The following is a 72,089-nucleotide window of genomic DNA, read 5'->3' on the forward strand; positions in this document are numbered from 1 at the left end:
ATTTAAGACAGAAGACATACAGCCTTTGTTATTCCTTTTTTATCATGCTTCTGTGAGTGTCTAGCCTTCTCTTGAATGAGTCAATTGGAGGTGCGGACAACACTGCTTCGAGTAACAGGTTCCAAGAATTGATGACTTGGTGTGAAAACCTGTATGCCATGGGTATTTCGTTTGTTCCTGGCTTTTCTAATCGCATGCTATGTCTTCTGAGTTGTCCCGATCTGGTAGGAAAAAAAAGAGGATATATTAGGTCCAAATTCATTTCTTAGTATTTTATACTTCAAAATCAGATCATCTCTTAATCTGCAGTAGGACCGAGTAGAGGTCTAGCTTTTCCTACCGCTTTTTATATGGTAAACCTCGGAGTTCTGGAATTGCACGGGTAGCTGCCCTCTGTACTTCTTTCGGGATATCCGAGTCACCTTTTAAGCAGTGGCTTCCAGTTTGAGCGCGCTTTTCAAGTTTAGTTCTCACCAAGATTGTGTGTACTGTAGTAAACGTAGCAGTACCTAACTTCATTAATGTCCGTCTTAAAGTCCACAGGGTTTTAAACCCCTTAGCTGAAACCTCGCGGCAGTATGGCGTTGTCTTAAAGTCGCGTTTCACTGTCACCCCAAGGTCCTTGTTAGACCGGGCCGTGGGTACAGGCACTTCCCCTACGCTGTACCTATTTACCTTTGTATCGTCAAAGTGCATGTAGACACAATTGTCCGCGTTGATAGGCATCAGCCTTTTTTCAGATCAGCTAATCGTTGTCTCTAAGTCTGCCTGGAGTGCTCATGTATGTGTCTCCTGTTATTTCTCTAGATTTTTACATCAGCATATAGTAGCATTATGAACTCAACTATACTTGAGAGTTCATTTACATTCATTATAAAAAGTAAAAGATCTAGGGCGGAACCTTGAGGTACTCCACTAAGTACTAGTTTCCAGGCGGAATACTTGGAATCTACTCTTACTTCCTTTCTACGACCTAACATTTATTTATTTATTTAAACACAAATATTGGTACAAAGGGGCACCAGATACATATGTGCCACACAAGTCATTTGATCTCCGTGTGGGCTGAGATACTGCCTGCGTGCCCAAACACAAACAGGTGGTTTTCCTAGGAAACACCCGGAGCCTTCTACCTACAGGTCTGATCCACAAGTCAGTGAAGCAACGTCAGGAGATGCAGTCCCATGGTAGCCTGTGATCAACAGTTTGTTCATACACCATTTGTTCCTTCGGGGTACTGGAGCCCATGTGCACTATTGATTGGGAATCAGGGTTTTCCAACTCCCCTGTGTAGAGTCTGCATGTCCACCATCCCTGTTGAAGCGCCGGACATTCACTTTTCATCCTTTCAAGTTTTTAGACAACACTGCTACCGCGAGAATGCAGTGAGTAGGACTTTCCTGGTAGTGGCTCTATGCACATGGTCATGTGAGTGCATTTTGAGCTGAAGATATGACTCTCTCTACTCTCGGATGTTCCAATGCATTTGAGGGCGCGACATACCAGGTAGTCCCTAAGCAATTTTAGGAGGGGTCATGTAGACCCTTAACTTTGAGATCAAGACGCCAGGTCTTTTTAGCGTCGATCATGTAGCAACCAAATAGCTACACTGAAAATTGTTGCACAGTTTAACAAAACTCCTCGGTATACACCAACTTCCTTGATTTTGAGGAGTCATTCGAAAGCATGTAGAGAATGACGTAGAATCTTCTTCGATACTAGTGTACCTAAAATGATTGTCATCATCATACGGAATTATAGCGACAAACTTAAGAGAAGACATAGTGTAGCGGTGGTTTCTGTAGAAATAGGTCTGATTCAGCTGGCCACTTAGTTCTTGTATAATTGTGGCTAATAAATCTCGTCATTTCGTCTTACCTTCCTCTTGATGTAAGATAATAGTTGTTTGGGACAGATGCAATTATCTGTTAACTGTCTTGTGTGAACCAGTGTTCAACCTGAAGATGTCCACTTTACATATGTTCTTGACCCTACTGCACTCAGACTTTTTTATGACCAGTTGCGAAGAACGAGTCTCGGGTTCTGTTAAAAAGGATATAAGATAGCTTATATGAAGTTGACTGTGGTATGACTTTTTTTCTGGTTAGCGTTTTTTTAGCGAGTTAGTCTTCTACGGGATGGGGACGCTAACCCCATGCCCAAATCTCCTCCTTTATCTGGGCTTGGGACCGGCAGTAGCCCCCGGAGGGACTCCAGGCGGAGTTGACTGTGGTATGAAGGGATGTATTATTTATCCGAATATGGCTTTTAACGTACTTCAATCGACTGACCTAAATTATATGTGTCGGTCCAAGTTGACACACCTCATTAGCACAAGATGAATACCATATTCACAGAAGTAGTTACTTCAGTGGTCGTAATATATAAAAGGATGATTTCATATAAAGATATGATACAGGGAGAAAGAATTATTTGTTGGAAAGAAAGATATAAAGCAATTTTAATCTTACCGTTTAAGGGCAGACAAAGAGTGTATACACCTACGTCATTGTTATCGATTTTGAGCCATGTCACCCTGAGTCTCCAAACATTGGCTATGATAGTCGCGCGGACCTCAACCAAGTAGTCTGTATCTACCAACATGGCTAATACCAGAGGTTATTAACTTCAATGACTAATGCCACGTTTTAGTTTGGCCGCCCCTAACTGTCTTCCAATCATCCCCAACACTAGTCCGCATTGTGCGTCGTGGTAATCGGTGTTCAGGCATACGTAACACGTTGCTCAACCATCTCAGTCGATGAAGATTCACAACCTCATCAACTGACTTACCATCATTCCCTAATACCATGCGTCGAATCTCACTATTACTTCCCCGGTGATCCCAACAGATGCAAGCAATATTTCTAAGACATCTGTGGTCAAATATTAGTAGCTTACGAGTATCTCCTACTCTTAATGGCCATGTTTCGCTGCTGTAAATTAAAATAGAACGAACTGCCACGCAGTATACTCGTCCTTTTATTGATAGACGGACATCTCGCCTTCGATATATGTGACCGTTGCTGCTACCTTGACGTGGTGGCTGGGCTTGTTTATCGTGCTGAACTAATCGGGCTATAATGTCTGGAACAATCGTTCTTCAAGGTCTCACCATGCCAGATAAGTAGGTCAAAGAGCGGTAAGACTAAAAGCAACAAACCCAAGGTCTGGAGGCGAAGTGGTACTGCTGACTGTACAGGGATGTAACGGCAGTAAGGTGTTTCCTTCAAACAACCAGCATAAAAGCGATGTTGCCTTTACACAAAGAAGATTGGGGTTAGAAAAGGTCGACCCCAAAAATGCACACCGCCTTATCCCACGGACTTTCGTCTCCAGCAGTAAGGTCCCAACAAGTATGGAGCTAACACGAGAAGTACTAAAAGGTCTTGTGTGACTGAGCTCAGGCAGTTGCCCCTTGTGCACTGCGGTCACTCACTCAGGTCACTAAGACCACCTCTAACCCAGTTTTCTTTTCAGGTACCTCTTGAAGAATCCTTCCACGGTGTGGGCAACCAGAAAGTAGTAACTGCCCTCATGCCTCTAACAGCACTCAAGATCATTGTATTCATATTTAATAATACCGCGTACTTACTAGTTATCCCTTTGAGAAAAGTTCGTGTAGAATCAAATATCAAGACCAATAAATATGTAGATTGGTAACTGAAATTATATACTTCAGTGCATAACACGGGATAGTCTTTTCAGTACGCTCAACAAGATGTAAAACCTGCCTAATTATTCAATGACATGGCTCATAATCGTTTGCAATAGTACAAGTGAATCTATTCTTTGTCTTTCCCCAGGTTTTAAGCTTCATAACTTCTCACGATGCTTTTATTTCATTAATTTATATCTTCTCAAGTCGTATCTTCGATGCCTAATCCTTTACAAACGAGACTACTGCTATCCTCTTCTTCCCTGCTTTTTTTAATCGAAGTAAGCAGTGTAGTTGTCGCGAGGAAGCTTTATTGATCAAAACCCAGAAGAACACAGAAGATATTCAACATAATCAGTTATATGTCAATTACAACGATTATAGTTTAGTAACTGAGTAGTTTTTAATTGAAACGAATCATAGTAAAAATGGATTAAAGGTCATGAATAATATTGGGACTGAATAAATTAATATAACAAAAAGCCATCTCCAATCGATATTGGTCTCCTTCCTCGTAAATTGTATTTATTGCGCAACCCTCTCTAGTTCACTTGAAACTGAATATTCCGCCGTCGACGTCGGTTCGGCCATCTTTTGGGATGTAGGTCTACTTGTTTTGGAGGTATCTCCTGTTTTTCTTCTAGTGTGTCGTTCAGGGGTTGTGGTACTCTGTAAATATATATTAATATTTACAACGGTGTTGTTTGTTGCTATCGTATGTCGGATGATATGCGTCTTCGTTACTGATTGCTATTTCGTTATGTTTTCCAACCACTGCGTCATACAATACCTGTCACAACCCTCGTTTCACACTCCTCTTTATCCATTTGTCTTTCATCGGTCTATGATCTCGGAAAAACACATGACTTCGAATGTTAAAGCTTTTAATGGGACCATTTTTCTACTAGTAATCATTCCCGGTAACATCAGGTGTTGAGTTGTTCTCAGTCTGCGACACACTAAGACTTCCGATAGCGATTTCTATTTTAGTAATTCATCACTTGATATAGTTTTGTACATTAAAAAAGATCGTGTAATTTATCAGTGGGCAATCAGTGGAGATCAATATGCATCCAATTGATCCAGTCCCGTACAAAAATTATGAAAACATTCTTTCATTGGTCATAATCTGAACACTACACAAAGTGAAACGAAGTATTTGATATTTTATATTAGTAAGCCAGTTTTACTCGGTTAAAAACCAAAATAAACATGATTTGCAATAAAATCTAAGATTATGTGAAACAAACTAAAACTACCACCTTCTCACGAGTGTTGCCGCAGAAGGATTCCGCATCATTTTGTGAGGGAGGTAATACGATGCCCAAAGATTAGGTCCAGCAGTTAAGTCCTAACTGATTGGATAATGAGTGACCCATAAACTAATTTCCTCTAATTCCCTATGACATTTTGTCATGCTTATTTTGTGTATAAGCATGTCATTTTATGATACAAAACCCATATCATCTAGCTTGTAGTCTTGTTTATGATTTCTAATCGTTCGAGGGCTTAGGTCAGTAGTACGGTTTTATGGTCAACCCTCACTCAGCTTCATCATATCATCGCGTTCATTTATTGATTGACATTCGATATGTCAATTTTAATAGACGGAAATTCCGTATTACCAGTTCATCAAAAACTTCCATAATAATAGCACAGGCTATTTCGGTAGGAAAATTGCCATTATAGTTTGTTTATCTTCCAACTTATCTCGGGGCTGCAATTGGTATGGCTTCTAAGTGTTTCATATACCGGAAAGGAACTAGTCAACTCAATTCCGTCCTACTTTATGGCAATGAAACATGGCCAGTAAGAGTAGAGGATATTCGTAGGTTATTAGTATTCGATCATAGGTGTCTTCGAAACATTGCTCGTATATCCTGGGACCATCGAGTAAATAACGCGGTTGTTAGGAAACGGGTACTAGGTAAGGATGGCAAATCAATTGATGACGTAGTGAAACTTCATCATTTGAGATGGCTGGGACACGTGTTATGTATGCCCAACCACCGACTGCATAGACGTGCGATGTTTTATGGTGTAGGAGTAGATTGGAAGAAAGCTAGGGGCGGCCAGATCAAAACATGGCACAAGTCCGTGAAGTCACTGACAAGTGGACTGAGTCATGTTGGTAGGTGTAGACTACCTGATTGGGGACCGCGAGATGATAGCAACCGATGGTTAGAGACCCTGAATGACATGGCTCAAAATCATTTGCAATGGCGCAGGTGCATACACTCTTTGTGTCCTCCCAAATTCTAATCTCCTGATTCTTCATTGCCTCTTCTTTTCTCTTCCCAAATTTGTTTCACTGTATTATACTCTTTAAATAACATCTCCAAACCCTAATCTTTCCGATTACTGCTTATACTCCTACTACCTCTATCACTACGGGATTTGAATCGACCACTGCATCTCTGTGCTAATGTGGTGTAGCAACTTGAACTGATGTACGTATGTACGAACTTCTACGTTGTTGCCGACTGACTGACTGATTTCGGACTTCGACTGTAAATTCGTGTTTATCTAGAAAATGTCAATCTTATGTCTTGTAAAACATATTTGTTCTCTTATAATAATAATCATAATGAACTAGATGGTTTATCTTCGATAAAATCAATGATAAATTTTAATCTTTTTCAAAATCATCATTCCAAAAAACAGCCAACTTGTTGAAAAATCTACCCGCAAGAATCATTTACGATGACTTCGAATTCCCTGATAGAAGCGGGCTCAATTGTTATGCTTCGAGCCATAGAACTTGAGAAACAATTAAAATTTACTGAAAGTTTGACATGCTATGAAGAAAGTATTGGTTTATTCATCAAAGCTCTGCGTTCTATTCCTGATAATACACGTAATATATACTTGTTTACACTACTAAATTCTTGTTTTTAGAACCAGAATTCAAAGACAGATTCAGACTGAAAGTTTCAGAGTATATAACCCATGCAGAAAAACTTAAGGAAAAACTTAAAAAGGAATCAGAAAGTCAGTTAAATTAAAAAAACTATCTCATCTTATTTTCATATTAGATGGAAATTATCACGAACAAATTGTTATAGAAGAAGGTGCTACTGGTTACAGTTACAAAAAGGTTTTTGGAAGATTTCTTGAAGATGGTACAGTAAGGAAAGTTTGGGTGGAAGATCCGTATATCAGAAATAGTTATCAAGTTAACCAAAATTTTTCATATATGCAAAACTGTCTTTATTTAGATTGAGAATTTTTCTCACTTTTGTGAAGTCATCGTTCAATCAGTGTCGAAGGTGAAAAATATTTATTTAACCACCGGAGAAGATGCCCAGGTTTGTTAATTTGTCCACCTTTAATCCATTTAATCCGAGTCAAAAATCAGTTTTCGTTATATATATATTTTCTACCACTATGGAGTATATCATTTCAAATTCTTATACATTGATTAGAAATAATTTTCAACTCAAAATATAATTGAAATTAATCGATGAAGGGTATGATGAGGCTTATATGGCTTCAGACGTCTCATCACCAAATTTGTGTTATTCTTCTTACACTTGTGATTTTTATGGCCTTGTAAAAATACGTGACTTATTTGGTTTATCATGTTATCAGGACTTGCCATAGTTTCGCACCGATCTACCTGTATCATAGTATAATAGACCCCTCATCGGTAATATCTTATTATTAATACTGATTACACTTCGCTTTGACAAGTTAGTGCAATGAAATGGCAAGTACTGATTGATTTAACAAGCATTGAATCTTACACATTTGTAAGAGTTAGGGACTGAAGTAGATAGAGCAGGAATCAAATATTCTACCTAGTAGTGGTTAAATCATTCAAATATATATACACACTCATCTGTTACTATTGAAAATCTGTAAACGTAACCAACTTGGGAAAAGTAATGTCGTCAATCAACGTCACTTCTCATCAGTACAGCAAAAGAAGATTAACACTATGAAATTACTACCAATGTCCTTCATAAATATTCAGTCAACTTAGTATTTCTCCATTTGCTGTCATTTTTTTGATCATATACGTATATTTGCTAAACATATCAGTTGATAGCTAGTTAACATTAGTTTTACTCGCATATTAATCGTTGATAAATAAATGGATAAGAAGTTAGCCTTTTATTTTGATTATTAAAATTACCGTTAACACTATAAGTTGGCATCTATTTGTAGTGTACATAACTTAGTCTGTTCGTTTTCGTATAATAGGCTGTTATAATTTTCTGAAGGATAGCTATACTGTCTGTTTACGTAAATCATGAGTGAAGTGGTTGTCAATCCAAGTGACCTGTTGACCGAAAATGACAATAACTTCACAACTTCATTTATTTAATTTCACAAATCGGGATACAACTTTTTAGTTAATATTAAATTGGTAATCTAGCCAATTAAATTGAAACAACTTTCCAATGCAAATTAGTTAGTGTATTGTAAGTATTTCAGTACCTCAAAAATAATTTATCCCACATTGCTTCTAAACCGTAGTATTTACCTTTGCTAAAGACTTCAAAATAATTTACGTTCACTGAGACTTTTTTGCCATGAAGTGTCTGTTAGCTATAATCAATCTAGAGCTTGACGCAGATGTACTCTGACTCCAGTTTCTATATGGAATCAATATGATGAAGTGAAATTAACGAGGTGCAGTAATGATAATGGGGAAGACTGAAAATGGATAATATAGTTTGAAATGGTATATATGAAGAAATATCGAAATTCATAATCTAAGAAAAGATAAACATTAAATGCAGATGTGCCACTGGAAACGATTCTTAATCATATCATTCAGCGTCTCCAACTACTTGTCGCTGTTATCATGCAAGTTTTAACCACATTGTCTCCACCTACCAATACGGTTCAGTTCAACATTTACCAAGTACATGGACTGTTGCTATATCGTCCACGGCTTTCTTTCAAGCTACTCCTGTTCCCACAACTAATGTCTGTGGTTGGAATAAACTAAGTATTTCCGTGTTATTTAGTGCGTTGATAATATTGCGGTTTACTCCTTGTATAGCGTCAAACTAGTTTTCAGAGAATAAAAGGTTTGGTGCTGTCATTCAGCGGTACTTTTAATAAGCTACTGATAACGACCAACCATGCAGTTTTCTATAAGAGTGTAATTTATCCCTTTTCTGTATAAGTGATTATTATTGGACAAATAAATCCTATTCTATTATTATCATTATTTATTTATTTCTTCATTTATTATTACTATTTTAGCATCCAGATGAACAAATAGAAAAGTTTAACATGTTAAAGGGTGATCTAGAAAAGCATTCAGTTACTTTTGAGTGGACGTTCTCGGATACCTTACATGATCGAGAGATACGGTTAGTTAATGATTAGTTAGATAAAAAGTTGATTGTTGTTTCGTTTTGATAGTCTCGGATTGTAATTGTTCGGCTTCATTTTAAACAGTCATCTCCCAACATTGTGGTCAATTCAAAAAGATTAGTGTATACATATGTCGTGAGGTTGAATATCCTTTTCCAATGTTCAATGTAAGTACGATATCTGGAATTTTTGAACATCTTTCTGTTCATTTAGTGGATTAGCGTTATATATGACAGCATGGTTTTCACTAAGGAATTCATTTTAATGATCTGAAACTATCTAGATGTCTTCTACGAATTCCTCACTGTAGCGCCTCCCAACTTGCCGGATGAATAAAACAAATAAAGTGAACATTGGAGCTTGAAATAAAATCCTCGGTTAAAATTATATCCTTATATGCAGCATTCACCTATTAAATGAACGGAAAAATACTCGGAAATACTTGATGACATACGCACATTAAATATTAAAAAGAGCTACAATCTCATGAGCAAATATCCTATTACTATGCATGTAATTTATTGGTTTATAGAAAATCAGGGTTCAGTGATATGTTTTGGTTTTTTGAGTATTTTCCTCTCTGTTGTGTTTTATAATTAGTGCTAATACGAGAAATTATTTAATTGGTGTTGATGTTTACACTGAAACTTGGACCAATTATTTATCTCTTGAAATATCAACATAATATCTATTTAACTATTGAGTCTAGGTAGTCATTAAATTGTTCAGCAAGTATAAAGGTTTTAAGTACGTTTGTAATTTCTTATTGTTGATATTCAAAATAGCAAGTGATCAGGTACTAGGTTCAAGTCTCAGTATAAATAACAACACGAAGTTGGAGATATATCCACCTGAAAAGTCCCAGATAAGACGATATGTGCGCATCTTAGGTTCCACTGCTGACCACATAAAGAAATATACCAACCTCAAGCTATATCTAATTAATCCAATCTAAATTCATCTTGTTAACCTTTTTCTCTAGATTTGATATAATTATTAAATGTGACAGTTTCAATCAATCCACATTCATGCTTATGTTGTCACTATAACTTAGTATTGAACAAAGTCCATAAAATTATTCACTTTATTCATGATCATCTATTTGTGTTTTGTTGAAAATATTTTCGTTTTATTTTTTTTGCTGTTTTTAAAAATGAAAAATAGATTTGATAGTGGATGGATTGTTAAAATTGGTCGTGGATTGGATTATATACGTCGTCCTGAACATAAATTTTGTGGTCTCGGTGTACATGACTATGACTTTCGGACATGTTCTGCAACAACTATTGACATATTTCATTCTTCTATATTACGTCAAGATACATAAAGAAATATATATGAACTTTCCTTTTTAAAAACTAATTTAGTATATGATGTTATTATCTATTTACCCTGAAAATAAATCAGTAAGGGGATGATAAAACATCTTGACGACCTCAAACATACAACATTTCGATAACTTTCCATTATCATTAGTCTTTCATCTTTTTTTAAAAAGAAATTATGTTACAGAATCATTTTTTAACTTTAACAAGTTTTTCTCTATGTTTTTTACTCATTTGGTCGTTGTATTTATGTGTTAGGTCAAGGAATCATTTAATTTTAAGATTTGAAGCATTCAATGATTTTTTCTATCAACTAAACACTGGTTATCTTCGTAAGCAACGTAGAGTTTGGCGCATATATTCATTCTTTCATGTTGTCATACTATATTAAAACGGTGAGATGAAATTATTAAGATAAATGCTGGAATAGTAGAAATAGTAATAGTATCAGGAGTAGTGGAAAAGATTGAAGGAAGAGTGAATTTTTGAAGTTTTTTTATTTTTTTATTTGAACACATAAATATTGGTACAAAGGGGCACCAGATACACATGTGCCACACAAGTCATTTGATCTCTGTGTGGGCTGAGATACTGCCTGCGTGCCCAAACACAAACAGGTGGTTTTCCTAGGAAACACCCGGAGCCTTCTACCTACAGGTCTGATCCACAAGTCAGTGAAGCAACGTCAGGAGATGCAGTCCCATGGTAGCCTGTGATCAACAGTTTGTTCATACACCATTTGTTCCTTCGGGGTACTGGAGCCCATGTGCACTATTGATTGGGAATCAGGGTTTTCCAACTCCCCTGTGTAGAGTCTGCATGTCCACCATCCCTGTTGAAGCGCCGGACATTCACTTTTCATCCTTTCAAGTTTTTAGACAACACTGCTACCACGAGAATGCAGTGAGTAGGACTTTCCTGGTAGTGGCTCTATGCACATGGTCATGTGAGTGCATTTCGAGATGGAGAGATGACTTTCTCCACCTTTGGCCATACCAGGGCAATTTTTGAGGTATCAAAGTATGATGTAATATTAAAACTCGAGACCTAAAGTATAAATTTATCTAAATTTAGTAAATACAGTAATTACTGTAATCCAGTTATTTACACTCATATATGTTAATTGTTTCATACTATCTCCATGTAAAAAAATTCTATCACAATTTTGGGTTGTAAGCAGCTGACGAGAAACCTCGAAATAATATGAATTCATACTATTCTGCATCAATGTTTGTTCTTGCTCTATTTAAATTCATAAAGTGAACCAATTGCATGAAATTTATAAATTTATTGTTATTTTCATCCCGAACTAGGAATCTTGTTACGTCGTTGGTCTGTCTACCCACTTTTGGTGCTGAGGATAACTTGTCTAATCTAGATTAAGACCTTGACGCGATAGGTTGACGGTTTAACCTTGAGGCTAGTATGCGTGAGTTCGAAGTGGGTTAGAGAGAAGAAAACTATCCTATCACCTGATTGGCTGAGAAGTACGCGAGTTAGAGAAGACAAGTCAACTGGAACACTACTGGATCTATCCCCAATTTCCCGATTTCAGATTAGTGTAAAAAGGTACATGAATAAATAGACGACTAACCCGACCACAAAGTACAATAATAAGGAAAATACAATGCCCACTGCTGAGGAGTCCCAAAATAGGACGAAACGGTCTAACATCCATCGGTTCATGATCTCAGTCAAAAACTTAACAATCTCCACAACCTCAACTGATAGTTACCATGTGCTCACCAGTGACTAGCTTCATGAGAAAATTCTCGGAGTTCTAGTGAGAAGCCGTGACCAGTGGAGCTAACCCGTGTCGGGTAGAGACAGGTATCTACCTCACTAAAATGGAAGATAGTCGCGCAGTTTTGTGGATTCGTTGATGTTAGACACTAACATCATTGAATTCCTGCTCAGTGGTTCAGTAGGTTAAGCGTTTGCGCGCGAGACTGTAGGCCCTGGGTTCGAGTCCTGCGAGCGGGATCGTGGGTGCGCACTGCTGAGAAGCCCCACTACAGGACGAAACGGCCGTGCAGTACTTCCAGGTTTTCAATGGTAGTCTAATATCAATCGGTTCATGATCTCAATCAAAAACTTAACAATCTCCACAACTTTTAAACTGATAAATACATTTGTGTTCAGAACTGAGTATTAGTGTAGAAAATAGGGTGCAAAATATTATGTTTAAATTACAATAGCTTTGGAACAAAAAGGGCTATGACAGTGAATCATACACTAAACGGAAACTTATGGTTTGTAGAATAAATAAAGGACAAAAATTAATATTAATGTTTTACAAGCTTCGAATTAACTGAAATAACGTCCCGAAAAATAGCTTTCGTAGTTTGTCAGGGTTTCTTGCTTCTCTGTTCACATTAAATCTGTAGTTTGCAACAAAACATTGGTCAGCAGTAAAGACATGGTGTAATCATTCTACAATTCACGTTTATATAATTAAATAAATAGTTTTAGTAAGTAAAGAAATGATTCCAACATTTCGTTAAGTTTCCAGTGAAATTTCCTTTAAATTGTTTTACAGTTAATCAGAAAATAAAGTTTTTTCGAACCTTAGATTACTAATTGCCTGATTGTTTTATCTATCGTTATATTCACGTGATTGTGTTTTCACTTATCCGATAGATTAATCAATGAATGTGTGAATAGATCGGATTTTAGTGACACAATTAATACTGGGATAAAATATTGTAGAAATCACTTTAAGGAACTTTATGAACCATGTGTCTTTCAGATAGTTTATTCAAGGTCAGGTTTCTTAATTAACTAGTAAGTGGAACATAATCGTCTTGGACTGATCTCAGTTGTGGTACCTCTGAGAATGGGATAACGATATACAGCTGTTATTCTTGAATATACGACTTCTCAACAGAGCGCTCACGACCCCTTCAGATCTTGAACGAGGAACTAAACCGTTAGACTTTAGTTACTCTAGTATTAAATTATACAAATAGGTGCTTTAAATCTGGCCAATTTTATGGATTTATAATTGTAGAACCCGATGTGAAACTCATTGAAACGAACATTCTTCGTTTATACAGTTGTGATTTAAATATAGATTAAATTTGTTTTAATTAAGTAAACATTTGATATCACTGATCTGTAATAACAAGCAATTTTTTCATTACTTTAAACTGATCAACCATTCAATAGTGCTAGTTATTACATTCTAGTAGTATAATGAATGTTTAAAAGAATACTTGTTCAGCATTTATATACAAGTCTTGTTCATTCATTTCAAATCTACTTATTCTAGAAAAGATATTAAAATAAATATTACACCTTGTTTAATAACTTAAAAGTGACGTCATTCCGTCGATAATAATAATACAAGTTATTCTATTCGAGAAAAGTTACATTGAAGAAAATTGATCAGAATGAATTGTTTATTCACAATCGTCTTAATTTATAATTTACCACTTATTTGTTTTATTTAAAAAAATTTAATTATTACTTGTTTACACATAATGTTGTATGTTGAATTCCTTTTAAACAAGACCTTGCTATCATTCATTCTAATTACAAGTCTGTTTATCTATTACCAATGGCGGTCTAGCTTCAACTGACTCATGATCTTAACCATTGAAATTACTATAATATCCACAAAAAACCCCTATGATATTAATCAACATATGCTCACTAGTGACTGGCTTCACGAGGTATATCCTGGAGTTCTAATGAGAAGCAGTAACCAGTGAAGTTCAACAAGGCCTGTTATGAGATAGTGACTCACTGAAGACAATGGTGGGTGTGTCGCTCAATTTCGTGGATTAGTTGAAGTTAGACATTAACACCGTTGGATGCCGGCTCCATGGTCTAGTGGTTAAGTGCTCGCACGCGAAACCAGTAGGTCCTGGGTTTGAATCTCGCAGAGGGCAAGGTCGTGGATGTGCACTATTGAGGAGTCCCACAATAGTACGAAACAGTCGTCCAGTGCTTCCAGGTTTTCCATGGTGGTCTAGCTTCAACTGACTCATGATCTTAACCATTGAAATCACTATAATATCCACAAAACCCATCTGATATTACCAATCAATTGTTCCTCTACATTATTGATAATTTGTCGCTTTAGGAGAATATTGATATTGGAACTTCATAAATATTATGTTACCATTTATTATGAATAATAAGGATTGTTCGAACAAGGTGATCTCGGACGCTGTTGAAGATATGATTACACCATGAAAGAATAATTCTTCTTGGGGTACATGAGAGTGAAACTGGATTAAGAATAGTCTTGACGACCTGAATGTGTTGTCCCAGAGCCCAAAGGATAATTGGTTTGGATCGGTCACATAAAGTCCTTTAACTAGTAAATTTAAGTGTGTTAACTCCATACTTCAAAAACACTTCACCACATAAATTGGGAACCCACGGGGCAAAGTGAAAAATGCTATTTTTAGGTAAAATCTCTAACTCCTCAATATTGTAAAGAGGCAGCTTCACCTCAGATAACTGCTACCTGAGGGGAACAGTTTACTGCTGTTACGCCTCAGTACAGTAGGATGAATGACCTCGAACCGAGAGCTTTCTCTTTGTTCATATCGCTATGGTAATTAAGTAGTAAAAGACAGCTTTTCTTATGTTTATTGCCTCCTAACTCACCTTGATAACTTAAAAGAACAAGTGTTCCGTTTTTTATTTTTATTTTAACACATAGATATTGGTACAAGGAGGCACCAAATACATATGCGCCACACAAATCTCATCCGATATGTGTGAGGGCTGGGATACTGCCCGGGTGCCCAAACCGGAGCAGGTGGTTTTCTTAGGGGGCCACTCCCCGGGTCTTCGATCTAAAGGTTTGATCCACAAGGTAGTGGAGCATCGTAAGGAGATGCAGTCTTATGGAAGCCGGTGACCAACAATTGGTTCGTACGCCATTTGTTCCCGCAGGATACTGGAGCCCATGTGCACCATTGGTTTGGAATCCGGTTAAAGCGCCGGATATTCGCTTTTCGTCCTCTCAATTTCGTAAACAACACCCCCGCCACGAGAAGGCAGTGAGCAGGACTTCCCTGGCAGAGGCTATATACGCGTGGCCATGTGAGAGCATTTGGAGAGGGAGAGCGGACTCTTCCCACTCTCGGCCGTACCAGGGCATTTGGGGTCAGTGTTCCGTCCAATATAATTCTATTTGACTATCAGAAAATACAATTCCAACCACTATGTAACAGATACAGTCGGATGACTATTAAATGTAACCGTTAAACAATGTACGAAATGAACTTGTTTTTCATACTCAGTGAACAAAGCAATTTAGAAAAAATTAAAAATTTTTTCCGAGGCAAAAAACATCATTTGTTACCTAATGATTATTATTATTATTTGTAAAATATATCACATTTACTATTAGCAAGTAAAATTAAGGTAGATAATATGAAGCTCATACCTATCAGCAAACACATGTTGTCGAGGTTATGTGAGAGAACAGCATTATTATTTACTTTCATAGATAACTTTTTTTAACCACTTTTTCTCTTTACTTAGGCATAATACAATAGGGGAAAATCGTTTTTCAATCACTTGAGGGTAGTATAACTGTTACAATAGAAGTAATTTTTTTAATCATGGGCGGTATTATGTCGGATACCATTTTTTAATCTACAGAAAACTAGATAAATATTTATAAAATGATGTGTTTGAGTGAAATTAAAGAAAAGTGAATTTTTTAGATCTAACAAAGTAGTTTATTAAGAAAAGAAATTGTAGTGTTTAAATTATAGAATGCCTACAGCTAAAGTACCACTAAATGCTAGGAAGTACTGGACATCACTTAGAATTAAGTATGATACTTTTCAGGATTTTTCATCCATGACTTCATCTGTGGTGTTTATATGAACTAATGATTCCTTTGTACTTGATGACTGCCTGATTTCGAATTTCAAATACAATACTTTCGTTCGTGCTCATCTAATATTTCTTGGTTAAATTGCGTTATTTCTGAAATTCCTAGTTTGTAATGTAATTCAAAGACTTCAAACCATCATATCATCATTCAAGTTTCTCAATGTAGAGGAGTTACATCCTAATAGCAAAGTTGTGATCCAATAATCCGTATCTATAAACTCAGCCAACTCGATATATTGCATGGCTATCATTCAAACCTATCAGTGATGCCTGTCACGTGCGCGAAATAGTTCAACTCCACTAGTTATATCGTTTAAATAGGAGCTTAAAAAATCTTATCAAAGTCAGTCACTAGTAAACAACTGGATAGGATGGTGGGAGTTTGTAGAAATTATCCCATTGTGCGATATCATATATCGTGGAGTAATTATGACTATGAAGCATTATATATCTATTTCGTCCCAGTAGTAAGTGGTTTAAAGTAATGAACCCTCCATATGACATAAAAATCTTGGCACATGGGTAAGTCAGCAATTAGTTTTTAGTTAGTATCTGGCTAAAATTAATCTGTGATTTCATCACTGATATAATTTAAAATGATTTATATTTTATGCACTTTTTTCATCAGTAAATTACTCTTTTTTATCATACATCATTGATTTTCATCTAAGTATTTGTAGACATGCTTACATCATGTGAATTCACTGGGTTCACCAAAACAAAAATTTTTTTCCCTGTGAATAGACGCTTATTTATCACGTTATCGTCTGTTACCATGATAATTAATTTCACTTAAAAGAAAACAATCTTAGCAGTAATTGATATTGTTTTCATTGATTAACGATTCCAGTTTGTTCTCATAATTGTATTTTGTTCATTTCATATTAATGAATTAATCTTCTTTATGCAACACGTATTTGTAATTAAGTCATTTATGGATAGAAAAAGAATTAGATATTATTATACGTAATAGTATAATGAAAGCTTTGTTCACATTTTCTTTCAAAAATAGCTTTACAATGTCTCAATTTCAATATGATATCATTCGTTGATATGTGATTATTCAGAAGAATGGGTATATGATTAATTATATTCAATAATATAAATATATGAAATACTATAAAAGTGAATACTTCTGTAATGATGGATGATTTTGATGGAGTTTTGTTCTCTGAGCTGGATGGTTTAGTTGTGGAGCTTTCATAATTCTCCTGAACGACATCATCAGCACAAACTTCAGGTAGAAGTGAAGTGTTTGAATTTCTCTACATATGGTTCATAGCTTGTCCTGTACACCTCAATATTGATTGGTTCTTGTTGTAGAAGCTTGGTAGTCAGGTCAATCAGCAATAAACGAACACATTGAAATCGATCCAATTTATCAACTAATTAGGAAACTTATGCACTAATATGGGAACAAAAGTTAAACTAACCGGAGATAAAACCAAAACAAAGTAAACTGTTGGGGTGATCCGGCAAATTTCTCGCAAGAGACAAGCATCAGGAATCACTAAGAAGTGTTTCCTCCAATCAGCGTTCATTCAAAGTCTTAGCCAAAAATATCAAGGAAGAGAAACGTCACATGCAGAGGCTCTGATTGACTGGCTGCTACACTGCTACTATGTTTAGTAGCATTCCAGAATCTTCTAGCGACCCAAGGACATTTTAAATATGAAAACCCTGTATTTTCTGTATTAGAATGAACCTTGGAGTAAACTACTTCTCGCATACTTTGAGTCTTCTCTCTCGTGTTCAGGTCGCTGTATAGTTCTAGCTTAGTGGTTACAGAATAGCTTAGGAGACCAATATAGCGTTCAATCCGCAAGACTTGTCATAAACAATGACAGGTCTATAGTCAACAAGGACCGATCAATATTGAGGTGTACAGGACAAGCTGTGAACCATATGTGAAGAAAATCAAACAATTCACTTCTACCTGAAGTTTGTGCTGATGATGTCGTCCAGGAGAATGATGAAAGCTCCACAACTAAACCATCCAGCTCAAAGAACAAGACTTCATAAAAAAGCGAATTCTTCTCATTTACATTTTCAAAAGTGAAGCTTAGTTTCCACTTCAGGTCCTATTGTTGCATTTCATTGAAATGCGGTACATGAACATCATTGAATAAAATTTTGTTAATCATTGGATACATAGTTGATTCGTTCGAACTATTCTAATCAGAAATGTGTTCGTTTCTTCAGTCAGTTAGAACACCTAAGTTATTTTCTTATTTTTTTACACTGTGATAGCTTCATTTTGAATACCTTGAACGCTTTGCTGAACTCTGGATAATTGTTAATTTATATGAACTTTATTTGACTAATCTGTACTATATTCTCACCTCGTAGATGCTGGAACATTTAGCCGAATGCTTGAATAATTTACCTTATACTTGTTTGTTATGTGAATTGAATATTTACACACTTTCCTACCAGTTTTGAATTCCTCATGCTTCTTGCTTGTGTTTGACTTATATTCTCCTACAAAACTTTGTATCAGTCTTTCTGATAGCATGTTTTCAATAGTAGTCGGTTCAAAAATTGGTTTAGCCTAAGAAGATATATGAGTTTAATTAAAATCTCGTATAATCGGAGACAGATCAGATTTTGGTGAAATTTTCGCTACAACAAAAGTTAGGAACTCATTTCATTATCACTTTTATTTAGTAATAATATGCAATCAATTGTAAACAGAGTAGTTTGCGATTTGCACAAGGAAGAAGTGGTTTTTCATTACATATTGTCATCAATAGGAAAATTATTTAAACTGGAAAGTTGTTAACAGATAATTAAGGTGGTTTATAAAACTTATCGGTAGTAATCAGTCTTAGACTTTTAAGCATTACTATGAGTAGAATGCCTATAAGACAATGAGCTGGAATCCATAATTGATTGGCATTTTCAATTTCGATCAACTAAGAGTATGTAACACTGTCTAATTCATATCATTAATGAATTATAATCTCACTTAAGATAATATTAGCTCAACAACTCAATTCTTTACACTAGACCTTGAGGCTTGTTAAAATCATTGTTTAAGTAAATGATTTATCTGGATGCTCTACATTTAAACAGAACCCCTATCATTAGTGGTTAGGAAAATGTTGAAAACTAAGCAATATTACTTAAATGTTATTTTGCCTTGGTCATATAATGATTGCCGGACACTATTAGCAACAACCGACTGTAGGAAAGAACAAACCAGATCCCTGCGGAGGAAGAAATCAGGAAGAAGCGCTGGAAGTGGATAGGACACACATTGAGGAAAGCACCCAACTGCGTCACAAGACAAGCTCTCACATGGAATCCTCAAGGCCAAAGGAGGAGGAGAGGAAGACCAAAGAACACATTACTCCGGGAAATGGAGGTAGACATGAGAAAAATGAACAAGAATTGGACGGAACTAGAAAAGAAGGCCCAGGACAGAGTGGGTTGAAGAATGCTGGTCGGCGGCCTATGCTCCATTAGGAGTAACAGGCGTAAGTAAGTAATATAATAATGGGAATCCATTTCAATCTCCACAAGCCAACCAGTTACATACATTTATATAGTTTTCAAGTCAATTATCATATCAAGATTTAGGAATTAAATATCAATAAATTTATTATAGTAGTTAACAATATTAGCCATCTGAACATTCATTATATCTTGTATATTTTTTTTCAAAAAAATAAGTTATTTCTGTAAGAAAAAGACAAAGCACCATATGACATTCAATAAAGATTTAATAGTATAGCAACAACAATAAAAAAATAGTATAAGTGACATGAGTAATTGAATTTGTCATAGTTACTTTTAATAAGAAAAAGTTTTTGTTGTTGTTGAAATCTCAAGGGTGTTTTCAGTAATTCTGTTTATTGATTTTTAAAAACAAAAACATTATAAAAAAAATTAAAGTCTATAACATGATCATGAAGGGTGAAAATTTTATCTTATCATAAATTTGATTTTTTTTAAAAACTACAATCAAATTATTTAGATGGTATTAGAACGCCGGAGATAGAGATTTTATTTTCGATGGTAGTTGGAGGTAGTCAACAGGAAACCCTGGACCCGGGTTTCGTGCTACTTGGCACTCGTCAGCAAGGTGTACCTGTAATCTTGAGGGATAGTGCTTATGTTAATGTAACCATCTAACTTTGAGAAGAATAAAGCATCTGATTAAATTACAATTCGCTTCTATTATAGTAAAAGTATATTCGAATGACAATAGATTCATGATTGATAGAAATTTCTGTCTTTTATTAACTTGAATGTAGTTGAAAAAGTAGATTATATATGTTTGTTTTGTTGTAACGGGTGGATTGCAGGTTAAATGGAGCAGCGTGTTATCGATCGGTTACAGTAACACGTAAACACGTAGTGAACGGCCTAGAGTCCCGATTGGCCCTGCTTCGCTGTCTAACCCAGCCTCTGAGTTATGAATCGTTATATTTCAAACATACTCTGTCTAAATACCAATCAAACAGACCACATCGTACCATAAAAATAGAAAACAACATCTGTACAGTATTTAACGAGTGAAATAAATAATGGCCAATAGGAAATGTCCATTTAAAGTCCAAGGACATCATTAGACTTAACATGATAATGATTGGTACATTCCTCTGCATCCATAACATGTTTGCTTTGTTAAAGTGTAAACAATATTTTGACAGAAATTGACAAATTTTATAATTACATTTTATCAGAAGGGGTTTTGAGAAATGTTATAAATTTCACTGGTTGAGATCATGAGTCAATCGAAGCTGGACCACCATGGAAAACCTGGAATTCTAGTGAGAAGCCGTTATCATTGAAATTCAACCAGGTCTGTTGTGAGATATCAACTCACTGAAGACAATGGTATACGGTGGCGCAACTTCGTGGATTAGTTAAAGTTAGACATTAACACCGTTGGATGTCTAGTTGGTTAAACGCCTGGCACGAGACTGATAGGTCCTGGGTTCGGATCTCGCTAGGGGCGGGATCGTGGATGCGCACTTCTGAGGAGTTCCATAGTAAGACGAGACGGACGTCCAGTGCTTCCAGGTTTTCCATGGTGGTCTAGCTTCAAATGACTCATGATTCCAACCAGTGAAATTACATTTTAGTCTGTTTGTTGCTGAAACTACATGTATGACTTATTTGTATAAAGAAGTGCCATAGAGGGAAATGATAACAGTAATTAGAATGTGTATCTGACTAATGAAATATTGGATCATTTGAATAGATAATTTTTTTGATTGATTTTATTAAACATCTAATTTTAATAGTTGAATTCATGAGTTGATATAAGCTAGACAACCATTAAAAATCTAGAAGCACTGAATGACTGTTTCGCTTTAGTATGGGATTATTCAGTGGTGTGTATCCACGATCACGCACGCATAACTCGAACCAAAGAACTGCAGTCTTGCATGCGAACACTTAACATCTTGACCACCAAGTTGGCGTCCAACGGTGTTAATTTCTAACTCCAATCAATCCATAATATTGATTAACTCTTGATCTGCCTGAGGTGGATGTCTGTCTCACATCTTACACGGATTGTGTTCCACTTGTCACGGCTTCTCACGAGAACTCCAGGAGATCCATCTTGAAGCAAGTCACTAGTGTGTGTGCGGGACCATGGGCACTCACCACTGAAGTGTCTCATACTAGGACGAAACAGCCGTCCTGTGCTTCTAGGTTTTCAATAGTTGTTCCGCTGAGATCGACTCATGGGTCCAACCATTAAAATTACTACAATCTCCACAAATCCCTATTCTGATAAAAATCTAATTTTCTATGCACGATAAGTTGCTATGACTTACACGGAAAAGGATTATTCAAATAATCTCTGATTTTTGTTTTCCAGAAACATGTTGAGATTATTGGGATCACTGTGAATGATCAATCTGGGATATAACCGTGATCGTTCCCTTTATTGGTTAAAACATTCAAGTTTAAATAATTATGTCATACATTTGAATCCTGATCTAATGACTACGATTATAGCATTCGGAGAGTGTCAGTAATCTTTGTGCAAACAGTGTGATTCAAAACGGAATAAATAAAAGTCTACTGTACATTGCCGTGTGATAGCCGTCAGCGGTTTTGGAACCCCATAGTCAATACGTAGAGCCTTTAGCCATGTCGGTGTAAGAAGTTTTCGACTTTACATTCAGTGTTCGTTCCTCCTAAATCCGAGTAGTTTGTAAGCAGCTGGTCCATGACTAAAAAAAGACAGTGAGGTGTTGGAAAATGTTCAAAAAACAGCAACTAAGCTGATCCCTGGAATCCCAAAGTTCCTTTATAACAATAGACTGGCTAAACTAAACGTATTTCCCTTGTCATACAGAAGGACCACAGGTGACTCGATTACAGTTTTTAAACTACTTAATGGCGAATTTGCAATTGATGTCCTCATTTTTATTGTCTTTCAAAATAAAAGATTCATGTGGACATTGAAAATTTTCACATGCCAGATAACTATCGACATTCCCACCGAATCATTAACGAATGCACTAATTACTTCAACACGTGATTGAAACCCCATCCTTCGGTGAATTCCAAAGTAATTTGCATCAAATGAGAGAACACCATTCCCATGACCAATGCAGGTCATCCAACCTCTTGTCCTTCCCAAACTGAAACTGAAATTGGTAGGTGACTTGTAGGTTTTAGAATGAAGGCACTTAAATGTTACAGAATAAAAGTCGATCTAGTAGATAGGGGCTAAATGGGTTGAAACATGATTCAAAGACGCAATCAACACCGGAATCGTATGAAGAATTCCATAAAATTCCTTGCGACTATGCTTGTCTACCACATCTTATTAAAAAAATTTGACTTGTACTGACATCATTTTTTAAAGAATTTCAACATACTACTATGTTTACTAAGTACGTAAATTGATGTTATTAAAACTGATTAAGACACATTGGTTGAACAAATCCTAATCCTTTCTAAATACTCGTAATTTGTGGAAAAAAAGAACACTTCTCCCATCTTCGTTTTCAATGTTCAAGATGATCTTGGAAGCCCTCAGTAATAAAATGTTTCAGTTACTGTATCGTTTCACATTTTGATGAAATCGTATGTAATAAGTCTGCTTGTTGAACTCTTGTTAATAACTTCCTATGACTCCACCTGAATTCGAACAATAGAGAAAAGCTCAGAAATATAAATGTTCATTTATGTACATAAAACAATCATGTTTATAGGTTTACTGATAACCACTAAACTCCGGGAACATGACAAATTAAGTAATAAAGTAATCATCCAGATCTTAATACGAAATCCGTCAATTTTCTGGAAGCTATCGTGGCGTGCACTGATTGGGAAATCTTTTCTCAGTATTTATCTGGATTATATAAGTTTTGTCGAAGGATTCTCGTGGGATCCTAGCGATATGAACGACCATTACCTCACATTAAATGAATAGCCAATGAGAAAGTATAATAGACTTTGTATATATCCACTGTTTTTATCAATAAATGACGTTGATGGTCGCTCTAGCCTTTCATCGTCCTTTCAGTTTAATTGGCTTACATCAAAATGCTCTACTAGAATTTGTTATTTTCATACAAACGTCTTACTGTTCCACTAAATCCCAGATAGTTTTTCACAGGTTTCATGACAAAACATTAGTACTCCATTTTAAGTATTCTTAGTTCGTACTATAATTCAAATACTCCTAATCGTCACACCTGTTTTCTTTCTATAAAACATCGTTATTGTTATGACTTTTTCTTCAAAAATGAACCCAGAGTATTAATATAACTGTAGATTTTTTCTCTGTTGTTTTGATCATTCTTAAAAATCTAAGAAATTGTAACAAATTTAATTGTTAAATGATGTAAATATTTAGTCAAGTTCCGAATAGGATCAACAAAGAATGATAATTTTTTCACTGAGCGCGCATTATTGAGTCAGGTTCTACAAAAGTGTAATATTTAGAACTTGAATTCTCAATATACCGCGTATAACTTGAGAACTCGAACGGTAGAACCCTCATAAGTCGCTAATGATAAAGCAGAAGACAAGTGGAAGGAATGCTATTTCAAACAATGTCAATTATGGTACAAATCTGTCAAGTATTTATAGTGTTTAGTAAAAACCAAATTATCATTATAGTCCTCCGATCCGCATACAGGGGTTATTAGCATTTGTCCAATAGGGAAGCTACACGTAGGGATTCCAGAATACTCCTCCAAAAGATGATTGGATGGAATATCTTCGGCTATTTCTGAGCTTCTTAGAGCTTCCACGAGTTCACCCGTAGGCCATCCTCACAAAAACTTTCATCTTAAATGATAGAATGTCAAACACAAATTTAAAATTCTAATAATGTTCATATGTTTCCTCATGTTATCGTCGGGTGAATTGGAAGTAAGCGTGTTACACTCTTAAATCTCAACAGTTGTGAACTAGGTTAAAAGTTATTGTAAGAGATAGTGGAAATTTGTTTGAAGAGTATTTAGAATGTATTATTTCATTGAAATTTCAATTTGCTTAACTAGAATCAAACTACCACATAACTAACACATCATATTGAGTTGATGAATAAGATACCAAATAAAGAAGATAAATCTGTCAACTTTTATAAATGACAATCGAATAAGATCATTTAGAAATATATCAAACATTTTTGTTGTTATCATTTATTCTGTTTTGTTAAGTTGCTTAACATAAGTGTACATTAAAAAAAGACAATATAAGCCATAAGACTATGATATATTATGGTTAGTTATTAAAAAACCTTTATCTATTTTGCTAAGTTATGACATGAGAAACTTGACAGTTTTTCTAATATCTGTGAAACAATCAAAAGCTTTCAAAGAATATTTTAGATGATGTTATGTAAAATCAGTTCCAATAGTGTATACTCACACATTAGTTATTGTTATAACGGTTAGTTTTCCATATTTACACGTATGGGAAGTTAATTTACCTTAAACGAATATCTACACTAGATTCCTTCCTCGTATCTATTCTAGAGGACTTCAACAAAGCTCAGATCAAAAACACGTGATTAGCCTGACTAGAATGTATATATATTTCCACACCAAAATCCGACACAATCCAAAAACAATGAACAATCAATAATAATAAGGATAGGGGAATATATAACTCATATAATACCTATCATACTATCTGCATGTTTGACTAAGCAAACAACCAATCATTATCGTCCTCGCTTACACATCACACTTATCAATGATCATTATTATTTGTTTTCTTTTCAATAATTTTTTTAGTTTTCACTTAATTTCACTAATATTGGTGCGTGCTACTTATATTGACATAAGTAGTATATAACGCGAGTCAGGAATGTGGTGTCCGGTAGTGGAAGATTGGGAAGATCAAGAAGGAAAGAACGGGAATAGAAAGCAAGTCGTTTGGGAATGCAAGAACAATATTACACAATAAAATACTTTGTACAATAAACATTACTGTTAATAAACAATTCATTGACACAATTTAATATACACTACTTTTCTCAACAAATAGGTTGGTTTTATTTTACAAGCGATTATTATTATACACACATTAAAACAAACAGTTCTAATAATAATAATAATAATAGCGAACTTCACATTGATTCATTGGCTTCATATATGTATACAGTCGGTTAACGAAATGGGAGTGAAGAGATCTGAGATTTAGATTTTCTGAAATAATAATTAGAAAAAAGAAAACCCTCAATAGATATAAATCATTAAAGTAATAACTAGAAATACAAGAAACTAGTTAAAATAAGTAAAAACACACATGACTGTTCACTTATACAAAATATAGAAAATAAGCTCATTGACTTATCAGTCAGTCAGTCAGTCAGCTACAACGTAGGACTAAGCACATATATGCATCGGTCCAAGTTGCCACACCTCATTAGCACAGCAAGATGAACACTAAATTTATAGAAGCAATTAACTCAATGGTGTAATATATAAAGGAAAAATTGCATATAAGGATATAGTATAGGAAGAAAGATTTAGTACGTACATAGAAAGATATAAAATAATTTAGTCTCATAGTTTAAGGGAAGACAGGGAGTGTATACACCGACGCAATTGTGATCGATTCTGAGCCATGTCACCAAGAATCTCCAACCATTGGTTACGATAGTCACGCGGACCACAACCAAGTAGTCTGCATCTACCAACATGGCTCAGACTAGAAGTTAGTGACTTCAAGCACTGATGCCACGTTTTGGTTTGACTTATAGAACTAAAATAATGATTTAATATATGAAAGATCATTTGTGTAGGCCTTTTTATAATTAACTATACTTGACTATAATTTACAAGTATGAATGTCAACTAAATTAATTTCAAAGAGAGCACAGAAAAAAAAATTCCGTTGTAGAAGAATATGAATTCATTTTTATTTCATTAGATTCTCATCAGCTGCTTACAATCAAAGTTATGACAGGTATTAACATATTTATAAATACGAGGGTGATTAGATATGAATATGTATATGATGATAGATCAAAGATTCCGATAAAGTTAATAAAGTTTTAGATTTGTTTCAGATAAATAAAAATGAAATATGAGAGGGAAAGTTCCAGAACATTTAGATAGTGACTAGAAATCATAGAGTTAAAAAAACATCAGATGATTGTCTAGTAAAGTAACTGAAAACAGATTAAGGGTGATAAGGAAAAATATGAGTCGAATCAGTCAGTCATGAATTCAAGAGAAACGACAATGATGTAATCAAAACTTGAGAAGTTGAAATAATGAATGATGCAATAAAAACGATGTAATGTTACTAGGTCAAAGAAAGGCTTATTACTGTTTCTTTTTGGACACATACATCTAGCTTTAGACGTTTGATTGCTATCGCGTCGGCAAATTTCAGAGGATCGAAATACGACTGTTCATTAATCACCTTGAAAGAATTCAGTGTATCCACTTGATGTTCTATATCTATATGTCTCGAAATGGCACTGCTGAATGCTTTTAATCTACTTGACCATAGACGTTTTGGAATATGTTCTTCGAATCGGACGTAGGCTCTCCTTTCTTTTGTACCAATGTAACTGCTTTGCAGATACACATGGATTTGTATAAGTAGTTGGTGGTAACATAAAAGAGATACCTACTGATCTCTGATTGTGTTGTTTTGGACAAGACAATCATTTTAGCTGAAGGATAAGTTCTTGACAATGCAGTTTTCAGTCATATGATGATTGACCCTGTGACATTATCACCTTTGAATTCAAGTTGAATAGAAATAGGTGTTTTGTTTACTGTAGTTTCTTTGTGTTTTTTATCTTCACTTTTACTTAACTGGTATCAAAATTGTAAATTTAAATTGTCACTTTGATAAAAATTCATCGACCACGTATAACCGATATGAAAATACAATGAGATCTAAATTATGATACAGCTAAAATGTTTTTGTATTGTGCAATGAAATCACCAGATGATTAAATACTACATAGATGTTTTGTATCAAAATTAAGATGAAATATGGTCTCAATCCCCATGACCAGTTCATGTGCGTGTCTGTATGCATGAAAGCATCGAGATCACCCGCCTCGATTCTCAAACATATATAGCATTTAAAGTAGAAATTGATACGCTCGACCACACAAATAATCGAAATCATTTAGAAATCACGAGACCTTGAGTACTTACGTAACATTAACTCTCTCATGTAATTCATAATTTGTTAGTTAGACAGCTATTTTGATCTGATTTGCTGTATTTTTTTAGTTTAATACTTGATAGGATAAATATTAGCATTAATTCAATCAATACACTTTCTTCCTAACAACTTAAGTCGAGGTGAATAGTATACTGACGTTATTTTGATTTAATCATCTGTTGTTTTGCAATTCTATGGGTCATCAGAGATAAGTAAAAGTATGTTCTTCTTTCATTTAAATTACGAATTGATTTAAGTTAAACAATCATTGAAAATTTGAAAGCAGTAGACGACTGTCCTGTCTTATTATTGGGACTACTTAGTAAGTGCGCGTCAACAATCCCGCACTTGCGAGTTAAACCCTGGACGTATTTTTGGTGAATGTGTTAGTTCAGTTTCAGTGGTTTTTCATTCCTTAGTCCTTCCAACTTTCAGCTATATATGAAAATTTGCTTAAAACAATAAACAAGTGAGTTACAACATGGTATTTTGTAAACTTAGTTATTCTAAACTTAGTAGTTAACTGGAACTCTGGATTAAATTCATTTATTTCCAAGGTAATTCGTTGATTTCTTAAATGTGCATTAAAATCGAACAGTTGTTTCTTTCTTCGTAAAGTTTGTGAAAACATAACCCGCCGTTTATTTGGGGAAATTTCTACGAGTTTGTAAATAATGTTAGAACATGGAAGTTTTTTCAGGATTGTTCTGACTTCCGAAGACGTTTTGAAGAAGTATTGAGGGCTCACAACATTTTTATTATTGGTAATTGTAAGTAATCCAATTGAATAAGTTTCGTTCAATGATCCTATCCTGAAGGACAAAGTTAACAGATGTCCCGAGAGAAGAAATTTCCCAATTATAATCCTGCAATATTTTTCTACCCCACGTATACTATTTCGATTATCGTCCAGCATTCTGAGCTTTGACTATAACTCGCTTAGACTGAAAAGGTTAACACTGAGTTAAAACTGAGAATAATCCTGTATCCTATTAGTCCAGAATGCATTCTGTTCTTCCAACCCAGTCCTCCATCAGACAGTAGAATACGGTAAACAACAGTAAAGTAGTATACTTTATGTGCATCAATAAAGATTAATTTCCTGGTTGCACATCAAAATGACCACGAAATTACAACATGAGCACAACTACTCCGGAAGTTGAATAGGACAAAGGAAAAAGGTGAGTAGCCATAATTAAGGAATAGTAAAACACAAAAGAATAGTTAATTGGTCCACTGAAAGCTTACAGTCAACAGAATACAGAAATACAGTCATTCAATTATTGGGTAATTATACGATAAGAATATATATAATAATAGTCTACAAGGCAGTTTTGACAGTTAGAAAATCTTCAGTAATTATTTCACCAAAACATACTTAGTTAGTAAATCTTTCAATACTCAATCCACTTTGATGAATCAAGAATAAATCAAGTTGTAAAAATCTCACTTACCGAATAATCGGGTTAACTGCTGATTTCGATGTTGTTAAGCTGGATTGTGAACGCCACTGTAAATCTAAACGTGTGTAAATCCCAGCCTGACACTAAATATTAAATGTTTTTTGAAATAAAAAGAGATAAGATCACCATATGTAATTATGAAACCCGAAATAATAAGTAGTCATTTCTTAAAAATTTGTATAAAGAAATAAGAAGATAAAGTTGATTTGAAAAATGCAATATGCTTAGATAGTCGGCTTCATTATCACTTAGGGTCAAGCACTATGAGATACGTAGAAAGTAAAAACTCATATTCACAATGATAGTAAAAAAGTATAATTGAAATGAGACAAAGAATTGACATCAACATAGCTTTTAAAACGTTATATAGGAATTGTTAAGGACCAATTCTTAGGTTTATAGATGGTTTGGTTGTTCAGAAATTCACCCCCCTTGGTTGTCTATTAGTCGTGAATTTGTCACTCTTTTATTTACAACCACCAACTTATATTCACTAGAACGTTTGTTTTATTAACCTTTTTTATTTCTCACATATAAATACCCTAAAAAGTATGTGTGTGGTCAATTTGTTCAGAATGTACGGCGAAAATATATTACATTTTACAGATATCATTTACTTATCGAAATGTTTGATTTTGTACTGTAAATAGTAATCAGTTGGTTATCTTCTCGAGCGATAAAAGATACTGCGCAGAAACGTTTATGTACGTTTAGGCATTAACGTTCAAGACTGAACGTCATAGGTTCACACAGCTGAGGAGTCCCAAACTAGAACGAAACGATCGTCCATTGATTACAGGCTTTCAATGGTTGTCTAAGTTAGATCGGTTTGTGATTTAGATAAAGATTATACGTAAAACTACATCTTGTAGTGATTTTATTTTATTAAATTGTAGTAAGCTAAGAGATGTATGCAATTATTGTATGCCTTCCACACACTCGGAACCTGACTATTTTATAGCCAACCTTCAAAAACTGAACGGAAGTTTTCATTAAATTAACAAAGTCCGCTTTCAGCTTTACCGTTTTGTTTCGATATGCAAGAATTAGAAACCACTCAATAGCTGCTCGACTAAGCATTATTTTTAAATTGGTCTTCACACAGTAATTTAAAATAACACATTACTTAATGACTTACTTAAGCCTATTATCCCTTCTGTGATAAAGACCGCTGACTAGGGATGTCCATTCATTACAAAATATGTTTTTAGTACTACCAATAGTACTGAGATCACATATGTGCATCGGCCCAGGTTGCCATACCGCATCAGGACAACAAGATGAACACCGGATTCATAGCAGTGGTTAGGTCAAAGGTAGTAATATGTAAGAGAAAGATTGCATATAGAGATATAGTACAAGAAGAAAGAATTGGTTCGTAGAAAGAAAGATATGAAGCGATTTTAATCTCTTAGTTTAAGGGAAGACAGGGAGTGTATACACCGACGCAATTGTGATCGATTCTGAGACATGTCACCAAGAATCTCCAACCATTGGTTACGATAGTCACGCGGACCCCAACCAAGTAGTCTGCATCTACCAACATGGCTCAGACTAGAAGTTAGTGACTTCAAGCACTGATGCCACGTTTTGGTTTGGCCACCCCTAACTTTCTTCCAACCATCCCCTACCCCGGTTAGCATTGCACGTCGTGGTAATCGGTGTTCAGGCATACGTAACACGTGGCCCAACCATCTCAGTCGATGAAGATTCATAACCTCATCAACTGATTTACCATCATTCCCCAATACCATGCGTCTAACCTCACTATTACTTACCCGGTGATACCAGCATACGCCAGCAATATTTCTAAGGCATCTGTGGTCAAATTCTAATAGCTTACGAGTGTCTTCTACTCTTAATGGCCATGTTTCGCTGCCGTAAATTAAAACAGAACGGACTGCCGCGCAGTATACTCGTCCTTTTATTGATAGACAGATATCTCGCCTTCGCCATAGGTGACGCAAGTTGGCAAAAGCCAATCGAGCTTTTCGAATCCATGCTGATATTTCGTCAGACACCAACCCATTTGGGCTGATCAGACTTCCTAGGTAGGTGGAGTTGTCAACGCGTTCGACTACTTCACTCCCTATCCTTAGTTCAGGTGTTGACGCAGACCAGTCCTGAAGCAACAACTTGCATTTAGAGGGAGAGAAGCGCATTCCAAACATCCTGAAATTGTTGCCCAGTGCTACCAGAAGACTGAATTTTGTCAGCGTCTTCACCAAACAGGACTATGTCATCTGCGTATTCTAAGTCGATAAGTGGACCTCCTGGTAGGAGATCAATACCCAAGAACTCAGTCGATGAGAAAGTTATTTCCATCAGTAGATCTATGATGAAGTTAAACAAAAATGGGGAAAGTGGACAGCCTTGACGGACACCACTTGAGGTTGCAAAAGTAGATGACAGTTCGCCATAAGCTCTGACTCGACTAGTAGTGTTCGAGTAAATAGCCTTTACAAGGTTTATGTACTTCTGTGGTACGCCTTTCAATGACTGACTGTTCGAGATCCGGTAACTCGGGTGGAAAAAGTTTGGTGTTATTGTGTCCTCTGAACAGGGCAATTTAATTGCACACCTTATGTAGTCATTCAGCATAACATCAACAGGACCTACTTGAAATGTAATCTCTTTTACAAGTGCCAAATTAGCCTATCCTAATGGTCTTGTATGTGAATACGTGTCTTCATATTTTTTTTAGATATCTTCGGATTCCTGATAAATTGACCACTGGTCATGGATGTTAGCCACATTTGGTGACAACTTGAACTTACATCGGTATGTTTCATAAATTCAAATATACCTGTATTCCATGCTTCTAACAATTTCTCCGTCATTTTTTAAGACTATTTTGTACAGAAACTCGGCATACTCACACTCAAAATTTTATCTTTATATGCCTAAGTGTATTTATATAGGTCACTTCTGTCGTATATTTTAACTGCTAGTCTTCATTTGTGGATACTTAGGTGAACACACGTCTAGTTTGTTCAGTGTAGTATCTCACGGTGTAGAACAAATTATTTTGTAGATAATGTTAGATTAATCTTCTTTTACTGTTATTTTCTTCAGTTTGTACAAAATGTAATGAAGTGGTTATTGTTGATGTGTGATTAACTCTTGTTTTAAAATTCTTATAGATCTTACTGAGATGTTTTTCATATTCACAATAAAACTATCTGTCTAGATTGGCAAACGAAATATTATTAAAAGAAAGAAGCTTTTATGTAGCTACTTTGAATGCTTTTTTAAAATACTCCATAATCAAGCACAGATATTCATCATTTCTATGTTTGATTTACAATTGTATTGTGTAAAATATTTATGAATAAAATTTTTAATCCAGTAAGAGGATCTTAGAAGTGTTATATTTTCTTATTTGAATGGATTATTCGTAAACTACTCATTGTATTTCAAAATAATATCATCATCACATACTTCTACGAAGAACGTAGTGAAAGCTTTAGAATCAAAACATCTTGAAAATACTCTTTGGTTGGTCAAACTGAACTAGGCCGAACACATTTTGAACATGGAAACAAAGATTGCAAGTTGGATGCTATCAACATTCAATTAATTAAATGATTTATTTCATACACACATGTATTTTATGAATCAAGAAAATTGATAAATTTGATAATTATATTACTAGAGTAATAAAATATAAGAGAAACTAACTTCTTTAGAAGTTGGTATCTCTGAACACGTGGTTGTTTTTTGACGTTGTGCACATAAGAATTCAGTGAGTTTTTGCATTCGACGTAAATCTATGTTCAGAAAGTAGGATCAGTAAAGAATTTTTAAAAAAAATAACAAATTAGGCAGAGAAATACATTTAAGATTTAAGTATGAAAAGTATTTTCTAGCATTTAATAGGTCATCATTTCGTTCAGTTAATTCTCAGTTATACTGTACTAAGTAGGAAAAATAAACCCGAAAATGGATTACAATAGTTATATAGAATAGATGGGTTGTAGCTAGTAGTTAACACATCATATCAGCCGAAGTAAAAATAAGTTAAAACTTCAACAACAAGTGTGAACCTTGTGGAAAAGCAGACATTCTCAATATAGGGTTCACACACGCAATACATTTTTCTTCCATAAAAGATAATTCTCACATTTATAAGATCGGTGGCAGACGACAAGAAGTCTTGACCATGGGTTTAGTGTTCATTGACACTCATAACTAAAGTGTATCTATAGTTCAAACTTCATTAGTTGGTGTTACAGTCAAAGATGGTACCATTGACCTACTTAGTTGACAAGTGACCTGACAAACTATACCCTCCATAAATCAACTTTCAATAAATTCAACAAAATATTTATTAAAATCAAAATGAACTAACCTTCTTGACGTTGATTATCTTGATTAATTCGATTACATTTTCCCGTGTCCCATACACGTTCATCTAGTGTTGACGATAATAATCCATTCGAATTAATTATTGGTGTTAAACTATTCACTATATTTTCAACATCATTTGATTGGTTAATCTGAACTAGTCGATCTTCATATTTGATATCAAATATTGGTTCTACAGGTTGATTATTAATTGTTGCTTTAAACAACTATATATTAATGAATTGAATGAAACAAATTTATATGTAAATATATGTATTTTAAATTTTGGAAAAGAATACAAACAAAGATAGTTAAACAATTACAAAATAAAAGGTAATTACTAAGTAAATCAAATCATGTTAATAATAAGAATAATAAGCTGCGTTCAATAAGTAATTACCATTTTTGTAAAATAATTTTGATAAGCTTGTTAAGAATCACTCTGATAAAACGATATTATAAGTGTGAGGATTTGTGGAGATTGTAGTATTTTTACAGTTGCAATCACGAGTTGGCCTAAGCTGGACCACCTTTGAAAACCTGGAAGCACTGGATAGCCGTTTCGTCCTAGTATGGAGTCTAATCTGTGTCGGGTATGAAGTAGATATCCACCTCACGCATTAAATTAAGGGTGGCGCAATATCATGGATTGATTTAAGTTATGCAGTAACACCGTTGGATGCCAACTCAGTGGTCTAGATGTTAAGCTTTCGTATGCAAGACTGAAGTTCCTGAGCTCGAGTCACGCGTGCATGATCGTGGATATGCATCACTGAAAAATCCTATACTAGGACGAAACAGTCGTCCAGTGCTTCCAGTTTTTAATGGTTGTCTAGCGTAGATTAACTCGTGATTTCAACCGTAAAAAAATGATATTGCATATACTTCTTTAGGGTAAAGGTTCAATGAAATAATTGTCAATTAGGACGTTGATTAGTTCTGAATTATGCTATTTTATCGTCTAAATAATCCTATTGTTAAAACAATATAAATTATTTATCCATGAACTTATCATATTTTTGGTTGATTATAAATGTGTTTAAGTAATATATATATTTTTATTTAATACCAATTCACGCCAGTCACGTATCAGACTATATCTTTTGAAATCCATACAAAATATTGAAGTAAATAACTATAATTGTTGATATTCTGTGTTGTTCAGTGCAATCCTTTTCGTATCAGTACATCACTCTATTGGCTACAGTTAAATTTCGTCAAATCAATCTATGAAGTGTAAAATTGGGGGATTTTAGTAGTTAAATTTTACACGAATCAGTAACTATGGTTTATTAAACAGTCTATTACTTTGAAAATTACACACACTTTATAGACCAATAAGATATATTATTAAAACAGCCACAAAGGCCAGTACAAACGCAATACGCAATTAAATTCAGCGAAACTTAGTTTCGACCTTTTAAATTAATATCATCAGTCATTTGCTGGATTGTATAAATGCATGCACATAAACGCTGATGCCTTCGAACCATCTGTGTATCGTGAAGCAATCGAGTGATCAGTGTTTAGTTTAGATATAGGGTACTAAGTAAAAATGGCAAATCGAATAATGAGTTTGTACATTTTCGTAGACTGAGGTGGTTATAGTATGCATAAGATTTACTCGAACACCACCTATCACGAGCTATAATAATAGTTGAAATAGGAGTAAGTTGTAATTATGTTATGGATGGACAAATAAAAACATGATCCTATTCGATTAAGTCACTTATTGTTCGACTGGGCTATGTCTGTAAGTCCAGAAAACCACGCGATAACCGTGATCAGTAGTTGATTTCGTATGGAGACATAAATCAGAATCGGTTAGAATGACCCAGATGTATTCTCTTTGTGTCGTCATATAGATCTTGAGTTCCAGTATTCCTTTACGAATATCACTAAATCCTATCTTTTTGAACTACGTTCTCAATAAGCAAAATAATATATTTGTAATATTCCAATGTGATGAACTAGAAGACAATCAGTCGGTCATAATCAACGTGGTTTTAAAAGATAGAATGAAAATGTGTATGTATGACAGAGTACTGGAACTCGTGATATAGATTATGATAGACAGTGCATGTATATGGGTCACTGTGGTTGCTTCTAAACGATGTCACATAACGTCGACAACTACCGATCGTCGTTAGCGAAAGCAAATGAAACTAAACTTTACGTGAAATGAATAAATATTATTTGGTAGATGACTTACATTTGACATTTCTGGTTTATCATATTTATCAGGTTGTTTATCCAAACAGGCTAAAAGTGTAAATGCTGGAGCTTTGTAAACAAGTTCTTTATTACAAATAATTTGTCTTAAATCAATTTTATGATTGTGTGAATGTCCACCATTAATAACATAATCAGATGAATTATTGTCACTAAGAATAAAATAGAAAAACAAATAATAGATTATATATTTGTGAAGTGTCCTTAAATTTTCTAATTTGATAATTAATTCAACTTAATTGACTAGTTTCAGTGTAGATTTTCGGAGGTGCAAGTGAGAAATTATGACGTACGGAGTCAGCGGTATTGAAAATAAGGTAGTATACATAACTGATTTACCAAATACGATTATATCTACTCAACCTATGGACCACCCTCATATTTAGGGACTGGTGATACTACATAGCTAGTAAAACGAAAGTAAGTGGAATAGATTTCGGACCCTCAATAGTAACGGTTATTATTTATTTATTTATTTATTTGAACACATAGATATTGGTACAAGGAGACACCGAATACATATGTGCCACACAAGTCACTTGATCCTGGGAGGCCACACCCGAAGCCTTCGACCTATAGGTCTGATCCACAAGTCAGTGGAGCAACGTCAGAAGATGCAGTCCCATGGTAGCCAGTGACCAATAATTAGTTCATACGCCATTTGTTCCTTCAGGATACTGGGGCCCATATGCACCATTGGTTTGGAATCAGGGTTTTCCAACTCCCCTGGGTGGACCCTCCGTGTCCACCAGCCCTGTTGAAGCTCCGGACATTCACTTTTCGTCCTCTCAATTTCGTAAGCAACACCCCCGTCACGAGAAGGCAGTGAGTAAGACTTCCCTGACAGAGGCTATATACGCGTGGCCATGTGAGAGCATTTCGAGAGGAAGAGCGGACTCTCCCCATTCTCGTCCATACCAGGGAATTTGGGGGCAATAGTAACGGTTAAAAAAATTAATATTTCAATTACTTAACAAGTATTTCCCTAATGATGTGGTAACTCACTGATAATATTAAATGAAGACTGCCCTATAGGACAAATAGAGTAAAATTAGGATCGTGAATCACTGGATTCCCACTACAAAAACAAAAAAAGATTACACGTATCTACTGTTATACTTTGTTGAACATTGGAACGGAACCGTCATATTTTAGTTTGGTAGAAAAAAAACACAAGTAACAATGTCTAATGAATGTTGATAGTTTTTAGTTTAAACTAGTAGCTAACAATCTTTAAACATCTATTTAATATAGCTAATTAGTCAAAAGAAATTGAGTTAATATTTTGGTGGAGTATATATGAGAAACAAGTGACATATTATTCGTCTTATTCATTTTTGAAATATTTATAGTACACTTTGATAAATATTTAAGTAAGGGAAATAGCCTTATTTATAGGAGCTCATCTAAAGTTGGTTGGTAAATAACGTTCTAATCCTGTTAGCACCATGGATTACATCATCAACTTAATAGTTAGGCATGATGCAGAAAACTATTCAGTATGTTGTATTATATACAAAAAAATGTCCTTCATAGTTTGGACGTATACTATGCATAACATTTCAGTGGATTCTAGACTAAGTACACATTTAGCTAATACTGGAATTGAGTAAGAAAATTAGAGTTAATCAACTTATGATATTAAGCTGTGGATTGAAGAATAATTGCATTGGAATGACCTCTATTGACATACTTGGAATCTATAGATCTTACGATTCAATAACTCAAGGAGTTATCAACATAAAGCTCATTAGAAAAACGTGTTTCAATTCTCTGCTTTGTCTTTCGAAAATACCGTAAAGTGTGCATTTTAAAAGGGATAAAATTTAACATTGTAATACTCTTAGATAAACTGTATCTACTTCAATAATCACTATTTTGTCATCATTATGTTAAACTGCTATCTTCTATGTTTTCACAAAACTAGCACATTTGAAATATTTCTTGATATCTCATTTAACAAAGTGTTCCAATTATGAATAGGTAAAAATTATTTAATGAGTATCAACTATACATCAATTTGATAAATTTATCATGATATATAAGTTATCCTTACTTATTTTGATTGAATGATCGTTTAGTAGCCCATGACATAATCATTTCACGATGTTGTATACATAATTTTGTTACAGGATCTGAACTATCTTCATTCAAAATATGTTCACTTCTGTGACATCCCTGTATATAGAATTTTAAAATTATAAATTTTCAGAGTGTAATGAGAACTGTATTAAAACTAATCCTATGTATATTTTTGTTAAAGATTAGAATAGTTACGCGTCTAAACTTCATTAGCCTGATCTAAGATTTTGACATGAGGCAGGATAAATAATCCATTTTCACTTTTTTTTTAAAGAGAGAAGGATTTATAATTTTCTCTCAGCATTCAGTATACCTTTTAGCTTTCTACAATTAATTAGTGTATATAAGTTAAGTGATTTAAGGATCATGTTCTATGCTTCGGTTCATTTCAGTAAATAATGTACGTCCCTTAATGTATAAACTCTACCACTAATGCATAGTAAAAAGACAGGGAGTGTAATGGGAAGTTAGATTGTCAGACAGCGAATAAATATGTAAACAAGCAATATATATGTATATAATACTGGAATAATCTAGATCAAGGTGTACAGGCAGTGCCCTTGACTAAGTGAATATTTCAATCACTCAAGATATTCCACCCACACATCATACAGCTACCATGTGGCCTTGTGACAATACGTGGCCTTTTCAAGCTGAGATCATGATATGCATGAACTAATCAATTTTGTTTCCATCCAACTAAGGTGAGGACAAGAGCGTATCTTACCAATAACATTAGTTGAGGATATTTAAATATCCTATATTGACTGAAGTTACAAATTTGGGTCAGTTGATTTTAACACAGTAACTCAATCTTATAATGCTCATTGATTGACCTAAATACATTAGGTTCAATCCTATTTAAAGTATTGGAAAGACGATTCCCTTTCAGCTTATTTTAATTCATGATAAAAATTATACTGAAATAAAAATAAGGAGAAATTAGCGAAGTATATTTTCTTTTCGACGAAATCATCTACTTAACTTGTACATTCGTATACAAAGTTGTTGTTAAATATATGCCCATAGAAATATAGAAAAGATTGCTTCATTGTCGATAGTAACTTGACACCAAGACAACGTCCTGAAAAAGCACCAACAGTTCAAAAGAAATCTTCTTATGAATATCGAATTTAAAGGAGATACAGCCGCCTAAATTTCAAAATCTCTAAAAAAAAAGCCCATTCAGCTCAGATTTGTATTGTCTTTTCAAGCCGGTCTGTCATTCACGGATGTGTCAAGGATAAATTACCGCTTTGGGTCACATTGATGTGCTCCCATAAATTTACATGCTCCTGCTGGGCAGGTTACAACGGCCTCACAGAGTGATCGCTTCCCAAACGCATCTCAGAACATTATTCAGTGTGGCTTTTGAAAAGAGGATGTAAACATGAGCATTTCACGTATTAATTTTCATTTAATACTCCGTCGATTGTAACACAGTAAGTTTGAAATTATCACTGTAGAGCCTGGACGAATGATTTGTCGAAGACAATTGTTCACTCTAATACTCCATTATTTTTTAGTATAAACGGCTTGAAGATTGTTCACTTTTCATCAAACTGATATTCAAAATTAAATCAGCCAAGTAGTCAGTTATCTTCAAAAAGAAGAACACAGTACAAATATGTATCTGTCCAAGTTGCTTTATCTGACGTCATTTTTTTGTCATAAAGTTCAATATTGCTAAACTGATCAAAGTTATTAAAATATGACAAATTTCTAAGAACTATATTTTGATTTTGTAGTTTATATCATGAACTGGTTTTGGTTAGACAACTGTTCGAAATCAACGAGCACTGGACAGTGTTTTGTCCTGATATACGACTTCTTATTCATGGGTATTCACAACCACATCATGGATCAAACCCAAAACCTTCAGATCTCATTGTCAGCACTTAACCCTTAGAACACTGTGTAAGCATCTAATGTTTGACATGTCTGTCTTCAACCAAAACCAAGATAATGTCCAACTAGCTGCTTTACAACTAAATTTGTTGAACTCTGCTGATTACAACTTTTAATTATAAAATGAACCGATCTCCACAAACCACTTATACTCATTGTTTACTTGTTCAATAATTATATTTTAATACAGTTTTTCATGTTGTTCATGAGAAAAATTCTACACATAATTAGTTTAATTCAATGTGTCAATAAACGAAATATTATTCTCTAAGTATACATTATGTTCTGTTCTTTGGGGTTTTAAACTCACATTTTGAGTTGAGAATAAATTGAATCTTGATAAGCCCAATCCACAACATGGATAGATGAAATCAGGTTTATCATGCCTGAAAAAAAAAAGAATTATATATATAAGCTCAAAATGACTTTAAAATTCTAGTCAGTAAACTTTAGCAAATATTTATATTTTGATTAAAGTCGTATCAAGCTAAATCTTTTAAGAAAATAATTTATTAGCTAGTTGATTTGTTTACACCACAAGTCGACTTCATTTGAGAAATCATTTATAATTAGAAAGCACTAGGCAGTTTTTTGTTCTAATATAGAGCTCATAATTTGTATAAACATACAACTATACATGAAATCGAAGGGTAAGAACTTCATGTCCGACAGTGAGCAAGATACTATTGTATCAGTGAATAAGAATCTAGCTGTTAATTGATATGACGGGATTGAAAAAGTAAAAATTGCATTCTTTTACTCATTGTAATTTTTGTTCGACATCACTTCCGTATTTTTAATTCAATGTGATAACTACTAAGTGTAGTATTTGTGTTTGTTTTCCAGTGTGATATTTTATTCGGCATGACATTAACTTATTTGAGTGTCATGTTTATTCAAGATATGATATTCTAGTATTAAATTAACATAAATTATCTTCAGCATGACACGCAGTATCTGATTTGTTATAAATCTGGGTATTTTTTGTACATGGGATTTCATCCTAATTAATAATCAAAATGAGTGTACAATCAATATATGATGGACGTAATTTTGACCAGGGTAGTTGTGTTTTGTGATTAATAACTCTTCATTTGTACCAGTCTTGGTGTTCTCACTTCGCATCGTAGGAATTACAGTGGTTCCTCGTTTTACAAGCATAAGTAATAAGCGATCCCAACATAGCAATTAGTGACGACCAGATATAAAATTAACACTTTTAGGTGATAATTCTTTCAACTGAACGTTCATACACTGATTTCGTAATCAATTCCTTGTCTTCAAAGGTGCATCACACTTGAACCCCGAGTAAGAAAACAGAAGACACGAATTATAGAAGAGGCTGTTTTGTAAAGGTTAGATTATAAACAAGTTCGATGGGAAGTCCTGATGGGTGGCCTATGCTCCTCCATGAGGGGTAACAGGTGTAAGTTTAAGTGAACCAAAACTTTGTATTCACTACTATGCCGCTGTGTTTACCGATATTCTAAAGATATCATGATGTCTTTGGAGGGTTAAGTAAAATGAACACTATTATATTTGAACTACATTGAGGACTGATAACATTGAACAGTATCAGTATTATTTCTTTGAGTAGAAACAATTGATGTACGCTTACAATCAACTCAATAATTAGAAATCGAATTTCTGTAGTAGATATTTTAGCCCATTTGAAAAGTGTTTAAAAATCAACACTCAATTTATGACTAAAATTATAATTTATTATTTGTATAAATATTACTAACCTTGATAAGCCAGTATTAGTAATATTTGATTGTGAATGTTTTTTTGATAATAATTCATGAGATTTAGCATTTATACAATGAAATTCGATATTTTCTGGTTTTTTAAATGTAGATGTAAATCGATTATTGCTGGAAATATCATCATATTCATCATCAAGTTGACAGTTATCAAGACTAGTTGATAGCTCGTTTTTCATCGAAACAGTATTATTAACTATATGATTTGATTGAACAGGTACGGGAGTCATCGTATGATAGAAACAACCATCTCCTAATTCAACTATAGGAAATTGTTTGCCACAACGTTTGCATAACTAGACATTTAAAATAAATGCAAATGAAATAATTTATCAATAGTAACATGATTCAAGGAAGCACGAATGTACATGAGGTTTGGACTTAAGCAAACTGTTAATAGGATAATATGAATTGGAAAAACTCATTTTCTTTTACCGAGAATGGAAATATACGGAATAATGTAGATAATTGCAATATACAGATAAATCATTTTAATTCGGAAGAATTTACTAGAATATGTGAAGGTAGTTAACTAAAGATAAATTAATATAAATAAACACAGAGAAGTAGGTGTAAAGTATTATTCAATTATTTGAATTAAAACAAAAGTTCAACTCTGCTTGTAGCTCTTCTAGCGCTACTGCTGGTCATAAGCTCGGGTAAAGAAGGAGGGTTGGGCGTGTGGTCAACAACCCATCCCGTAGAAAACAACCTCGCTAAAAAACACTAACTAGAATAAACAATTTAAACTATTTGAACTCTGCCGTTTGATTTGAAAGATCTTCATTCAGAAGAATTATGAAGCCTCATGATGAAAGCCGAGGTTCTCAAAAAGTCATGAGGCCGATGCCCCATCTAACAACCAGAGAAAAAATTAATATAGGTCCATAGAATGATCGGACAATGAGACACCAGGAAGACCAAACAAATAGCTGAGAAATTAAGGAGATACAACTTGGTGTTGCTCGGAATAAGTGAAACACATTGGACTCAAGTTGGACAGAAAAGGATAGATTCGGGAGAGATGCTGCTGTACCCTAGTCACGAAGAATAAAATGCTCCACAAATTCAGGGAGTTTCTCTGATGCTGTCCAAAGAAGCACGTAATGCACTTACAGAATGGGGATCTCATGGATCCAGGATCATCAAAGCGTCCTTTAACACAAAGAAGGAAGGAATCACGATGAATTTTATCAAATGTTATACAACAGCCAATGATAGCGACGACGACAATAAAGATCAGTTCTATGAGTGGATGCAGTCAATCATAGCGAAGTGCCCAAGAAAGAACCTGGCCATCCTGATGAGAGATCTAAACACCAAAGTCGGAATGGAAAACACCCGATATGAGGATATTATGGGATGAAATGGACTGGGAGAGAAAGGAAAATAAGAAGAAATTTGTAGACCTATGTTCATTCAACAAATTGGTTATAGGTGTTATGACCCAGTGAAGATTAAGTTACAGGTGACTTCCGAGGACTGTTAATAGACTAATATTCTATAAATATTCTTATCGTATAATTATCCAATAATTATCATGTTAAGTCTAATGGTGTCCTTGTACTTTAAATGGACATTTACTATTGGCCAATATTTATTTCACTTGCCAAATATTGTACAAATGTTGTTTTATATTTTATGGTACGATGTGGTTTGTTTGATTAGTATATAAACAAAGTATGTCTGAAATAAACTATTTGATTCATATTACAGAAGCTGGTATTGTGTTCTGGACTCAAGTGGAAAGGCTAGGAGGACATAGGACCAATCAGGACGCTAAACTGCTCATACCGTTGAACGTCATTGGTTTGGCATAGTGCGAAATTGTATAAGTCGTATTCTGACTGGTCAATAAGTCGCGTGATAGAAAAGCCAGACATCAGGGTCATAACAATAGGCGGTACAATATTTCCACACAAAGCTACATGGATATCACCGGACCACACCACAGATAACCAGACTGGTCATTTTTGTATCAATAAAAATTCAGAAGGACAATGGGAGATGCGAGGACCAGGAGAGGAGGTGACAGAGCTTCAGACCACCACTTAGTTGTGACCAAGATGAAACTGAAGCTAAAGAAACACTGGACAACTGGGGGACCAGTATTACAAAGGTTCAATACAGCTTTCATTCGAGATAGTAACAAGCCCGACGAATTCAAGACAACTCTCAACAACAGGTTCCAAGCCTTACAAGGTCCACTCAAAGAAGAAGAAACCACTATGGAGGGCAACTAGGAAGGGATCAAAGGAACAATAACTTCAACATGTCAGGAGGTTCTGGACCGCAACAAGCATCATCATAAGCAGTGGGTCTCTATGAAATCCCTGGACCAGTAATCAAGAAAGGAAAATCAAGAAAACAACAATCAACAACATTCAATATCAAAGTCAGAATCTTCATTACAAACGTAGAGATGGTTCTACTGTACGGAGTTGAAACCATTATCAAAAATGCACAAGTATTTATAGACAATTGTCTACGTAAGATACTGAATGTCTGTTGGCCGGATACCATCTGCAACAACCTACTGTGCGAGAGAACAAACTAGCTACCGGCTGAACAGGAAACTAGGAAAAGACGTTGGACGTGGTTATGACACACATTGTGGAAATCATCAGACTGCACCGCGAGGCAAGCGCCAACTTGTAATCCTGAAGGGAAACGAAAAAGAGGGAGGCCAAAGAACACACTGCGCCGAGAATTGGAAGCAGACACGAAAAAGAATAGCGACTGGGAAGGATTGCTCGGGACATAGTTTGATGGGAAGTCCTGGTGGGTGGCCTATGCTCCTCCACGAGGGGTAACAGGCGTAAGTAAGTGAAACAAAAGTTCGATACCATTGGACTACTCCAATCAGCTTCGAAACTGAGGTCTTTGCTAAGTGTTATCTTAGCACTGAGATCATACCGGTTCAGTAGGTAAGCATTAATTGGTGAAGTTTATTGGGGTTTTTTTCTGTCACAGCTTTTAAAATCTATTGTCCATGGCAACCCACAGCAGATTACACATATCGCAATTACCCTTGCCATCGATTCAGTTCTAAGTCTTTACTGTTTTGTCGAAGTTTTTGCAGATAATTCTGCTTCTAACTATTAAAATCCATCCTCAATCGACTGGTTGCAGCATGCGAACAATATTTCAGAGATAAGTGAAGTCAAATGCTGTTAGTCATCTTAAGTCTGTCAAAGTCTGCAGCCAATGGACTGGTTGAAAAATAATATTTATTCTTTAGTAATTCAGCAAGTTGATGCATACTACTTGTGTTGAATTTATCCCTGATGTATGCAGAACGTTATATATATATATATATATATATATATATATATATATATATATATATATATATATGTATTTGTGGTGCGTCTTAAATTTGAGGACAGCTTTCGTACCTACCTTAAATCAGATGAAACTGTTGAACATTAAACAACTGTTGCATCGTTGTTCTGAACCCCTAAACAGTTTCTATTTTTACCTCCATTTAGGATAATATTCAGAAGCTCCAAGTTTTTTAACAAATGCATGTATCTAAATAAGATTGGCTTCAAATTCCATGATATAGTTCTAGTTCCAGTCATTCTACGATGCCCATAGATCATTTTTAACCATCATCGATAATAATTGTTGTCTCACTGCTGACACAGCTAAACTAAATTAGTCACAACTTCACATTGGAACAACTTGATCCGGCACAATCTAGTCACGTGTAAGCACACACTTCATTTTCGGTTGGGAACGAAAATCGCCGGATTTTGATTAAATGATTTACGTATCATAATCCTGTAGAGACCTGGAGCTTCTATACAGGATATCAACTGAGATTACGGCTGCACACTGCATAAGAATCTTGTATCAGATCGAAACAGACATCCATAACATCCTTACTCTTTAGGTGATAAAAAACCATAACAATACCATCTTTAGAGCATTATGCAGTGTAAACTGTTAATCTACATTTTGTATCGAGAAATAGTCCGCAAAATATCTTTCTTTTTAATCTATCGGCCAATTAAAATATGGTTACTAAAAAGTGAACTGACCGATAATATTTATTATATTTTCAAAACATAAAATCTAACTGCATAGAAGTAATTAACTTATTGGCTAACTTGAAGATTTATTGTAGCCCATAGTTTCCAAAATACATCGCGCCAATTTCCTGATTCCATAAACCATTGAATTAAAAGTTCTGTACATGAAAAACTTGTTAGTTTTTGACTAACTGGCATGGTTATTTGTCCATTAATATTTGATGTGACTACCGATCGACAATGTAAATTCGAGAATGTAATTGATGATGTAGGTGTATATGAATGTTTCGAATAATCATTAGCCTCAATACATTGATGAGATGGTTCATCTGTCGAAATTAATTCTTTTTCACTTGGTTCCATAGGGTCATGAACAGGTATCATATCGCCACGTCGACTAATTATAAAGCGATTTGGAAGACAAGGTACAATAATTGAAATGCTTCTCGTCAGTACTTTACCACATTTTTGACATCTTCAAATATATTTTGATTTGATTAAAATAAATCGATGCAAAATAAATTAGTAGAACTATATATGTTAGTTAATCATAATAGATAAACATTTTACTTGTATACGAATTTTCAATGTTAAGACTTCCTTCCCTTGTGACCCATAAAACCTGTAGATTTCTAGATACATATACACGAAAGCAAGTTTACATAACGTTTTGTTAGAAATTATATCTAATGAACATGTAAGAATGTTGGAAAAAGAGAATCAGATAAGGTAACTGCGAAAACACGCTAAAACAATGCTAAATAGACAATAATTTGGCCATAATCATACACTAGGACCTAAAACACAGGTGGATCTTTATTAAGGTTTATCACTTACAATAAAAAAATACATGAAATTTTCAGTTACGGCAAAAATGTTCTGGAAGTTTTACCAATACATTTTTTTTACTTTTTAGACAAATCTGTACTTTGGCAAGGAGTGGAATTACCATATTAGAAGTAATTGAAGAACAGCATACCTTACTTTCTTCTAATTGGTAAACCGCGAATGCCATTTTAAAAGTGGCCACAGCGACATTGGTATAATTTTGAAATATTTTTGACGTTGTTTCCCAAAATCATGTTGCGTAAGTAAAATAATGGCGAGAAAAAGTGCCCTTACTTATTATCCCGTTACTACACAAATCTGGATATAGATAAATAAAACGCAAACAATGCACCTGACTTGAATATTGAAGTAAATAACCAAAAAGTATAGAGCAATAAATTTTCCTGATTTTGAAAGACGATACATACTCATTGTGAGAAAAACTAACGAATGTTGATTTAACGGTTCTAAGGAAGTGTAGACCTATTTAATAACCCTAATGTGGATAAAAATCAGCTGCTTCAACTACTTTACATCTTGAAAGCTTCAACAGAACTATTAACATTTATATTTACCCTGAAACTATACCACTTTAGTTACTTTGCCTATACCGCTTAAATATCACCATATAAATCAAGAAAAACAATATACATGAGCCACAGTTAACCTACCGAAATAGATACGCTGCATTGTTAGGACAGTATGAAGAAGTATACTCAGGATCAAACAAATGTTCAATTTTCTTGAAAAAGATTTTGCTGTAATGATATGTTTTGCCCCAAGTTGGGAATAGAACTACCTTTTTATTTTGTCTTTCTTATCCTTGATCTTATCCAGTTCCTCCAATTTCAACCGGAGGGCGATGCTAGAATACATTTTAAATAATTACTATTCCTACTACCGCTCAACTAAGCTATCGCCCAAACAATCTAAAGAGAAAGGACTTGCTATAATATCTCCAGCATGTTTGCAGAAATATTCTAAACATTCAGAAGTCTTTACATTATTTGTTCAAACCTTTCTGTTTAACCTACCAGATGTTCCATTTTAAGAAAGTTCGATGAAACTAATAATGCAAGGACATTCGAAGTTGACAAAGTGCATTCTTTATAAGCATCAGGATCAATGTGTTTTCTAGCATAAAGTAGTAGCCACTCGAATATTTTTAGGTCACAGTGAACAAGTATTTCTACTTCGCTGATAAACTGACCATCCTTAATCAAAAATTCTTTGAAGTACGGCATCTCAATCATAAGAACGTCCAGCTCACATCTGAAATCTTTTTCAACTATACAGTTTAATTTTAGGACAACGAAGTTCCGATCTTATAGTGTAAAATGAAAGGTTACCTCCTTTAGCCTCATCACATACTTTGACTGTTACCATTACTGGTTCATTGACAATGCCATTAACCGGGCACATTTGTATTTAATGGATGGAAATAAATGTCTGAAGTGCTTGTCTGTTTTAGCTGTTTGCGTCTAGTCAGGTAATTTGTTTACAAGTGGAGCATGCAGAGTAGCGTGATGGGGAGTGGAACAGAGAAGAAAAGAAAGAAAAATTAAAACTCGACGACCCAGCAAGCTCACTTCATATCTGAAAAATAGACATTTTAAGGTGACGGTCAATTTCATATTCTCTCAGGCTATGTAATGTACTAGAGGGGTCCCCCAGGGCTCCGTACTAGAACCTCTTTCCTTCTTAACTTATATAAATGATCTTCCACAACAGGTATCGTCAGACTTATTACTTTTTGCCGATGACGTGAAACTTTGGTGAGAGATAAGCAACTAAGAGGATGTACTGGCACATCAAAAGGATCTGACTCGACTTCGAATTTGGGCAGATGATAACGGACTTACCCTCAACACTTCAAAGTGTAAAGTAGTCCATCTTCAGCATGTTGCAGACTACAGCTGCAACTTAGATGACTCATCTCTAGAAGTATCTCGAGTCAAAAAAGATTTAGGAGTCCTGGTATGCTACTGTTTGAAGTCTTACGCTAACTGTGACAAAAATGCCTTTCGAGCAAACCTTGCACTGATAACATTGAAGCGCATTTTTGGCCAGTTTGACGGAAGAACTTTCTACATAATCTTCGACAGTCTTATTTGTCCCCATTTAGGGTACGGAAACGTAGTATTTCCTCCCTTACTCCAAAACGATAAGGACACTCTGGAGCGTATCCAACGGCGAGCCACAAAATCAGTTCGGGGACTCAAGTTCAAGCCTAATGAGGAGCGCCTCCAATCGCTTAAACTTTGCTCATTAGATTACAGGCGTCTTAGAGGTGACTTTCTAATGGCCTACTGTATCCTTAACATTTCTGAACAGAATGGACACAAATTAAAGGGTTCAGGAGTCTTTATCCGAAAGGACCTACCGTTGGCAGACCGTGTTAAAGGACGGGAAGCTGAGAAAGAACTACAACTTAGGTTAGACGCTGGCGAAAAGGACCTGACAATTGTAAATTTTCGGGTTGTGAGGCTTCGACAGAGAATGATGCCGAAGCCACTCTGGGTGAAGCACGAAGGCACTTAAACAGGCTTCGGATCTGTTACACCAATGCACGAAGCTTACTTAATGAGCGATCAGAACTAGGTGTACAGATTGACTCTACAAAGCCAGACATAATTGCAGTAACAGAAACCTGGCTGACACAGGCTATAGATAGTATGGAACTTGATTTTGAGGGTTTTACGTTAGTAAGGGCCGACAGAACACAAAAGCGCGAAGGAGGGGGAGTAGCTCTATTCATTAGGAATGCTATCCCATTTGCCATTATCGATAGTGTATCTCATGAGAGTGGGACGTGTGAATTAGTTAGTTGCCGCTTGAAATGCAAGGGACAAGAGCTGCTGATTGGTTTGGTCTATCGCAGTCCAAGCTGTGAGGCAAATGATATCCTGTTAAACAGTCTCAATGCTTGGTCCCAAAGTGGTCGATGTCTAATCCTAGGGGACTTCAATGCACCTATGGTAGACTGGGAAAATCTGCGAACTAAATCGTCGGAGAATTCTTTCGAGCAGGAACTAGTTGATGGGGTTATCACATGTGCTCTAGTGCAACATGTGAAAGAAGCGACAAGGTACGATCCGGACACTGAATCATCCTTATTAGATCTTATACTGACTCACTATGAGGATGATGTTGCGAACCTCCATCATATACCACCCCTAGGTAAAAGTGATCACGCAGTTTTAATTTTCGACTTCCATATAACTGCCAGTCACGAGCACGCATCAGTCCAGTCCAGACCCAACGTCTGGAAAGCAAACATACCAGACATCTTGCACTCAGCATCGTTAATAGATTGGACAATAGACCCAGAGTCCTCCATTGAAACGGCCTGGGACGCATTTCGAAATTCATACTTAGAAGTTACCACACCTCACATCCCTTGGACTATACCAAAGGGGCCGAAAAACTCACCACCATGACTTAGTAAGGAGGTTCGTATCCTTCTCCGTAAGAAAAGGAAAATGTGGGATAGATTTAGGTTACCGGGGACTGATGAGTCAAAATCTCAGTATCGAAAGGCTCGGAATACTTGCGCCTCGACCCTCCGTAAGTCTAGAAAATTGTACGAAGGAAAACTTGTTAAGGAATCCATAGAATGTCCTAAACGCTTGTATTCCTATATAAACCAAAGGACAAAGAGAAGAGAAAATATTCCTGTACTGTGGGGAGACAGTGCTGCTTCATCATTAGTGGAGGATGACTTTGGTAAGGCTCAAGTGTTCTCGAACTACTTTAGCAACGTGTATACCATAGAAGCGCCCTTCCCGTCAGCGTATACAGATCCCCCCATACATACACTGGATAGCGTGACCATTAAAGAACTCGATGTCTGTGGTCTGCTAAATAAGGTTGACATAGGTAAATCCACGGGGCCCGATGAATTACATCCTAGGCTACTGAAGGAATTATCTAACTTCGTTGCAAGCCCTTTAAGTACATGCTTTAACCTATCCGTTACGCAGGGTCGTTTACCAAAAGACTGGAAAAACGCCATAGTAAGTCCTGTCTTCAAAACAGGTACGAAACACAAACCTGAGAACTACCGCCCCGTTAGCCTAACTAGTGTGGTTGTTAAAATCATAGAAAAGATTATTCGGAAGGAGCTGTTTAAGTATCTCGATAAAAACCGGATCCTTTCGGAGAGGCAGCACGGTTTCAGAATAGGTTATTCTTGTCTCACTAACTTATAAGTCGCTCGTGAAAGCTGGTGCGCTCTTAAGGATCAAAAGCTACCTGTAGACGTCGCCTTCATTGATTTCAGTAAAGCTTTTGACAAAGTTCCGCACAACCGGCTGTTATATAAGTTAAGAAACGTCGGGATTGGAGGCAATTTATTGATGTGGATAAAAGGCTTCTTAGTTGGGCGTCAACAAAGAGTAAGGGTGAACTCAAAGTTATCTAGCTGGGAAACTGTGCTTAGTGGAGTGCCCCAGGGTACAGTTTTGGGGCCAATGCTATTCCTCTTGTATGTAAATGACCTTCCTTGTATCCTATCATCATCGGTCTTGCTACATGCTGACGATGTCAAGATATGGAGAACGATACGATGTGAGGGTGATAGCTTAGAACTTCAAAATGACTTGAAGAAGTTATCTGAATGGTCTCAAACATGGCAGTTGCCGATAAATACTTCCAAGTGTGTTGTGATGCATATCGGTCATCAAGGCACAGATACATACACGATGAATAACACTGAGCTACCTGTCGTCCAGACATATAATGACTTAGGGGTTATCGTTAGTCAAGACTTAAAGACTACTGCACACTGCCGTGCAATAGCTGCCAAAGGTTTTAGAACGTTATGGTCAATACGTAGAGCTTTTAGTCATGTCGACGCTAAAACGTTTTTGACTTTGTATACAGTGTTCGTTCGTCCTAAACTTGAGTACTGCATACAAGCGGCTAGCCCCTGCTTAAAAAAGACAGTGAGCTTCTGGAAAAGGTTCAGAGAACGGCGACTAAGCTGATTCCCGGAATAGCGAAGCTTCCGTATGAAGTTCGACTGGCCAAGCTGAACCTTTTCCCGTTGTCATATCGCAGAACTAGAGGCGAATTGATTACAGTCTACAAATTGCTTAGTGACAAATTTGCACCTAATATGCCCTCATTTTTCTTGTCTCCCAAAACAGAGAATTTACGAGGACACTCCAAAAAAGTTCATAACAAATTACTTGTCAGCTGACTATCGACTTTCCCATCGAATCATCAACGAGTGGAATTCACTACCTCAGCACGTGGTTGAGGCTCCATCCGTCGACTCTTTCAAAGGAAATTTGGATCAGCTGTGAGACCACCACTGCCAGGACTAACATTGGCCATCAAGCCACCTGTCCTTCCAAAACTGAAACTGGAACCCCTTAAACATTTACTTAAGCTTAGTGTCAACACAAACCTAATGGATAACAACAAGAAACTGGAGGCACAACACAGTAGGACGGACTGTATATATAACTTCTACTCTTTAAGATTTGTCAAATACTGGAATTCGTTGCCGTCTGAGCTAGTCCAAGCGACTTCCCAGAAGTCATTTAAGAGGAAACTTGACCTATTCTTAAGGACTAAGGATAACATCTTGTTATGATTTGGCAACTTCATTTTTCCTCTATTGTCGTTAATATACCTAGGTTCCTGTTTGAAGGTGTTGATGATCCACTGCTACTAGACACAGAAGCCCTGGCTTCCGCGTTAAATATCGCGGGTTTGTTCGGGCGTCGCTAATGACAACGATGGGTTGGTCTTCATTTTCCAATTTAACATCTCGATTTCAGACTACAAAGTGCAGGATTTTTGTCTATCTGTGTTAGTTCTAGCACTGATGATCTTACAGATTATTCAAATTTCTTTTGAAAGGCTCGATAGATGGAGCTTCAATCCCATGTTTATATATAAATTCCACTCGTTGTTGGTTCGATGGTACAGTCGATTGTCATCTGACAAGTAATTTGTTCTGGGATTCTTATCTTTTTTTAAGTGTCCTCGTTGACTCCTTGTTTTGGATAACAGAAATGAGTGCATATCAGGTGTAAGTTTATCACTAAATAATTTGAGATGCGTTATTAGGTCACCTGTACTTCTTCGACATGACAATGAGAATAGGTTTAGTTTGGCCAGTCGAGCTTCATAAAAGAGCTTGACTATTCCGCGACCAGCTTAGTCTCTGTTCTAAAAGCTCTTTTCAAAAGCTTACTGGCTTTTTTAAGCAGGAGCTAACCGCTTGTATGCAGTACTCAAGTTTAGGGCGCATGAATGCTGTATGTAAAGTCAAAAACGTTTTAGCGTCGACATGACTAAAGGCCCTACGTGTTGACCACAGGGCTATAAAATCTTTGATAGATAATGCACGACATAGTGAAGTAGTTTTTTAGTCTTGGATAACGATGACTCCTTAGTCATTGTGTGCTGGGACAACAGATAGTTCAATGTTATTCATCATGTTTGTAACCGTATCTCTAGGAAATGCGATAACTAGGAGATTCTTTTACTGGCTTCTCATTCCGATGTATTCGATGTATTTACTAGACTCTAACCATGATAGGCCACTCACTCGACCTTACTGTTCCTAATAATAATCTAAGGGTTGATAATTCTCGATTTCACGTAAACGCAGTCATCTTAGGTCAGTATGATTGCTGAACAAAACAGCTGTCATGTTACAAGACAAAGGCACAGTCTATTGAAATGTTGTAACGGTACAATGAGAACGCAAAGGAGAAATGAGAAGATGAACGGCTAGTGAAGTTAATAAATAATAATAAATAGCCCGATTTCCCGGCTATCTGTAGAGTGTTACATTATAAGTCTGTTGACATGCTACTCAACCCACAGTTACAGTAAAAATTTTGTAAATGTTCTGTTGGAACTTTTATCCGTCGCTGAAATTAAGTTTTATGCTACATGCCGTATAATTGTTTACATAGATCTCTATAGTCGCGCTGATTCATAACAAAATGAAAATAAAGGGCAAACTCATTAAAAATTCTGCGCAAACACTTGAATGTTAAAATTTTTTGTGCAAGTCAAACAAAAACAACTGTTGACTATGTGGTCGTCGTTAGACGAAATGATTCTATCAACAAAAAAGTGGCGTTGTCACAAATTTCAGCGTGAAGCAGTAAAAAAAATCCTCAAAATAAATAGTTCTGCAGGTCTTCGATATTAGCCTCATTAGTTTCAATGGGCACACCTATCTAAAGGCTCTCGGTCACCCATCCGCACCAGATCACGAGTGTGAATGCTGCGCTACGCATCCCTTGCAACAATCAGACAGCTTCAACTAAACGCTTCTCGACACACCGATAGGCCTCCAAACTTACCTTCGAACCTCCTCATTCTTGACATCTGATTTGGTTGGGTTGTCACACTTCGATCATGAAGGTGTTGCATTTAAAAGCGTTGTCAGACTCCGAATGCTTGTGGAATTTTTATGTCAACCATTTGGTCTCTAACTGGATCAAGGTTTTCAGGTAATTTTCCCACATAAGTAGTCACAACTGTTATGCATTATTGTGAATTGTAACAACTTTGTCTACCCGTTTTTACATCACAGTGATAAATTTACACAGAGAAAAAGGTTATACGGTGTTTTAGTAGGAAATGCATGAGGCGTAATTCTATTCCTCATTATTATTGAGCTTGACATATTTGTAAAATCTTCATTGCATACATAACACTTCTTTTGAATTCTACTTCTCAATTGATGCTAAAAGATAGAAATTGTTGTCCAAATTATTGGCGACAAATAACATAGACATTAGGGATGAATTCTAAATATCCCTCATGTTCTATTCAGTAATCTTTGTTATGAAATACGAATTTGTAAATCACACAGAAAATCTTAAATCCTTACGTTGATTGAGCATTTAGTTGCATACATCATATATACTGTAGCTTTTCAGCTTTTTAAATCATCTATAGGATACATAGGTCTGTTAATCGTACAAGCCCCTTGTTTAGACATGGCCTGACGAAAAACTACCCCGATTTAGAATAAATATTATTGCTGACCCAAAAGTACTCCGCATTCTGTTGAATCCTCAGGTTGCATATATTTCTCACCGTAAAATAGGCAACTTGAAACGATCTTTTCGTTAATTTTTTCTGTCTACTAAAAATCATCGTTTTTGTCTAATGAAAGTGATTCCCACCTTGATCGTCCCAAGGTGTTATCTTTCTTTCCCGATTTGCCATGTGATTGACATAAATCGAAATGGCGACGCACGTAATTCATTTTTCGATCACCCAGTGCTTATATGTTAACGTTTTCGCCTGTTCTGAAGAGCGAACACATATTAAAGATGTTCCCGCGAGATGACGCTATCAGCTGTGCTGTAGTAAGAGCAAGGGATCTTTCCTACCTCATAAAATTGTTTCACAAACGATTTTTTAAAAATGAGAACATTATAATGGATTGGGGACTTTTCACCATTCCTAGTTTCTTCTCATTAGGGCAACAATTTCAAAACTGATTTGTGACGTTGGGAGCTTGGTGGAAGAATTCGGCTAGCCAAATATCACTGGTGGACAAACAAACATGCGTCTACAGTGGGTTGCCTTTTGGCCAGCCATGCATTGGAAGTTATTGCTCTAACAGTCTTGTATCGTTTCGAACAAAGTTATAATGCTATTTCTCCCCCAATAACCTGGTGAATGTATCCAGTATGTGAACTTTTCACCAAAGGCTTTATAACAATATTAGAGCCAACCTCGAATGAGAATCCTGACAGATTGATTAGGATTTCATCCACTTAAATGAATGGTGAAATCTCCTTAACAATTCTATAGAGGTCTAGTGTAAACGTTCTCGAATCGGACAATGACCGGATGTTGTAGTAAAATCGGTGCAGTCGGAAAAGACAGTTGATTATTTTTTTAATTTATGTGATGCTTACATCTCCCAACCTACTTTTTTGAGTAGAGAAAGCGTAATATGTTGGAATGGTTTAACCTAGCGTTCAACTTCTCGTCTGTATTGTGTAGCAAACGGTATGTTCAAACTTTTGAGGCCTTCTGAATCCTGTACATACCCACAGGGTACACAAGTTGAGAGCGTGCAGATATGGTCATACTACATTAGTCTCCAAAGAAACGAAGGTTATCAGGAGGTCTAATGGTGAGACTATGCGTAATATAAGGCCAGTCCAACTACCATAACAAAATCTATTCTCCCCGAATCGCGAAGTGATTCCTAACTTGGAAAATCCTGTAACACAAACCTATTTACTGCCCGTAATAACCAGAACATCTCACTGGGACACAAATATTTGGGTGGTGCTGAACCCAAAGCATTCTTCAAGATTAACTACAGCATTCCATTTCAGGGACTGAACTCTGTGGGAATAAGTATCTGGTGATGTGACTCTCAAATTTCCCAAACGAGAATTTACAAGCTCTTGTAGTTTGTACTACTCTGTCAGATAAATTCTCAGTATCAAACGCAGTGGCACGAGACCCAATCCTTGTGCCACCAGTTCGATTATTGTCCAATAATGACCCACCTAAATCTGTCTAGTCTCTTAGCGTTTCCTTCACGTCGAGAAAATGTTGTGGCTTTCCTTGAAGACTTCCAAAGTATGTACATTTGGAATAGTATAAATCTTTTCCGTAATGATAGATACACAATGACGACGGTTAACATCAGAGATACGTCGTACTGAGATTCCAGTGTTACCCTCTTCACCACTGAAAAGGACCTGGGTATCACTCTTTTTGGTATTCTAAGTGTTTCTTCTGATTGTCATTCTGAAGTGTACTCACTCTGGGGGTCTAATATCAGGGCAGATGACATCCAGACACATTAGTCATCTAAAAAATATTTCGGTTTTCTTTTAGACCTTATCGTGTGAAACGTTCTCATTATATCCTCTTGCCTTAGAGTGATTACCTTTTTTGGGATTTCGTTATATTTGTTCGTTTGATAATCGATGATCAAAGAGAAATGTACTGGAATACAAATGTTCTTGAATATATATTCAAGTAGTTGAATTCACTAGCATATAGAGTAGTAATAATCAAGTGAAGCACAATTGCATTAAATGAACACAACTGGACTGGAATAATTGCATTATTAGATCGGCATTGGAACTAAACCTCTTTCTAAATTAACTGAATTTATATTGAAACTGGCTTTATATTAGAACAGAAATAACGCTGACAATATTACAACTTGCACTCTTATTGCAGTGAAATAAATTCAAACACCACTATACTGATCTAATCTGCATTGTATTGAAAGAACTACAAAACCCGAAACCGTTAACTTTGGCGATGTCACCTACTCTCGAATTCTTTAAAACAGGATGCCGAATTCTAAGTTCAAGCATATACAAAAAAGGATTAGTATATGTTACTGCTCGACTACGTTAATTGCTAATCAAGAATCTGTGTCCCTCCGGTTTCCAAATTAAATATAATGAAAGTCATATCCCAACGCAAGCAAGGAGGCTCTTCTATCACCCATACTCACATCTCAATAAACAAACACTATGTGAATTTTGCCAGGTAAAGTTGATGTTTAGCACTTTATAGCGTATCAAAAAACGGGCTACAAGGCTTATTTGTAGTACTGAGGACAAATCATGTTGTAGATCACTAACGCAGATGGTCTGTGTCTAATGAGTGGGGGCCAACTGAGTTAGACAGGAATGGCGTGGCAAACCAGCTAATTTCGAAGTCACGCGTCGCTGTCAACACCTTACACGAGTTGCCTTTTTGTCGTATCAAGGTAACATAACTGCTTTTAAGAGCGCATAATGCAAGGGGTAGTATTACAGAAATATATCAGTAGGAACAGGCACAAGGGAAAGAGTGCAAACACCCCCTCTTAAGTCACTCAATGGCATGCGATTAATTACGCACACTGGTTGTCCTTGGACTTAACCAGGATCTGTGAACTGCTCGACATCAACATTAACAATTCTGAACATGCTCTGAAACAAGTTGGTCCAGTCTCAAAACTAAAGTCAGGAAGAAAGTCCGTGAAAAATGATTTATATAGGAGCATGGATTTTGGGAGGGAATCAAACTAAGCTCCACAATGATAATTAGGAGTATCTGAATCATGGTACTAACTAAAAATCCCAGAAATAACGCAATTGGATCAAGAAGTACAAGATAAGCACAAACAAATGTACTGTATTTGGATTTCGAAATCAAGCATTCAACAGGTACAAAGGAATCATTAGTTCAGTCATATACCACATTCACCCAAAAATTTAGTCCTTTTGCCACTCTAAAAGTGGGTGTCTATAATTATGGTCCACTATGATATTAGTACTGCGCTAATAATAGACCTAATCCTAAAATTGTAGAGTTGTCATGATATTGTAGTGACTCACTTTTATCACGAGAACACGACTGGTCTAATGAAAACAATTATTATTATTATAACCAATTGTACCTGTGCTTGTTTAATGTGCTCTTTGTTTAACTGCGCTAAAAAGCATCCATTATTCTCACACTTTGATTGTGACCTCGCGCGAACTCGGTTACGTTCTGTAGCCAAGCTTGTATCCTGGCACGATCTCGGTATCCTTTCGATACCACGAAATCGCCAGCAAATATATCTCGACTTGGTCCATTAACTGCCTTCTGATATTTGGCTTCTCAGGGATTTTATGGATTTATCTGGTTACGTTCAACCTTCGCCTTCTGATTTACTTGACACGTGTTTCTTGGTAGCGGTGTTCATAGTTAATCTCGACTTGACACTACGCCACAATATAACTGCCTAATCTATAAGATCGTACGTGGATTCCACATCATCGTCTACACCAACTCACTGTATCGTAACAATTACCAATACATGATGGAGAACAAGCTTAGGCTAGAGAAAGAACAATATATTTGATATGAATAAAAGATATAATGTAACAATCCGCAGGGACCACGCCTGCATGGCCGAGCCATGCCATCCGAACCACTCCAACTCCTTCAATACATTCTTCCCGCCTTCTCCATCGTTAGGTATTTCTCCGCGTTAAATACTGAATATCTAGTTTCCGAGTAGTCTCTTGTTCAGCTTTGAGGATTGTGTGGTTATGGTCCAATGCCGCTACAGATGTTTTCAGGCGATTAAGATGAAGTCTCCAGTGACAATCACAGTCTTATGTACAACGAACTCACTGAACAGACGAAAAATGTTTGTAACCGACACAACTTCAAAGTTGGGCAGATGATAACGGACTTACCCTCAACACTTCAAAGTGTAAAGTAGTCCATCTTCAGCATGTTGCAGACTACAGCTGCAACTTAGATGACTCATCTCTAGAAGTATCTCGAGTCAAAAAAGATTTAGGAGTCCTGGTATGCTACTGTTTGAAGTCTTACGCTAACTGTGACAAAAATGCCTTTCGAGCAAACCTTGCACTGATAACATTGAAGCGCATTTTTGGCCAGTTTGACGGAAGAACTTTCTACATAATCTTCGACAGTCTTATTTGTCCCCATTTAGGGTACGGAAACGTAGTATTTCCTCCCTTACTCCAAAACGATAAGGACACTCTGGAGCGTATCCAACGGCGAGCCACAAAATCAGTTCGGGGACTCAAGTTCAAGCCTAATGAGGAGCGCCTCCAATCGCTTAAACTTTGCTCATTAGATTACAGGCGTCTTAGAGGTGACTTTCTAATGGCCTACTGTATCCTTAACATTTCTGAACACCCCTTAAACATTTGCTTAAGCTTAGTGTCAACGCAAACCTAAGGGATAACAACAAGAAACCGGAGGCACAACACAGTAGAAGCTCACGTGTTCCAAATTGAAAGCATAAACTGCTTATATATGAACGCCGCGAGTCTACCAAACAAACTGGATGAATTACGTGAACTTAGCAACGGTAATAAGGTTCATCTGATAAAAATATCTGGATCTTGGATATTTTCTCAGTTCTCGTACCAGGAGCTAACAATACCTGGAATGTCTTTGTTCCGCAACGACAGAAAAACAGGAATTGGGGGCGGAGTAGCCCTATACATATGTTCCTGCTTGAAGGTGCATCAAGTTCACAACCTCGAGTTTAACAATCTTGAGGAATCCATATGGTGCTCTGTAAGATTGTCTAGTACTTCGAGGTGTCTAGTCGGAGTCATTTACAGGAAGCCAACTGCCGACATCGAGTACGATAGTCGTATGCTGGAAGGACTATCCCGCTCTACCCGTCTCGGTTTCACACACATCCTGATTCTAAGGGACTTTAATCTCCCTAGAGTCAACTTCGCGGAACACACGTACACTGGAGGCGACAACTCAATTGGAGCTCGGTTCTTCAACCTCATCGATGACTTGGGCTTATATGAAAATGTGAGGTCGGCAACTCGTTGGAGAAACAGTTATACACCATCGCGCTTAGACTGTGTATTCACAAACGAAGAATTTCTAGTTGACAACCTCTCAATCCTGGCTCCTCTGGGAAAGAGCGATCATGCCGTCATAGCCTTCAGTTTTGTCACCAAAACTAAGCTAAGGTATCCCACCAATAATTCGCTTCGGAATTTTAAACGGTTGAATGTGCCAGCTCTACATGACTATTTACAACAGGTGGTTTGGGATGTTCACCCTCATCATATGTGGACGGTCATTGGGACTTCTTACTGCATACGCTCTTACGTGCTACAAACCATTCAGTTCCTCAAACGGTTCCCAAAAGCTGCAAGCCACCTACAGTAATCAAGAACCGTACCCTTCGCCTGCTAAGCCGCGAAAGGCACTGTTAGGCGGAATACAAACGAACTAATAACGACGGAGCGCATAGGCAATATAAACATATCAGGAACATATGCACGAAGGCTCTAAGAGAAGACAGGCTTCAGTACCAGACAAAGCTTATGGACAAATTTGCCTCTAATCCCAAAAGCCTATTCCGTCATGCAGCCACTCTTCGTCAAGCCAAAACTGGGGGTTCCCAACTGCTAGGTCTTAAAGGCCCGACCAACAACGATGGCGACGCGCGCTAACCTTCTGGCGGCACATTACTCTCAAACATTTCAACCGGCTGACATCAACTTTACTGACGACAGTTTCATCTGCAATTCCATAGGACTTTCCGAAGTGGACCTAAGCGCTGACTTGGTGTTCCGGAAACTGCAGCACTTAAGAATTGACACTTCTCCTGGCCCGGATATGGTTCATCCTGCCATACTGAGGGAGGCAGCCTCAATCCTGGCAACGCCGCTTAGCGTGATGTTCTCACACTCGCTAAGCCGAGGCAAATTACTGGAAAATTGGAAGCTGGCTCACATCACACCACTTTTCAAAGGTGGTCGACGCACTGAACCTTCAAGTTATTGGCCGGTGGCTCTTCTGTCATTACCTTCAAAACTCATGGAGTCCCTGATATGCGACGGTTTAAACGACTATCTACTGTCCTTAAATTTCTTCTCACCCCAACAGCATGGTTTCAGGAAGGGTTACTCTTGTATAACCAACCTGCTGACCGCAGTGGACAGATGGACAAGCATCCTCGATCGCAAGGGAAAGGTTGATATCATTTACCTTGATTTCTCAAGAGCTTTTGATAAGGTTAACCATTTGTGTCTTATCAATAAGCTCAAACGACTAGGTATCAAACCACCTCTAATCGATTGGCTCACTTCACAACTAAATAATCGACACTTTTAGGTTAAACTTAATTTCAATTTATCTCAGGCTATGGAATGTCCTAGTGGGGTCCCCCAGGGCTCAGTACTTGAACCTCTTTCCTTCTTGATCTACATAAATGATCTTCCTCAACAGGTAACGTCAGACGTATTACATTTTGCCGACGACGTGAAACTTTGGAGAGAGATACGCAACTAAGACAATATACAGGCACTTCAGGAGGATCTGACTCGACTTCAAAGTTGGGCAAACGACAACGGACTTACCTTTAGCACTTCAAAGTGTAAAGTAGTCCATATGCGACATGTCGCAGACTACAATAATAACTTAGGTAACTCCTCTCTAGTAGTATCCCAAGTCGAAAAAGATTTAGGAGTCTTGGTGCCCTACGATTTAAAGTCTTACACTAACTGTGACAAAAATGCCTTCCGAGCAAACATTGCACTGGTAACATTGAAGCGCATTTTTGGCCAGTTTGACGGAAGAACTTTCCATATAATCTTCAATAGTTTTATCCATCCCCATTTAGAGTACGGAAACATAGTATTTCCCCCCTCACTCCAAAAGGATAAGGACACCCTGGAGCGTATCCAACGACGAGCCACGAAATCAGTTCGTGGACTCAAATTTAAAACTTACAAAGAGCGCCTCCATTCACTAGACCTTTACCCATTAGAGTATAGGCGTCTTAGAGGTGATTTATTAATGGCTTATAGTATTCTTAACACTTTTGGACATCCTCTTAAACACCTACTTAAGCTTAGTTCGAATAATAACCTAAGGGGTAACACCCGGAAACTGGAAACACAACATAGCAAGACGGAATGTAGACACAACTTCTACTCCTTAAGAGTTGTCAAATGCTGGAATTCACTGCCGGCCGAGCTAGTCCAAGCGACTTCTCAGGAATCCTTCAAGAGGCAACTTGACCTATTCTTAAGGACCAAGGACAGCATCACACTATGATTTACCAATTTCTTTTCCTGTTTTATTGTTAACATACCTAGGTTCCTGCCTGGAGGATTTGGTGATCCCCTGCTACTAGACACGGAAGCCTGTTAAGCGAAAGCTTCTTCTATTCCGTCCACAACCATTTGAACTTCTACTCTTTAAGATTTGTCAAATACTGGAATTCGTTGCCGTCTGAGCTAGTCCAAGCGACTTCCCAGAAGTCATTTAAGAGGAAACTTGACCTATTCTTAAGGACTAAGGATAACATCTTGTTATGATTTGGCAACTTCATTTTTCCTCTATTGTCGTTAATATACCTAGGTTCCTGTTTGAAGGTGTTGGTGATTCACTGCTACTAGACTCGTAATGGTGTTGATCCATATTTGTATATGTATATATTCAATATCACCAAAGACCCGAAACCGTACTGAAATAATAAACGAGTTCAAGTGAGACAGTTGGTTAGCATAAACTTGACTCAAAAATATTGCTTCCTCACACTTTTGTTGCGTGAGCAACTATTCAAATCATTTGTATATCCAAGGCCACTGGAACTTCAAGAGGTACATTTTGTCTCGACTGACTATTAGCCCTCTCTTTTGTGGTAATAAGGCCTAATGTTCATGTGAAATTTTACCAGATTTCGCGATTTTATTTCTACTTTACTACGTGGTTTTTTTACATTTGCATTCTGTGTAAACCAGGTTTCAAAACAACTTTCAGGTATCTATGTAAACAGACTACCCAAGCTGGTGGGAAAGAGGGATTCGTGTGGATGGACAAAAAATTAAACGAGTAATATGGCTTTCCTCTCCTGTTTTCTCTTCCACCTTATTTTCCATCGATTTTAAGCATATATCCCCTTGATAAAAAAATGCGGACCACTTTATATTTACTAATATTCATGTATAAATTGGAGCTCCACTTCATGGCTATCCATAATGCTACTACTACAGTGTATCAAGATGTCTTAAATTTTATACACACGGATTATTAATAGCAACCAAAAATGTACCTTGTGTATGTATTTGACGAGAAAAGTGAGTGAAGTCTTTAAAACTCAATCATCAGAGTTCGGTATTTATCTAAAATAAACAAACTAGAAAGAATTAAGGCTTGTATTGTTTTTCCAGAGCATTCTATACACGGATGGGTCAACTGCTTACCATTTAATGTAGTCTGATCTAATCACTCAAGTAAATACAGATAGTGCAGACAGTATATATTGGTTTAGTTACCATATCTACGAATTGAAGCTCCTCTCAGAAAATATCATAAAGTAACCTACGGACTTCTCTAATTTGCGTTTTAAGTTTATGTATTCGATTGCAAAGTTGCTATTTTATTGCAAATAAAGTTCGGTTTCCAACTTCAATTTCTTTTGTTGATTCAAGGAAATACATTCTAATAACCTTTAGAAACAAGTTATCGATTACCACCGTCAGTACTATTAATAAACTAGAAAAACGTAACTTGATTAAAGCTGGTTAACTGCTTGTTACTAGCACCGCATATATAGTCTCTAACTGGTTTAGAAAACAATTCATCATAAACTACATTATCGACTCTATGATCTCAGATATTTTCCTCATTAATTTCGATGCTCCAAAATCATAAACAAATGTCACGAGTTTACAAAAACATCCGTAAGGTGTTGATCTTTCAGTGTATTGTCGAGATTCGACAACTGTCATTCTTTTTTTTTTAGATGAAACTCAATATAAAACTTATTCGCTTTTATTTGGGTTGTACTATCATAATATAGGTCTTAACTTTAATAATGATCAAATATGAAAAGTTGTCATCTCACTTTGCATTTCAGTCAGTCCTTATTTTACCTAAAACAAGTTGAATGTTTCTATCGGATATTTGTATTAGTGAAGTTAAAAACATTGGAAGCTGCGAATTTATTGCAGCTGAAACTATAGGGGTCAAATACACTGAACTGGTAATCGAAAATATAGAATTACCAGTTAGGTTTATATTTGAATAACTGAAGGTCAATGAATCCTATCGGATAACTGCTACTTTCATATTAGCCAATATATATGAGAAATTACCCGACCGAAGCTGCTACCTTGACGCGGTGGTCGGGCTTGCCTATCGTGATGATCCAACCGAGCTATATTGGCTGGAACATATGTTCCTGTAGGTCCTACCATTCCAGGTTGGTCGATTGGAGAACAGTAAAACTAAAAGCAGCAACTCAAGGTTTGAGGGCGAAGTCGTACTGCTGACTGTAGAGGGGTGTGACAGCAGTAAAGTGTTTCCCTCAGACAACCAGCAGCTGCAGCGATGCTGCCTTCTCACAAGGAAGAAAGGGGTTAGAAAAAGTCGACCCTAAAAATGTCACACCTCACCTTACCTCACGGATTTCCGTCTCGGGCGGTAAGGTCCTTTGAAGAATGGAGCTAACACGTCAAAAATCTCCCACAAAAAGGCCGTGCGCGACCGGCCTCCGGCAGTTGTCCCCTGGGCTCTGCGGTCACGCTCCCAGGTCGTTAAGACCAACACTAATCCGACTTCTTTTTCAGGTTCCTCAAGAAATACCCTTCCACGGTGTGGGCATCCTGGAAGTGACACCAGCCCTCATACCCGTAACAACACACGAGACCAAGTTGGTCACATTCAAATCCTTCCTACATATCCTAATACCTCTCTTATCTCCCCGACTAAACCTTCTCACGTCCCTTTATCACCTCGCACTGCTAGGGCAAACGATTCGAGTACGTGGAACGTTATTCCTGGTCTCCTGAAACCACGCTCTAAACTACTCGTAGGAACTTTTAACGTCCGAACACTGTGCCAAATAGGACAACAGGCTTCCTTAGCTAGGACTTTAGAATCCCGCGCCATCGATGTGTGTTGCGTCTCCGAAACGCGCATACAGGATCCGAGTAGCGTCATTCACTTGACCTCACCATGTCAAAACAAAGAACCAACTCGATTCACACTTCGTGTATCTGGAAGCCCTGATTCTGCTTCTCGTGGCCTCGCCGGCGTAGGTATAGCATTGAGTCCTAGGGCAGAACTAGCTCTCTTAGAGTGGATCCCAGTAGACTCGTTTGTGCGCTGTCCGACTAATCGGAACAATAAGGACTCGGAAAGATAGGGACACTCGTCGTTGCCTCTTCGTCGTCTCTGCCTATTCTCCCACTGACTGCAGCGCAGATGATGTAAAAGATGAGTTTTACAGAAAGCTCTCCGACCTCCTCCTCAAAGCTAGGCGCTCGGATGTAGTAATAATGGCCGGTGACTTTAATGCTCAAGTAGGCAAACTAAGCGAAAAGGAAAGACACCTGGGTGGATCATATAGTGTCGTGGCTCAAAGAACAGATAATGGCGACCGTCTGTTGCAGCTATGCTCAGATAACCGCCTCTTTCTTGCAAATACTAACTTTAAGCATAAGGAAAAACATCTTTTAACATGGAGACCCCCTAATTCGTCCCAACGTTGGACCCAAATAGATCACATGGCTATCAGCCATCGATGGAAGGGCTCGATAGAAGACTGTCGCTCATTCTGGAGCACATGCCTAGATTCAGATCATGCTCTAGTACGAGCGCGTATTTGCCTGCGTCTTACTGGACGTAAGAAAGACGCTGCAAGGAAATCTCTTAGGGGCCTACTTAATGATAGCCAAGCTAAGAATATATTTCAGGAACAACTAGAAAAACAGTTAGGCAGCCATGTATGTGATGCCCACCCCGAGACAGCATGGAATGATATCCGAAAAGCTGTGGAAACAGCAGTGATATCTGCTAGTACGGTTACCCGTAAGGTTAGGGAGCAACACTGGATCTCAGCAGCATCTATCTCACTGATAGATGCTCGGAAACTCATTCCACCTGGCTCTGAACATAATGAAGAGCGGAGTCAGCTTAAGCGCAAGCTGACAAGAAGCCTACGCAATGATCGTGAACAGTGGTGGGTAGCGAAAGCAAGAGAGATGGAAAAGGCAGCGGCAATAGGTAATAGCAGACAATTGTTCAGACTTGTTAAGGAAACCGACTGTTAGCGAAACCATCTCAGAGAAAGATGGACATATTATACATTCTCAATCCAGGAGATTGGATCAATGGGCATAACACTTTAGGGATCAGTTCAACTAGCCTTCAGCCACACTTCGGTTTCCCACGATCTCCAGTCAACCCGAATGGCAAGTTAATGTAAGTCCTCTGACTGTTTACGAAGTTGAAAATGTCATAGGAAATCTGAAGCGAGGGAGAGCAGCAGGCCCTGACAGGTTTACTCCTGAGATTTTTAAGGATGGTGGCCCAGTATTAGCAGTGAGATTAACTGAGGTCTTAGGTAGAATTTGGGAACTGGACGTAATCCCATCTGTCTGGTCTCAATCACTGATTGTGCCAGTCTATAAGAAAGGACAAAAGTCCCCTTGTGACAATCACAGAGGAAGCAGTTTGACTAATATAGGATCTAAAATATTAACTTCAATAATACTTCGACGACTAACTAAAGCTCGTGAAGAGCAGACTAGCGAAAATCGGGCTGGTTTTCGACCTGGACGTGGTTGTATAGATCAGATATTCACACTACGTCAGGTTCTAGAACACAGACACACATTCAGACGCCCCACAATTGTAGTATTTCTCGATCTTAAAGCAGCATTCGACTCTGTTGATCGTAAGGTTCTATGGCAGTGTTTGTCACTGAAAGGAGTACCAAAAAAGTACATTAACCTTCTAAAGGCTCTCTACTCGAACACAACTGGTAGAGTGAGAGCTTATGGCGAACTGTCATCAGAACCGATTACCTCAAGTGGTGTTCGTCAGGGCTGTCCACTCTCTCCATTGTTGTTGAACTTTGTCGTTGACGTGCTTTTAGAGATAACACTTTCCTCATCTAAATTTCCTGGGGTTGAACTTTTACCGGGAGATTCACTTGTTGACCTAGAATATGCCGATGACATAGTTCTATATGGTGAAGACGCTGACAAAATGCAGAGTCTTCTGACCACTCTAAGCAACACTGCAAGCATGTTCGGGATGCGATTCTCCCCCTCGAAATGCGAAATATTACTTCAGGATTGGGTTGCATTGACACCCGAACTAATGATAGGGAGTGAAGTAATTGAGCGTGTCTATCGCTTCACTTATCTTGGACGTCTGATCAGCCCTTGTGGTCTGGTGTGTGACAAAATCTCAGCACGGATACAGAAGGCTCGACTAGCTTACTTTTGCCAACTTGCGTCATTTATGGCGTAGGCGAGATATCCGTCTATCAACCAAAGAACGGGTTTACTGTGCAGCAGTTCGTTCCGTCCTACTTTATAGCAGTGAAACATGGCCGGTAAGAGTAGAGGACATCCGTAGGTTACTAGTATTTGATCATAGGTGTCTTCGAAATATTGCTCGTATATTCTGGGACCATCGAGTAAGTAGTGCAGTTGTTAGGAAACGGGTACTAGATAAGGATGGCAAATCGATTGACGAAGTGGTGAAACTTCATCAGTTGAGATGGCTGGGACACGTGTTACGTATGCCCAACCACCGACTGCCTCGACGAGCGATGTTCAGTGGTATAGGAGTAGGTGCCCCCAAATGCCCTGGTACGGCCGAGAGTGGGAAGAGTCCGCTCTCCCTCTCCAAATGCTCTCACATGGCCACGCGTATATAGCCTCTGCCAGGGAAGTCCTGCTCACTGCCTTCTCGTGGCAGGGGTGTTGTTTACGAAATTGAGAGGACGAAAAGCGAATATCCGGCGCTTTAACCGGATTCCAAACCAATGGTGCACATGGGCTCCAGTATCCTGCGGGAACAAATGGCGTACGAACCAATTGTTGGTCACCGGCTTCCATAAGACTGCATCTCCTTACGATGCTCCACTACCTTGTGGATCAAACCTTTAGGTCGAAGACCCGGGGAGTGGCCCCCTAAGAAAACCACTTGCTCCAGTTTGGGCACCCGGGCAGTATCACAGCCCTCACACATATCGAATGAGATTTGTGTGGCGCATATGTATTTGGTGCCTCCTTGTACCAATATCTATGTGTTAAAATAAATAAATAGGAGTAGGTTGGAAGAAAGCTAGGGGCGGCCAGACCAAAACATGGCACAAGTTCATGAAGTCACTGACAAGTGGACTGAGTCATGTTGGTAGGTGTAGACTACCCGGTTGGGGACCGCGAGATGATAGCAACCGATGGTTAGAGACCCTGAATGACATGGCTCAAAATCGTTTGCAATGGCGCAAATGCATACACTCTTTGTGTTCTCCCATATTTTGATCTCCTTATTCCTCCTTGTCTCGTTTTTTTTCTTTTCCCAAATTTATTCCATTGTATTATACTCTTGAAATAACATTTCCAAACACTAATCTTCCCGATTACTGCTTATACTCTTACTACCTCTACCACTAAGGGATTTGAATCGACCACTGCATCTATGTGCTAATGTGGTGTGGCAAGTCGATTTGATGTAAGTACGAAGTTCTACGTTGTTACTGACTGACTGACTGACTGATATGAGAAATTAGTTTTTCACCATTTGGCAGTCGTTTAAGTCGTTATTAGGGAAAAAACATCCAGGAACTTTTGCGAATTCGCTGAATGCCAAAGTTCCATCATTCTCGTCCTCCGCGTATTAGTTTATGGCGTTTAATGTTCTAATCTCTGTAGCTCCGTAGGGAAATTCTACGAAGTAGTAAATCAATTATACTAGGTTTTTTTTCGAGAGCACTTCAGTGACCTGAATGATTTATCCATTGGGCAATTTTTCAGTAATTGACTTTGTAGAATTCCATACATCATCCATTTACCAGGAACCATCTGTAAATCCTCATTTTTATATCAATGAAGCAGAATCTGTTGTAGATTCCTTGGAAAATAAGATATTTATTAACTTTTTGACATTAGTCACGGCATAGTAGGTTACTACTCAATCTTACTTAACATCGCGACTCCAATCTCGTAATCCTCAATAAGAATGAATATGCATTTGAACAGAATAGATGACGAAAGAGGCTATATGGTTGTGGCTTGTTGTTGTTCTTTCATAGAGTTCCTATGTTCATCAGCTTCTTTGCCTTCAAAAGGAAGGTAAAGTGAAAGCTCCCGAAATACAACTAAAATGAGTTTTCTCTATTATATTTCGGAACCTCATTAGAAAGCCTATATTCATTAATATGGGGGGCATGCTTACTATTTCACAAACTTGGGAGTAGATGAGAGTATTAATTAAGTTAATATTCGGGTACTTAAGTAGTGTGCAATCAGACTGCACTCTGGTCACATCAATTCCAGCTGGTGTACCAATGTAGCCTCTTTTTTATCTTGAAATTGATTACGCTGAAGAATTGCTTGGTATTTGTTTGAGCTATCTAAAAACGGAAGACTATTCCCTTTCTTTGATAAATAATTGTGTATTTTACCTAATACCAAAAACGAATTTTTAATCTTGGAATCAGCGGTTTATATAGCAATTCTTCATGCAGTTTTACACGATCTAGACATTTGAAAGTTCTGTCTGATGTGAGAACAATCCGTAGATTCGTATCCTGCTAGATAGCCAGATCTTAGTTACTAACTGTAACTTTCTTTCTTACCTAGTATCGACTGCACAATGCCCCCTAACTTCCATACAAAAAAGATCATAAACTTTAGTGTAGCACTAAGTACTTAGCCTTGAACTATTTTATTCAAGTTTATGTAGCAGATTGGCAAACGTTTATAACTTTATGAATGGGCACATATTTGCTTTTATAGCTGATTATAAGGCCAGCTATATGGTCAGCCGATTTTGTCGTCTAACGTTGGGATACTTCAATGTCTCATCTAAATATTTTTCTGCAGTATTTCTACTTTCTTGTCAGGCTAGAAGATGGTACTTCATAATCACCCCCACTGTTAATCTTCCGTAATGCATTGGTTCTCGTCTCAATGCTTCCCGATAAGCCTAGCAAGCTATATTCCTATGTTGAAGTGTCGTAGTTGTTTTTCGATAGGTCAACAAGGTAGGAGGCTTCGCCAATTTTTGAGAGTGAAGTCCTTCGTAAATATTGTAGAAAGGTTCTGAATAGCACATGGGCTATTCACTCTAGTGTTTTTTTTAAAAAAAAACACAATATATCTGATAGTTCAAAGTAATTATTCCTTTTAGTAAGTTTGAACGAAATATATCAGAACTGTGTGGTATATTAGCCCAATACTTTTCAAACAATCCGATTACGTATATACTTGTTAAAAGCATATATATATAAATGCAAAAGGTAGACTAGACAAATGAAGAGTGAAAGCAAACAAAGATAATAAAGAAAATGGTGTAAAACTTACCATTTTGGATAATATACTAATACTACCAGGTTATGTTTGAGGTGAGAACAAACTGTATTGTTTACTTAGATCTATGTCTGGAAGATTTTTACGGGAATCGGATTTTATAAAATTAGGTTCTAGTGATTGATTTAGTCCTTCGAAAGTTTCAAGTTCTCTGTGTTGGAATACTTTCAAGCTTTTCCTAACCAAGTAGATATGGTTTGCTCGATTTAACACTTAATGCATTTTATAGTGGTGATAATAATAATAACTGGAGATTGGGAGTCAAGAACAGATGTGAAATCTCACGAAATTTTCTTCGTAATGATGTATTACTTTTTGATACTTGATTTGAAAACGTGTATTTCTATCAACCCTTATTTCTCTTCAGCAAATAGTATTTGAACTTAACCGTGGCATGTCAGGTCTTGATATGTAAGTCAGTCTCTTCAGAATTATTTTTGCTACATTCAAGCCCAGCGGATTTGTTTAAAAAGTTGGTTAGTATTCTAACCACTTGGCTAAAAACATTAGATGGTGAGTATTGTGTGTATTTCTGGCTAATTTTTTATAAACATATTAGAATTTACTAAGAAAGAAGAAGAGTTCGTTAATACTTCACGAAATTTACGAAATCCTAGTGTCGATCCCAAATACTGGGCTACAACAAGTGAATTAGCGTACTCAGTGGGGAATATATGCGAATGTTATGTATATATTTCTAATCTTAATATTTATATCTCAAACTTAGAAAAACACAAACCAACAATCACTCCTGGAACCTTTGAAAAAGTAAGGGTAATTTCCGAATGTATTTTCTAGAATTTTTGGCATACTACCCTCTATAAACGACATTTTTGTTGAGAGGGAAGAAATTCTAAAAGAAATCAACCGGAAATGTCGAAAAATTCGGAAACCAGAACTCCCAGAGAATGGAAATGAAATTTCAGGAAGGAATAAAAAGGTAACACCAATTTTACTGCTTATATCTCCAGATTTCACAATCAGTTGATTCGTTAACAAGTCGTTTACACGCTATTGAATACATAATAAACGTCAATTTGGTAGATCTCACTTCAACGTTAGAAGTGTTTTTATCGTCATCCTTCCATGTAAGTATCTAATTCATTTTCTCATCCCTTTCACCAGCACTGATAATTTATTTCAAAGAAAGAATATTGTTAGAACGTTATGTTTAGTGACTAAATGCATTTTTATGTACCGGCCACGTATTTTATCTGAAGCCAAACAAATAGTACACAGTTATTTAGACCAAATGAAGTAAGTCAGGGTTCAGACCTCCGGCCAACATATATTTAATATATTAAATTTTAAAAGGTGAACAGAAGTCGCTTATTTTTGTTGGCTATCAGTAAAACGTTGTCTTTCTGTATGTTTAGATTTAATTTTAGAACGTTCTGTAAATGAATTATGTATGACCAGCAAAATATTGCGAAATTATTGATTTCTTAGATGAGAACATTCCGTTTTTATGACAGTGAAGGGTTTCATCGAATAATCAAAAATATTTAGTTGCTCACCTCATAATGATAATTCACTGTGTTGAGTGTTAATAGAGGAACTGAAGGTAGTTTAAGGAGGGAAATAACCGATTATCATAGTTTGGCAGATAAAAATATGATTGCATTGGTGGAGTAGATAATGTCATGAAGAAAAAATTTATTTGCTGAACCGCCTTAAATAGTTCTATGTAAATTTTGCTACTGTTTAGATTCAACAGAATCGTAAAATTAGAACCTCCGTTATTCCTGGTGAACCAATACA

The 72,089-nt window shown here is 36.6% G+C and overlaps 3 protein-coding genes across 6 annotated transcripts in view; 2 read left to right on the top strand and 1 right to left on the bottom strand.

Moving 5' to 3' along the window:
* Positions 1-12,011, top strand: part of MITD1 (MIT domain-containing protein 1) — a 13,580-nt gene extending 1,569 nt beyond the window's left edge. Inside the window, exons 2-7 of the mRNA XM_035730066.2 lie at positions 6,323-6,515; positions 6,557-6,649; positions 6,694-6,833; positions 6,877-6,966; positions 8,879-8,988; positions 10,157-12,011. Of these exons, the coding sequence (XP_035589233.1) occupies positions 6,362-6,515; positions 6,557-6,649; positions 6,694-6,833; positions 6,877-6,966; positions 8,879-8,988; positions 10,157-10,319 (750 nt within the window). The 5' untranslated portion in view covers positions 6,323-6,361 and the 3' untranslated portion in view covers positions 10,320-12,011. The remainder of the gene's footprint in view (positions 1-6,322; positions 6,516-6,556; positions 6,650-6,693; positions 6,834-6,876; positions 6,967-8,878; positions 8,989-10,156) is intronic.
* A 12,908-nt stretch (positions 12,012-24,919) lies between these two features.
* MS3_00007383 (uncharacterized protein) lies at positions 24,920-52,321 on the bottom strand. Of its 2 annotated transcripts, XM_051215647.1 has the most exons (13): positions 52,109-52,321; positions 47,502-47,948; positions 47,267-47,463; positions 47,139-47,225; positions 45,718-46,114; positions 41,585-41,898; positions 40,150-40,225; positions 37,906-38,027; positions 35,830-36,001; positions 33,622-33,844; positions 32,952-33,040; positions 29,262-29,353; positions 24,920-25,820 (listed from the first exon to the last, which is right to left on the bottom strand). In XM_051215647.1, exons 3-13 carry the CDS (start codon positions 47,341-47,343, stop codon positions 25,781-25,783), a joined length of 1,689 nt encoding a protein of 562 aa, XP_051066180.1. In that variant the 5' UTR covers positions 47,344-47,463; positions 47,502-47,948; positions 52,109-52,321; the 3' UTR covers positions 24,920-25,780. The 2 variants fall into 2 exon arrangements, with proteins under 2 accessions (XP_051066180.1, XP_051066179.1); XM_051215648.1 differs by lacking the exon at positions 52,109-52,321 and having other exon boundaries at positions 45,718-45,797; positions 45,832-46,114; positions 47,139-47,463; positions 47,502-50,732.
* Positions 52,322-62,522: 10,201 nt separating this feature from the next.
* The window catches only part of MS3_00007384 (uncharacterized protein), a 12,258-nt gene continuing 2,691 nt past the window's right edge, over positions 62,523-72,089 (top strand). Inside the window, exons 1-7 of one of the 3 annotated variants that reach the window (XM_035730064.2) lie at positions 62,523-62,594; positions 70,696-70,739; positions 70,780-70,841; positions 70,888-71,015; positions 71,056-71,096; positions 71,127-71,268; positions 71,300-71,416. In XM_035730064.2, coding sequence (XP_035589231.2) covers positions 70,723-70,739; positions 70,780-70,841; positions 70,888-71,015; positions 71,056-71,096; positions 71,127-71,268; positions 71,300-71,416 — 507 coding nt within the window. In that variant the 5' untranslated portion in view covers positions 62,523-62,594; positions 70,696-70,722. Of the gene's footprint in view, positions 62,595-70,693; positions 70,740-70,779; positions 70,842-70,887; positions 71,417-71,453; positions 71,586-72,089 lie in introns of those variants that run through there. The other 2 variants (XM_051215650.1, XM_051215649.1) reach the window with 2 other exon arrangements.

Source organism: Schistosoma haematobium, chromosome 4 (genome assembly GCF_000699445.3).
Source record: "Schistosoma haematobium chromosome 4, whole genome shotgun sequence".
Taxonomy (NCBI): domain Eukaryota; kingdom Metazoa; phylum Platyhelminthes; class Trematoda; order Strigeidida; family Schistosomatidae; genus Schistosoma; species Schistosoma haematobium.

What these genes read in the sequence shown, in the direction of transcription:
- MS3_00007383 (XM_051215647.1), bottom strand. Translation starts at nt 47,343, where the DNA reads ATGTATTCTAGCATCGCCCTCCGGTTGAAATTGGAGGAACTGGATAAG. An exon ending in GGGCTACAATAAATCTTCAA is followed by an intron (nt 41,899 to 45,717) that starts GTTAGCCAATAA and finishes TTAAATGTCTAG; the next exon opens with TTATGCAAACGTTGTGGCAA. An exon ending in AGATACCAACTTCTAAAGAA is followed by an intron (nt 29,354 to 32,951) that starts GTTAGTTTCTCT and finishes TTTAATATTTAG; the next exon opens with TGTCAGGCTGGGATTTACAC.